Source organism: Quercus lobata, chromosome 6 (assembly GCF_001633185.2).
Source record: "Quercus lobata isolate SW786 chromosome 6, ValleyOak3.0 Primary Assembly, whole genome shotgun sequence".
NCBI lineage: Eukaryota > Viridiplantae > Streptophyta > Magnoliopsida > Fagales > Fagaceae > Quercus > Quercus lobata.
The window spans coordinates 10,820,539-10,890,817 of record NC_044909.1 but is presented as its reverse complement, the minus strand read 5'-3'; the positions used below and the strand labels follow the sequence as shown (position 1 = coordinate 10,890,817).

General features: G+C 36.2%; 7 protein-coding genes and 2 pseudogenes across 11 annotated transcripts in view; 3 read left to right on the top strand and 6 right to left on the bottom strand.

Annotated features, from left to right (window-relative positions):
• The window catches only part of LOC115994948 (pumilio homolog 24), a 6,925-nt gene extending 4,387 nt beyond the window's left edge, over positions 1-2,538 (top strand). The window contains exons 11-17 of the mRNA XM_031119300.1: positions 193-243; positions 338-388; positions 766-873; positions 965-1,159; positions 1,410-1,484; positions 1,787-2,031; positions 2,129-2,538. Coding sequence (XP_030975160.1) covers positions 193-243; positions 338-388; positions 766-873; positions 965-1,159; positions 1,410-1,484; positions 1,787-2,031; positions 2,129-2,264 — 861 coding nt within the window. The 3' untranslated portion in view covers positions 2,265-2,538. The remainder of the gene's footprint in view (positions 1-192; positions 244-337; positions 389-765; positions 874-964; positions 1,160-1,409; positions 1,485-1,786; positions 2,032-2,128) is intronic.
• A 189-nt stretch (positions 2,539-2,727) lies between these two features.
• Positions 2,728-4,761, bottom strand: LOC115994949. The gene is made up of 4 exons (XM_031119301.1): positions 4,417-4,761; positions 4,245-4,296; positions 4,092-4,159; positions 2,728-3,379 (listed from the first exon to the last, which is right to left on the bottom strand). Exons 1-4 carry the CDS (start codon positions 4,561-4,563, stop codon positions 2,849-2,851), a joined length of 798 nt encoding a protein of 265 aa, XP_030975161.1. The 5' UTR covers positions 4,564-4,761; the 3' UTR covers positions 2,728-2,848.
• Positions 4,762-10,296: 5,535 nt separating this feature from the next.
• LOC115994805 lies at positions 10,297-16,657 on the top strand. Its single transcript, XM_031119079.1, has 7 exons — positions 10,297-10,990; positions 11,795-11,992; positions 12,652-12,924; positions 13,882-13,984; positions 15,026-15,144; positions 15,264-15,440; positions 15,833-16,657. The coding sequence occupies exons 1-7, from the start codon at positions 10,679-10,681 to the stop codon at positions 16,580-16,582; spliced, it is 1,932 nt and encodes a 643-aa protein (XP_030974939.1). The 5' UTR covers positions 10,297-10,678; the 3' UTR covers positions 16,583-16,657.
• Positions 16,658-18,879: 2,222 nt separating this feature from the next.
• Positions 18,880-22,404, bottom strand: LOC115993808. Its single transcript, XM_031117782.1, has 8 exons — positions 22,062-22,404; positions 21,834-21,964; positions 20,987-21,064; positions 20,818-20,862; positions 20,676-20,720; positions 20,481-20,532; positions 19,762-19,858; positions 18,880-19,335 (listed from the first exon to the last, which is right to left on the bottom strand). The coding sequence occupies exons 1-8, from the start codon at positions 22,351-22,353 to the stop codon at positions 19,170-19,172; spliced, it is 906 nt and encodes a 301-aa protein (XP_030973642.1). The 5' UTR covers positions 22,354-22,404; the 3' UTR covers positions 18,880-19,169.
• Positions 22,405-25,151: 2,747 nt separating this feature from the next.
• On the top strand, positions 25,152-26,161 carry LOC115949815 (annotated as a pseudogene).
• A 7,650-nt stretch (positions 26,162-33,811) lies between these two features.
• On the bottom strand, positions 33,812-37,269 carry LOC115993876 (probable protein phosphatase 2C 34). 5 transcript variants are annotated; one of them, XM_031117858.1, is made up of 6 exons: positions 37,078-37,269; positions 36,005-36,283; positions 35,545-35,853; positions 34,943-35,060; positions 34,635-34,858; positions 33,812-34,164 (listed from the first exon to the last, which is right to left on the bottom strand). In XM_031117858.1, exons 2-6 carry the CDS (start codon positions 36,245-36,247, stop codon positions 33,946-33,948), a joined length of 1,113 nt encoding a protein of 370 aa, XP_030973718.1. In that variant the 5' UTR covers positions 36,248-36,283; positions 37,078-37,269; the 3' UTR covers positions 33,812-33,945. The 5 variants fall into 5 exon arrangements, with proteins under 5 accessions (XP_030973718.1, XP_030973719.1, XP_030973720.1 ...); XM_031117859.1 differs by having other exon boundaries at positions 36,005-36,294; positions 37,144-37,269; XM_031117860.1 differs by having other exon boundaries at positions 36,005-36,280; positions 37,144-37,269.
• Positions 37,270-39,374: 2,105 nt separating this feature from the next.
• LOC115950835 lies at positions 39,375-40,317 on the bottom strand (annotated as a pseudogene).
• Positions 40,318-41,833: 1,516 nt separating this feature from the next.
• Positions 41,834-55,770, bottom strand: LOC115994533 (phospholipase D zeta 1). The gene is made up of 20 exons (XM_031118733.1): positions 55,237-55,770; positions 54,792-54,893; positions 54,557-54,672; positions 54,301-54,442; positions 52,906-53,079; positions 51,452-51,625; positions 50,130-50,372; positions 49,913-50,029; positions 49,613-49,752; positions 49,337-49,486; positions 48,733-48,889; positions 48,115-48,648; positions 47,132-47,242; positions 46,067-46,213; positions 45,790-45,987; positions 45,574-45,675; positions 42,860-42,991; positions 42,689-42,754; positions 42,441-42,502; positions 41,834-42,358 (listed from the first exon to the last, which is right to left on the bottom strand). The coding sequence occupies exons 1-20, from the start codon at positions 55,486-55,488 to the stop codon at positions 42,109-42,111; spliced, it is 3,369 nt and encodes a 1,122-aa protein (XP_030974593.1). The 5' UTR covers positions 55,489-55,770; the 3' UTR covers positions 41,834-42,108.
• Positions 55,771-64,190: 8,420 nt separating this feature from the next.
• Positions 64,191-66,499, bottom strand: LOC115950706 (60S ribosomal protein L19-1). Its single transcript, XM_031067936.1, has 5 exons — positions 66,242-66,499; positions 65,514-65,636; positions 65,053-65,366; positions 64,752-64,807; positions 64,191-64,505 (listed from the first exon to the last, which is right to left on the bottom strand). Exons 1-5 carry the CDS (start codon positions 66,351-66,353, stop codon positions 64,481-64,483), a joined length of 630 nt encoding a protein of 209 aa, XP_030923796.1. The 5' UTR covers positions 66,354-66,499; the 3' UTR covers positions 64,191-64,480.
• Between the last annotated feature and the right edge of the window lie 3,780 nt (positions 66,500-70,279).

Genomic DNA, 70,279 nt, shown 5'->3' with positions numbered 1-70,279 from the left:
TGGCTAAAAGATTTATAATTTCAAATATCACTGGAAAGGAATCATCTGAGTAATCTGATCACCCCTTGCCAGCAAGTATTTCCAATGAATTTTCTATCCTTTAACTTGTTTGTCATAATTTCTTTACATTATATTTAATCAAATATATGCTAGATTTTTATTGGAAGCTTCACTCTCTCCCATTGATTTCAGGTGCTTGTCTGCATTGTTTCAACTGTTGATGACACGAAGCTTATAACAAAGGTTGGGTCTTATTTCAATTTTGTTATAAATTGTGCATGTCTAATGCAATATAATTTTCTAATGGAGATTTGACACCAAACTGTCCTGATTACAGGTTGTGATTCGCGAGATTCGAAAGATTTTGAAGGAGCTTGTTTTTGATAAGGTTTAAACCCTTCTTGCTCTTTTTTAATTGTTTTGATAAAATGATTTCAAATATAGTCTAACATGGTATTCTCAACTAATATGGATGGTCTAATGAGCATTTATTTAAATGTGGCCCATAGCCATTTCTTGTGTTAAAAAATTATAGTGATTCTTGAAGTGGGCACAGGACTCTTATTTATCGCACAAGACTTATTTATCTTGGATCGGGTAGTTTGTGGATATGTTAATTTTCTTTTGGAAATAATTGTAGAATGTACTTAGAGATTGATCTAAAAACTTGACTTATGTTTTTTGACCATTTATATGGTTGTTTGGTTTTAACTTTACTCTTTATATATTTGTATCACTAAGTGATTCTTGATCATTTGTAATTAGAATGGAAGGCTTCCGTTACTGCAGCTACTTCATCCAAATTGTTCACGCTATTTCAGTCCTGATGATCTGACTTCTCTCAATTTATCTATTCCTTCTCTCAGTGCCAAGGTGATTTTGAAACTGTTTTCCTTTTTGTAGAACCATCTGTGAATGATTATGCAGCTATATTGGATTTAACACTAATATTGTCCACTGGCAGGGTGAGTCAGAAGCAAAATCATCAAAGAATGAAAAATCCAATAAGACAGATACCAAAGATGACACAGACACAGAAGTGACTGAAGTGGAGGGCAATGAAAATACGTCTGGTGACGAACTTCACCTAGTTGAGGGAGGAAAAAAAGATCCTTTCTTAAGGAGGCAGGAGCTTTTGGTCAACAGTGGTCTTGCTGAGGTCTGTTACTTTACGTTCTGGAATCCTTACTTGCATTTTGTTTTTATTTGACTTTTTTGGTTTAAATATGTGTCATTGTTACTTTTCTAATCATTTTGTTAATTAATTAAGACATATTGCATGTAATGCTTCATATATCTTAGTCATTATTGATGTGATTTTAACCTCTAATGATGTAGATCTAAAGTTAGCTTAACTACTCGATAAACACTAACGTTAGTGGGTAACTTCAATGCTGGAATGCTTGCAGGGTCTAATTGATATATGTATCGAGAGTGCAGGAGAACTACTTAGATCAAATTTTGGCAAAGAAGTCATATACGAGGTAGTAAATTTGTTTTCTATTGATTTATTATGTCATTGGAGTTCTACTTTTGTTTAAGTTTCCTCAATCCTATTTGTCTTTAATATATATGTTTGATAACTTGTACAGGTCCTATTGGACAATCGTTCTTTCCCTGGCTCTCTCTCTCTCTCTCTATATATATATTTTCCTGAAAATTAGGCACAATAAATTTATATGCTGTGAGCATCACTTTCTTCAAAAATCACGTGGATTCTTAATATAGCCGCCCTTTCTAAAACTTAACCATCCCATCATTGCCTTGGACCAATTCATTCGTGCAGGTTGCAACAGGAGGCTCTGATGGCATTCTCCACCCAACTTTGGATGACAAGCTGAATACCCTTCATGCAGAAATAGCATCTCTGGCAGCAAAGTCATCAGAAGAATCAGAGGAGGAGCACGTTCTCAAAAATTTCCATTCCAGTCGGGCAATTAGAAAACTTGTCTTGGATTGCCCCACATTTGCTTGTACTTTATGGAAGAAAGCTCTGAAAGGAAAGTGTGAGTTGTGGGCCAAAGATCACAGGTTAGGCTACACATGCTTTCAAATCTCATTTATTAACCTAGCATAAAAAGAGATGACTTCTCATGTTAACTTTTGGGTCCTATTCTTTTGATTGCAGCTGTAAGGTAATTTGTGCATTCTTGGAATCCTCTGATTCTAAGGTACGTGGACTGGCAAAGAAAGAGCTGCAGCTCTTGATAGATGCTGGCATTATCAAGATACCTGAGACCAAGCATTCAGCAAATGAAGGTTAAGTCACCTGTGGTGGATGGATGAGGTTGTTACTTGATGGAGCAGAAATGAATTCTGGGGCATTGTTCCAGCACCCTCTTGTGGTGGTTGGGCACTGGGTTCGAACCCCACCAACCCCCCTTCCCTTTATTTATCTAGCAAAAAGAAATGGTTTAATGTAATGTAAAGAGTACCTGGAAGAATTTTTGACAGATAGAGGTATCTTAAGGCAGAGTTAAATTTTGAATACTTTAACCAAAAAAAAAATTTGAATACGGGGTGTCCTTTCATATATTATCTTTATGGTTTTGATGATGAAAGAATCTCAGTTAACAATCTAAAAAGCAGGGAAAATGCCTGTACATTGACAATGAAAAGAAAAGCTACTGATCGTTGACACTTTCCCTTGCAAAGTTTTCTCTGTCCTGTTGATATTGAAAGATGTGTTAGATTCTGTTGTTTAAATTACATACAAAGTGATTTACAACAAGTGTTTGTCAGTCAAAATTTTGGCACTTTGAAAATTCAAAACCGGATACTTGAAAGATCCTTATTAGACAATACATTGTATATTTGCCTAGGCAACATCACACCTATTTTCCTAAGACTAGGAACGCACACAAGCAGATTTGCTTCTAAAAATTGCAGCTTCTGATCTTACTTCAAAAATTGGGGTGTCATACCTCCAGCTTCCTTTTTCACAATTCATAACATTCCCTGTCTGCAAGTACCAATGGTTCTCAGGTTTCCTGCAGAGTCGGGTCCGAAGATGAGGATAGCCTCCTTGGAATGAGTAGTCTGATGGATTGAAAACTGGGGATTCCTTTTGGGTTTTTTGGTTGCTTGGGAATAAATGGTCGGGTGGATTGAAGAGAGGGGATTCTTTCCTTGATGTTGCAGTAGTCTTCAAACAGTTCTGTATCACCCTGGCCTCCTCTCTGAATCTTTCTCTAATGTCGTTCAGGCCTCTCAGAATTTTGTGAGACCTTGACTGGCTTGTATGATTCCGCCCCTTGGGTTTTGAAGCACTGGAAGTTCTAGCCGTATAGGGAATTGTATTGCACTCAAGGCAGAAGTATTTCCATCTCTCTAAATCAAAGGCTTTTCTCTTTGCACTGTCAGAGAGACGTGTATATGCCTGCAGAGTGCGGAGAGTTTTTTTTTAAATATGTTTAATATGAGAATTCTGAAGGAAAATACTGATTAACAAAAAGACAAAAAAAAAAAAGAAACTTTGTTGGCTTTAGTGTGATGACAAGACACCATGAATGCATTGCAAACAAAGACAATCAACTCATCAGTCATCATACCTAACATGCAGATGCTGTTGGTGCAATGTGGGATCTTTCATAACAAATTCTGTTGCCAAACTGAATGGTGTATAGTTCCTATTTATGACTCTGTCAGGTGGGGGCAACCAGATATAATTCCCTGTCTCCTAGTAGTTCAACCATATTGCATGAGTTCACTATCTATAAACTAGCCTAATAATGATTCTCACAGGAAAGTCAACCACCCTTGTTAATAAAATTACGAGGCACATGTGTTAAAAAGTCCATTTTCATTATTGTGGTTAGGGAGGTTTTATGGGATGCCTCATGCCGGTATTTCAATAAGATGCTAAGAGTCTTAGACACCCGCGTTAGCATTAAAAAAAGAAAGTATTTTAGCTCTGTCAACTTACGTCTAAAAATTGCAACAATGAATGAATGATTGTATCTGGTTCTAACTTTAACTCAATATCCTATTCTAATTAGTTTGATTTCGACTAGTTTAGCAATCTTTTTCAATCTTTAAGCATGTAAAAATTTAGCAAGATTGACAAAGATATGGAAAAGAACCAATCTAACCTCTGAGACAAGCTTGAAAGCAGTTTCAGCCTTGGGGTGCTTGTTCTTATCTGGATGAAGTTGCAAAGCTGCACAAAAAGCAATCCTCACAAAACAGGAAAAGCAAAATGCAGATGGGAAAAAAAATACTGTCCATCAATGGAACCAACCCACCAAGCTTATGGTATTGCTTGCGCAAAACTTCTGTTCCAGCATTTTCTTCCACCTATACATAAAATCCATGAACAAAAAGATGCTACATCATCAAATTCAAGAACCTCAAAAAAGAAGAGACTGCTTAAAGAATAACATCAAGAAAGCTCACAAACAAAAAAGAAAAACATACTCCAAGAATGTGATACCAATCAATGAAAGGTGATTTAACAAGGCTGCAACCTTGTCTATGAGTGCAAGCAATGGAACGTGTTGAAATGGAGCAAATTTGTGTGACTAAACAGGGTTTGAAATCAGATTCTTGTCCCACTCTAGCCATTGGAAGAGAACAATGTGAGAGAAAATATTGGAAGAGAATGAGAAAATGTGAAATGGGTTGCAAAGATTGAAGAATGGCTTTGTATTTGTGTGTGGCAGAGCCTTTTTGTTGGTCCTAAGAGAGAGATGCAGTGAATACAAGGTGGAGCGGTTAAGAAAAAAGAGCAACCTTTGCGGGGATAGAATTTTGAAAAGTGGATCAGTTGGTGGGAATGAAGAAGAGAGCAAGTGAAAAGCTCTTAGGAGAAGTTAACGTTAATCATGCCACGTGGCGCTACATGAGAAGGTCTAGGAGCATTTGGTCTTTCCGTTTTAATTTAACCTCAAATTGTTGTTTAAAGTTTAAAAACCTTAATTGAATTTAAACCGAAACTTTAAAATATAATTATTAAAATCAGAATTGTCAATTTGTCATAAAGGTCATGAATGTGCTTCCATTCTTGTTTTGCTTGAAAATAATCATCATTTATGATTGACAAATGTGATTGCTGTTATTTGTTGATTAATGATTAGTTAAGACTCTTGTTGCTGTATTAGCAATAGCATAATTTGACGTAAATTTTAGGAGAAACGCATTTGATCAGATTTATTTAGTAATGTAGAACTTTTTTGGAACTTGAGTTTTCAAGCATTATGGGTGCACGTGACAATTTGATTAAATATAATGCTTGGTACTCGAGTTTGGTAAACTCGAGTTTCACTTGGAACTAGAGTTTGATAAACTCAAGTTCCAAAAAGTAATACATAACTAAATAAGTTTGTTCGGATGCATTTCTCCTAATTTTTTCCTAAAATTATGCTATTTGGAAAAATTAGCCTTCTTGATGTTTCTAATAGAGACATCCAATGTTCAAATCTTTACTCTCATATGTCACAAGAACTATTGAATTATTAATTTTTTTTTTTTTAAAAAGATCAATATTAGGGAGACCACATTTTTCAAATTTTTTATTTTTTGGGATAATTTGATAGTTATAATAGAGAGGGGATGATTTGAACCCTAAATATCTCATTATAAAACCATGAGATATCAACCAATTGAGATACAAGACTCTTAGTTTTACAATCTCTTTTTAGAACTTGTTAAAAACTTAAGATAACAAGTTGTGATTTAAGAAAGATCACTTTCACTATGGACACAAATTGTATTATGTATCAATCACAACAAGTCACGTTAACTATTGTGAAAAAAGTCATGAAATTCTTTGTATTTCTAAACAAATCCATCTGTACTCCCTCTAGAAGAGCTTATTTTCATTGAGTCATTGGATATAAAAAATAAGCTAGAAAACTCACTAGGAAATTTTTTTTTAAGAGGTTGGACATAAATTAAATAAGCTGAAAAAGCAGCCTAATTTCTTTCACCTTACTGCTCATCCAAATGAAAACTAAAGTGAGGGTAGTGTGGTGTGGGGGATTGAAGACTTGAAAGAGTGGTGGTGAGGACCAACCGACTAGCAAGAATTAAATTTTTTGGTAGGTTCTCTCTAATTTCAGCAGGCACCATATTGAATCTAGAAGTGAAATTACACGTGAATTTGGAGCCTGTGGCAGGTGTGTCCCACGCATATAATGCCTAGTTGAAACCCAAGCCTGAAAAGGAGATTCAGAGTAGGTGAAATTAATCAAATTGGCCCCTACCATGGGTCCTCTTTCGGAAAGCTCTTGTTGCTTAATTAATTAGTACCTTTTCATTAAACAGAAGAAGAACTTGAAGTTGAAAATTTAATTTGCCATCGCTGAATTGAATGGCCCCTACTCAAGACTTCTTGAATGACTTGTATTGGCAACATTTTGTTCAAAATGAAAACAAAAATTGTGTTTCAGTCAGGGAATTGGGCTTTGTGATTGTCTTTACCCGTAGGTAAGAGCAGCACAATCATGTAATTTATTGGTTAATGCATTGTCTTTTGTAAAGTTACAACAACTGACAACTTTCAAGATCACATAATTCGATTCACTTAGAAAAATCTAATGTACAACATCTACTAAATAGGGCTTAATTTTTTACCAATTTTAAACCTTTGTTTGTTACTATTATTGAGCAAACTTGTGTCTCCTACCCAATGTTTTCCACTTTCTCCAATCATCAAGTTGACAATCTAGGCCTTGGCCCTTGAGAAAATGACATTGGCAAGGCATTGCCATTGGATATTTGAACTTGTTTTCGAGATTGGCAGGGGCTTGTTTTGCATCAATGTAGCTTTTGTTTATAGAGGGACAAGTTCCTATGGGACTAGGGAAATTCACATTTTTATAATGTTCAATTATATGAAATGGTCAAATTGAAGTTGTTGGAATTCAAAATCCAACGCAGGTTTTGCGGAATAGGTAGATGGGCTCGACTACCAAGGCCTAGTCTACACTTTTTTTAGAAGGTAGGCTACACTTTATTGTGTGCTTTTTTCTTTTTTTTTTTGGTTACTGAGATACACTTTGTTGTGTGCTACATTTATAAGATCCATGGCATGAAATTTATTTCTGGGTGGTATATTCAAGGCATTCATGTTGAAGCAAAGAGCATTGCAATTGCTGTGAAAAATGATTGTGCTGGTGCAGTATACAGTATTATTCAAGGCATTCACGTTGCTTAATTCACCACCCATTTTCGCTTGAGTACCAAAATAGTAATATCAATATTCAAGTGTAAAATTTAATAAAAATAGATGAAAAATTGTTAAAAGAGTTTTACTTTATCTTGAGTAGAGTGATGCATGGTGAAAAAAAAATTAGACTTACTATTTAATTTTGATTACGGTGTTGAGAGATAGAGAAAGATTGTTTTTGCGTGTGGCCCTAAGAAACATTAGGCGGTGATGTGCGATACAATTTACTATTTAATTATTGTAATTTATTATTTTTGATATTTTTATATAAAAAACGTTATTTTAGGATTAGGTGATTTATTTCCTTATTTTTAGGTGCATTTAATGTTTTTTAGGTCAAATTTGATTCCTGATATGGTTAGGTATCAATTAGGAGTTATTTGGGAAGATATTTTCTTGTATGCCAAGCTTTATGGAGCCCTTAAATAGGCCCCTAAGTCTGTAAACGTTTTCAAAAAATTATTGAATAAAAATCAGAAAAAAGGTAAGGCTTTGCTCTTCTTTTGGTTCTTCAAGAACTGTGAACTTATCAGAGATTCTTCCTTGTGGCATTCAAATTTTATACCTTTGGTTCGTGATTCAATTATAATCATTGGGTTAAGATGTTACACTTATACCTTTGGTTCGAGTTTTGATTATAAATGTTGGATCAAGGTTTCTATAAAAAATCTGAATTTTAGTTTTCTTGGGCAAGTATTCCAATATTTTTGTTGGGTCTCAAAGCGTGTCGATTGAAGTTCGCATCAGGCGGTTAGTGTTGATAATGTACCGTGTAGAAATTGATCATCAATGATTGATTAAGTATACTAATAGCATTTTTTGGGTGAAATAGTTTAGGGTTTAATGGTTAGATTTCTCTTGGCCTATAACAATGGGGAGTTTTTTGTCTTGACAAATCGATAATTACAATAAAAAGAGAAGATTTAAGCATTGGATTGTTCCGTTGGAAATATTAGAAAATGTTGTTTAAGTCACAGTTATAAGAGTTTTCTTAAAAATAAAAAGTGGGTACAAACCAGCCATTTATTTTAATTTAAAAAAAATTATCCCTTCAATTTGGACATTATTCACGGGAGCTTAGTTAAAGGCCTAAGTGGCTTATAGGTCTATAGCCTACCTTGCTCAAACGGAATCTCTTGTGTTTTTATTGAGAAATCAAGTATTCAAATATTCCCATCCTACTTAAAATGTGTCAAAATAGTAATACAGATAAGTTCATAATGACATGTGTCAAATCAAAATACAATTTTGACAAAGAGAGCCTAACATTATTGCTAATGATTACCACTTTATAAGATTTTGGATGCGCAAGAATCTCTATACAGCATCCTAATTTTCTCAAAAAGCTTGTGATCAACTTGTTTGCAAATGACTTATATAGCTTATCTATCCATAATTGTAATGTACAACATAATGGACCACCTGCTTACAACAAAAGAGAGAGAGAGAGAGAGAGAGAGATAGATAATGGACCACTATATTTGATCTTTAATTTAGAGATGGGGTACATGAAAGTTGTGTAGGACTATTCCCTAGTTAGTTTTTTTTTTTTTTTTGAGAAAGGACCATTCCCTAGTTGGTACCACACAAAAGGATAAATTGGGTGAGCAGACCCAACAAAGTCGAGCCTTTCATATAGTTAGTCCAATCATTCTTATTTCTTAGTTGACCCACTAGGGCCCACTCTATTATAACTTTGTCTAAAATCTCCAATGCCTACATACTAAACTATACTGTATCGTACTGGACTCCAGGGGTTGGATCCAGCAAGCAACACGCCTTCCCTCTCTCTCTCCTTTTCCTTTTCTTCCCCAATCCCCCCACCCACATTACCACCGCATGAATTATAAAATAATATAAATAAAATATATATTTAATTACCTGCATGTCATTTGGATTTACTTCATCTTGTCTTGTCAACCTAACTTGTAATTTGTAAAAGATTATCATTTTTAATTTATGGTTCATTGTATTAATATATATTTTTAATTTGGATTTACTTCATCTTGTCAACCTAACTTTATTATTATTATTATTTTTTTTTTGGGAGAAAAAAAAGTAGAGTGGCAAGTTTTATATGCTCAAGACAGCATGAAAGGAAATGGATATTCATGCACACACTAGTAAAGAAAAGAAGAATTCAAATTAAAGACCAAAGTATTGTTGACCCAAGACTTAACTATTAAACCACTTGATATTAATATTCGTTATTATACTTTGATGCTAAATAATATTACTAAGGTTTAAATATTACTTAAATTTTTTTTTTTAATAATTTAATAGTTGGGAGAGAGAGATTTAAAACTTTATGGTCCGTTTGGATTAAGTGGGAGGGAAGGGAAGTAGAGTAGAGTATAAGTAACCCAAAATTAGTCTATTTTCAGTCAATTCTACTTTACTTCCCTGCACTCGAGAAATTATTAGATCCACCAAGAGAATTACTAATGTGATCCTCCCTAACCTTCCAACCAATAAAATACTATTATTTATACAAATGTCCATACCTGGTAATTTTTATTATTATTTCTTGTGTTGATTAGTAAATTCACTAATACATTTACATAAATGATATCGTCTTATTGGTTGAGAAGACTACATTAGCAATCCTTCTGGTAGACCTAATAATTTCTCCCTCCACTTTCCTTCCATTTCCCCTCAATTAAAGTCTCTTTAAAAACATAAGAGATATTAATTGAACTACAAAATTCTTTAAAAATATTATTTTTGAGTACAGTTAATGGGTGTCCTAAATTCAATAAATCATACAATTTTAATGAGAAATATAAAAAGATATAAAAAAAAATATTAATTATATTTTTTTATTGTAAAAAATTTCCTAAGAATATTTCTTAAATCAATACTCTTATTTAATTCTTTAATTTTGAGACTTCTTAAATACTCTTTCATGTAATTTTTATAAATACAATAAAATTTTAACTCATTACAATTTTTTTTAAATTAATAGTTATGAATTGAAAATATATTTTTTCAATAAAGAGAAAAAAAAAAAACAAAAAAAGAAAGAAAGAAATAATGTCACATCAACTACAATTATCATAGTAGATCCTTAACGTGCGCACTCTTCCAATTCTTACCTTATTCTTCCGTGACGACCGTGACCTTCCTCTCTCTCCTCTATTACCTCCAACCCAACGTGTGCGTCTCCCGAAATTGACGAAACTACCCTCTCTATTTCCTTGGTCACCACGCAATGTCCCCGTCAATTTTGAAACCAAAGGACATTTTAGGTCATTTTACCTCCTCACTTCTTACAAGTTTCCACATCACCTCCCTCTGCAACAAATCAGAATCTCTCACACCCAACCAAATCTCTCAAAACTCTTTTGAAACCCTAAATTCTTCCTCAAGATTTCTCTTTTTTCACTTTTTTTCATAAATCAGACATTTTATTTTTTTCCTTCAAAATTTTCAATTTTGAGTAATTTGATGCTTTTGGCTTGAGGTTTTTTTTTTCTTCTCTTTTTTCCGATCTCCGCCGTTGAGTTCCCCATGGCGGCGGGGACAATGGCGACCGCCGCCGGGGCTGTGGTGCTGCTCTACTACATGCTGAGCCGGAGGCTGGCGGCGTCGTCGTCGGGGCCGAAGGTCGACGAAGACAGGGGTGATAGGAGGAGCAGCGGCGGAGATTTGACGAGATCGAGTAGAAAGAGAATCGCTCGGAGGCCAGCTCAGGCTCCGGCGACGCTCTTCGAGTCGATCACGACGTTGTCGGAGACGCTCCGGTTCACGTACTCGGAGACTCTAGGCAAGTGGCCGATCGGCGATTTGGCGTTCGGCATTAACTATTTCATGCGGAGGCAGGTGTGTTGTTAAGGTTTTTTGAGAAAATTTTGATATATTTGCAGTGGTTTTATCGTAATTCTGTAGATTGTGCTTGGTTGGAACTGTCTGCTAGCTAAATTTTGTTTCTTTATGAGTCTTTTCCATTTAATTGAGCTTATTTTTTGGTATTGTAATTATTAATTTTTAACTTTCTTGCAATTTTTTAGTTTTTGTAGCACTAAAAAGTGTCACAGTTCTTGTGAACTTTATAAGAGATTTATTTATTTATTTATTTTTTTAAAGTAATGCTGTGTGATTTAGTTATTTTATTTGTTTATTATTTAAAATCTGTTGAATGAGAAAGTTGTATTTCCAACAGTAACAATTAGTTAATTGTTTAGAGTGGAGGAAAGTTCTGAACTAGGGTTTATTACTTTAATTGGGATGAGCTGAGAATCTAGAGTTCAAATCCCATCACCACCCCCCCCAACTATTGAATTATAAAAAATAAAAAAAGAAAGAAAAGAAAAGAGGAGGGTGGATTGGGACGGATGCAATTGGAAAACCAGAAATTTTGGGGGTTAAACTTTAGTATCAAGCATTGGTATTTGCCTGTTAGCTTTCACAATAGTAGATTGGTGTTGTTTGTGCATTTGAAACTGAGAGGCAGTAGGTCATTCAGTAGATTAGTTGTTACGTTATTGGTCTGTTGCCAAGGAGCTATAGTCGATTTTTCTTCTTCTTTTTCCTCCTCTTTTATATTTTATTTTATGTTGTTGTTTGTGTTGTTAGCTATAATGGTAATGTGTGATTGAAATGTTACTGAGTGTGATGTGCTTGCAGGGTAACTTACAAGTTGCAAGTGTATATGCTGGTAGTAATTGTATTCAACTTAAAGGTCCAGAAATTGTTGCGGAGTTGAATAAATTTCTGAGGTTGTTGACCCTTTGTATGTACTTCTCAAAGAAGCCTTTTCCGGTGTTTTTAGAGTCTGCCGGCTACTCTTATGAAGATGTCCTATTTCAGAAGCCCAAGGCAGCGGTATGTTACAGTCAAGAGTATGCGTTATTTGATTTCAACTCAAAACTTACACAATGTAGATCATGTGGCACGTACATGCATATGGAGTGGTCATCTTTGTTCTGCATGAGAGCCATATTGCATGCAGCGATCTGGTTTAGTCTCTTATTTGGGTTTTAGTTCAATTGTTTCTTGGAATTCTCTCCGTTCCATCATCCATAGCACTTGTGCATCTGAGACTAGTTATTTCCCATATGAATGCTACGGTGTCAGAGGGCTCTTCAAATGGGAAACAATTACCCACAGGACTGAGTGGATGCCATAAGTTGATGCCAGGCTCCACAATTTATGAAGTGTATCTGTGGAGATAAAAAATAGTAGACTATAGCAAGAAACCCTTGAGCTAAATAACAGAAAGGAGTTTAAAACTTGAGAAAAATAGCCTTTTAAAATTTTGCATATTTTTCCTGTAAACGTATGAGACTTCTGATGTGGGCTAAACTTGACAAATTTCAACTTTTAGGTTTTGGCTTTCTCCTTTGGTGGTTGTTGAACCTTTTGTCTTCATACTAATCATGATATATGCGGTCAAGCATGTATTGCTAGTTTGCTTATGTGTTTTGTATTTAAATTAAAATCATAATTGAGTATTGTTTTAATTACCAGAACAATGATTGCAGCTTTTGAAGCCTGCTTTCACAATTATACAAGATAAAGACTCAAAATGTTTCCTTCTATTGATTCGTGGTACTCATAGCATTAAAGATACACTAACAGCAGCAACTGGAGCGGTGGTCCCTTTTCACCACTCGGTTTTACATGATGGTGGAATAAGCAATTTAGTTTTAGGATATGCTCATTGTGGAATGGTTGCTGCTGCTCGTTGGATTGCAAAGCTTAGCACTCCTTTTCTGCTCAAAGCTCTTGATAAATATCCTGATTACAAAGTTAAGGTACAGGCTATAAGTTCTAATTTGATATTATAAATCACTATTTAATTGTGCTAACTCTGCTGATAACTTTTCTTTCTGTCAAACAAATTAAAATGGCATACTTTTTGACTTCTTTGCGCTCCTTTGCATAAAGAAGCTTTATTTATACTGTTTTTTCTTACTTATCAAGAAATAAAATAAAATGGCATCTTGTGGTAGATCTTAACCTTTTCTTTTTGGATGGATAATAAAAGGATAAAAAGCATAAATTAATATTCTTGATGTTTTCCTATTAAAAATTTCATTTTTTTTTTTAATTTTTATGTTTCTGCTTGTATTTCCGTGAATACTTCGTTCAATATCATCTGTTCTAGTTAACCTATCAAGGAATCTCATGTTACCAAGCATCTTCTTATAGTTCTTAATTAATCTTGTGACTAATAAAAAAAAAATTTTGGTCAGTTAGTAGCATAACCTTTCATATAACTTAATTGATTTCAACATGGCCCTTGATTTAAAATTTACCACAACTGGAAGAGGATTTTATTTTAGTGAAATATGATATCTGCAGGTACTTTGCTTTGCTAGGATCTTCTCTGTAACATATAGGGATAAGATCCACTCCATTTATATCCTCCAATTCCTTCCAATTCCTTCCAATTCTTAGCTAGATGTGAGACACATGGTATGTATTTGATTTTGTGTAGTTTACATGGGTTTTTAAGACCATTGGTTTTTTTAAATGCTATGTGTCTACATTTATATTAAAATTGGAAAAAACAAAAATTGGAGGATTTAAATGGGAGAGGATCCTTTCCCTAAGATATAAACCTCTAATTCTTTGTTACTCTCTGCCATGCTATGTCATCATCTAGTCAATTTTGGAAATTAAATTACTGTACTGAATTGGTTCATGCAATATAGGTTTTCAAATATATAATTTTATTTTGCCTTAGTTTTTCATTTTGTCATTTTCAGATTGTTGGGCATTCACTTGGTGGTGGTACTGCTGCGCTGTTGACATATATTCTACGAGAACAAAAAGAATTATCCTCGACGACTTGTGTCACATTTGCCCCAGGTATGTACTGATCAAGCCTGTTGCTTATGTTTGCTTTCTATTTCTACTGATAGCTTTGTTTTTAGTTGCTTTGTGAAGTCTTCATAAACTTTTATAACTAGATTTACCTATAAAGGATTAAGAAGGTCATGGGGACAAAGGATTATCAATGTGTGCACCTGCCTTGTTTCCTCATTTTGTGGCATCTTACTTGATGATTATCTTCAGTGAAGTCAGAATGATGTGGACTTCCAAATTAAAAATGACTTTATCCCCTAGTTTGCAGCTTTTGTTTCCATTGTATGTACCATCTATCAGTTATGTTTCAGATGGCAGTGGAAAATGTGAATTATTTCTATAGAGAAACAGAAAAGGCTCTAATAGATATGATGGCTAATTTATCTAATTATCAAGTGAACACTTAAGGGTGAAGAAGATGCTCTATAACATTAGGAATACAAGATATGACATAACTAAGGACACCGGATAAAGTTTATTTGCATGGCATGGTGGTAATATGACAATCTCCTTTATTTATCATATGTCAATTTCCTTGTCTTTATCAAGATATTTTCTTAAGTTCACATGATGAATAGCTTCATTTGCTCCACTAACTGCAAAAGATTTTCATGTGGAGGACTTTAATTATGCAAATGAGCTGTAGCTCAAATGGCATCTTTGTCGCAGGTTCAAAACCCAAAATGTGTTTGTGAATTTTACCAATGAAAACACAAAAAACTAGAGGACATTAGTGATCAAAATCCATTGAAGTTGTCAGAATCATTGCATCAACATATTAGTACAATGGAGGAAAAGATATAGACAATGGAGCGTAGAAAGAAATTGTCTTTTGAATTTGTAATGGTGCTCCCCTCCCCCCTTTTTTCCCAAGGCTTAAGGTGCTTTTATCTTTGTACTACAATTTTAGGGAGTGTGCTTATCAGCTCTTGTTAGACAACAGAAATTTATGCCTTTGATTTAATACGATGTTTTTTTTTGGGAAGGGATAAATTAGTAAAATGTGATTTCTTAAGTGCTTGTTTTATAATTGTCATTCTGCAGCTGCCTGTATGACATTGGACTTAGCAGAATCAGGGAAACACTTCATTACTACTGTCATAAATGGTTCTGACCTGGTGCCAACATTTTCGACAGCTTCTATTGATGACCTTCGCTCTGAGGTGCTGTACCTCTCTCTTCTGACTGGAAGTGGATGTATAGAAAATTCGTAGTTGAAATTCCTAATTTTCAATCTGTTGTCCATTACAAACTTTGGGAATCCTTAAATTGTTATTTTCAGGTGACAGCATCATCATGGTTAAATGATTTGCGGGATCAGATTGAGCGTACGAGGGTCATAAATGTTGTTTATCGCTCTGCAACTGCTCTGGGGTCTCATCTACCATCTATAGCTAGTGCCAAAGCCAGGGTTGCTGGTGCAGGTGCACTTCTGCGGCCAGTATCCAGCAGCACTCAGGTAAAATTTATCTCTGTTGTTGGTTAATCTCTTCTAGTATTGTTTGCTCCTGCGTCTCCTTCTGAAGACCTAGATTTAAGCTAGGTATCAACAGTGAAATTTTCGCAAGTAATGATTTCTTAAATCTATTAGGTAATGAAAAATTATCCTGTCAATCTTCATGACAAAAAAAGTTTTGACACTAGGTTGAGTGCACAAGTACTGATAGAATCATCTGCTTAGATATGCTGTAATAAAACCTTGTATCTTTTCTTTTGCTAATGGCTTTGTAGCAAAGCCTAGTGGCATGTCCGAATCTCCCTCATGGGGAGAGCCTAGGTACAAATTCAAAGCTTTCATCCCTTGCTCCTATGTATTTGTATGATGATGCCGTTTTGCTTGGTAAATTTTAGGTTGTGATGAAGCGTGCAAAGAATGTTGCTGAAGCTGTTGTCAGAACACGCTCATCTCTGTCGTCGTGGTCTTGCATGGGTGCACGTCGCCGTCATGTAGGCCCCCTATTGGATTCTCAGGTCGAAAATTTTCCTGAAGTAGCTCTAGAATCTGAAAGAAATTCTGAATCTGTTGCAACCGAAGTGATAACAGGAAACCCTATTGTGATTAAAGTGGAATCTAATTCTTCTAGCAGTGGATCAGGACATGATGATACTGACGAAGAAGAGCCACTCCTTCCAGATGATAGTGTCATTACTGTGTCCACTGTGGAAGAATTTACTGAAGGTGAGTTATGGTATGAACTCGAGAAAGAGCTCCAACGGCAAAATAATGAAACAAACATTAGAGCCCAGGAGGCAGAAGCAGCTGCAGCTAAAGAAATCATTGAAGAGGAGAATATGCTAGCAGATGCAGTGGAAATCAATAAGCCGATATCATCATCAGAAGTATCAGAGAGCCACCACTTCTATCCCCCTGGCAGAATCATGCATATTGTTTCTGTACCTTCATCCGATACTCCTAATGGAGATCATGATGGGCACACGGAAGAACGTGTTGGCATTTTTGAGACACCTAGAGAACTTTATAGTAAACTGCGGCTTTCAAAAACAATGATAAATGATCATTATATGCCTATGTATAAGAAGATGATGGAAATGTTAATCAAGGAACTGGAAAATGAAGAACCTTGTGATTGTGAAATGTGAAATGAACAAACTAAAAGAATATATATTGTACATAACCCCTTTTATTAATATACTATTGATTTCTTCTGGATGATATCGTTCTTGTTTGATAGGGCGGTCGTACTGTGTTGGATGAAATGAAGTTAATCAAACAGAGTATGCTGTTCCTTTTCTCTCTGTTGGATCTTTTACCAAAATACTGTTTGGTGCACTTGCTATCATGATATTAAATACTTATGATTTAGCGATGACTGATACATCTGAGGGTCCTAATTCAAATTACTTTTAAAAGATAATAAGGATTCTTGAAAAATAATAATCTTCAATAATATCTGATATCGCCAGAGAAACAATGGAAAGCTCAATGGTGAAAAGCTTAAATAACCACTAATGGTCCATGTGACCAACCAAATAATTTAGATTCTTGAAGATACATTCAAGTTCCATGTGCGCTAAAAACTGATACAGCTTCATACGTCAATGATTTAGCTGAAATGGTATCCTTTATATGAGTCCTAAAAATTTTGAAAATAATGTGGAAGGGGAGAGTCACTTTGAGAGGCTTCCTCTTCTTCATTTGTTAACTGTGCAATTGCTTCTAGTAATTGCTGCTTATATTCCTTTGATTCGACTGAGGCAAACTTAACTTGATTTAGCAATTTTAAATTGATGCTGATCTTTGAAACACATTCCAATTCAATTTGCTTAATAATTTTTCTGAAAACATATTTGATTTCTGATGGTTGAGAAACTTATAATGGACAGAGTAGAGTGATAATTTTGGTAATTCTAAAAGAAGAGGGGAAGGGGGATAATTCTTTGTAAATGATTCAAAAACGTCTTTCATGCTAAGTTTTAGTAAAAACTAGTAATTTATCATTTTACTTGATGTAATGTAACGTGGTGCAAGTCCATTATGTAAAATTGAATTTATCAAAACTAAATTATAATTTTTCCCCAAAGTTTTGGTGCTTAAGCTTTAGCCATATCAATAGTTTAAATGAATTTCTTGAAACTTCAATAATCAGTAGATATTTAATTATCAAAACAAGAATTATGATAAATGATTAAAATAAATAATGGGGAATTTCTTAACTAAGTTTTAATTATTAGAATAATAATTCTTTTGAATTTCTTACTCGGCTAAAAGAGAGTTTCCAAATGCCCTTCTACAAAGTACCAACTTCTGCGAATGCAAAATTTGCCCATAAATATATTCTGTATTACGTATCTCTGTAAATTTGAGTAATTAAAATGGATTTGTGAGCCCAGCCACAAGAGCCAGGCTTCCAAAAATTGACGGGCGAGCCCACCTAAGTAGGGTGGAGCTCGCTCGCCTCAATAGAGGTGTGTGTTCGTTATGCTAGGTGTTGGCACGACCCGCCGTCTCTATACGATCATAGACGAGTCGCCTTTCACCCCTGACAGGACGAGTCAATTTTGATCTAATCTCTCTTGTTTACTTATAGAAAAGTCTGACCCTTCTACTTCTTTACTTTGGCGATGTGGGACTTCAGTACCCCTTTATTTTATGCTTAACCAATTCCTACTCTACGTGGACTCTTTCCAAATTTATATTGAAAGTGGCTCATACTGTTAGATACGAAACTGGTATCTAATGACTTTTCTATATGAATATATTGTTGGCTTTGTGGACATGATATCTTCCTTGTTCAGATCATTTGTAAAGACGAACTTTGGAAACATTCAGAACATTAGCTATCAGACGAGAACTTGTTGTGAATGAGATGGGATAATTAGAAAACACAAGGGATGGGTCTTTATATTCTGTACAAGATAAATTCTGGAAAAGTTGAGGAAAAAATTAGACTTACTACTTCACTAGCGATTGGGTAAAACACAAAAGACAAGTTTTTTTTTTTTTTCTTAGCCCCCTCATTAGACGAATAAAATGAAATGGGTTCTACTTCTACAAGACAATTTCTGTCCTAACCTGCTCCAATGACCGACTGTGAGTTATGGATAATTACTTTTACTTGGATCCACCACTTAAATAAGTTGTCTTTAGCTTTCTCAGATGAAATGCCTAATCGCTATTATGCGTAGGCAAGCATAATTTCAAGGTTGCATGCTGGAGGTCAGCGTGGTATTTCAAAGCTTAGCTTTGCCATAACCTCTTTCCTTTCAGCCACCACAAAAGCATGTTTGGGCTATCATGGTGAAGTGAACAACTTCTTCCCACAGTAGTAATAAATAAATTCATTTTGGACTTGGCGCTTCAATCTTCTCAAGCCCCAAAATGATCTAAGAATAACAGTGTCATGGTTGTATATAAGACAGGTAATACCACATAAAAATCATTTTGAGAAGAGTAAAATAAATCTGAAAAGGGCATAAAATTGCTTAATTTCAATGCCAACAATGGACATAGGTATCCATCCTGTATGCTTCTTGGAATATAAATTACTGTTCAATAACAAGATTTTATAATCTATCTTCCCTTGTTAACAAAATTTACAGCTGTTCTGACCACCTTGGCCAACAGAAAAAATAAGGTTGAAGAATGTGTTGTCTCTGGTGCCTTCCCTTTTTCTTGAGGAACCTTTATTGCAGGTACATGGTCTGTCATATATATACATATGATCAGTCAACCACCATAACGGGTCTTGAGGGATTCTGGAGGCTCCTCTTCCATGATGCCTGAACCTCCTGTGGCCAAGTATTCACGAATGGTTGTTTTTCGGTCTGCAAGGAAAGTGTGATCCAGAAAGTTGTTGTAGGCTGCCTCACTGAGATTCTTTGCTGCTAACACACTACAGAATATTTCATCACCTTCAGTTTATGTACAGAAGTTGGCAACACAAACAGGTTAAAAGAAATGCATATATGTACAGGAACTGGAAATCATCTTATGATGCCAGTGCACAGTCAAAACAGGTGGATATAAAACAGAAGTTCGTGCTGAAGCTTCCCATGCATGAGCCATATATAATCATGGACATCCAATCAAACCATGAACGACTTTCCAAGGCGATAAAGATACAAAATACAGGTTACTACAGATATACTACTGTGTCATGTCTCTGTTCATGTGCAAGGGACATATGTACAGATCAGTGCAGATGTGCCTACCAGATAAGAGGTCACTAGTTTATTTCAGAAACACAACTTGGTCTGTCATCTAATATTCCTTGATAGCAAAATTTTAAGAACGCATAGCTCATATGTCCAATACTTACCAGTGCCGAAGATAAACACGGCAAGGTAAGATGTCATCCCGCCAAATCTTATCGATGTTGTATCGTCCATAGTGCTGAAAATAGATCTCCTTGCTTCCTGCAGGAAAATAGCTAGCATATATGGTATCACACATACTCCCTTTACATAACTATAAATAAAGCAGAAATGTATGAAAAGAGAAAAATTATCAATTGATCCAAAGGATGCATTATGGAACCTAGTGAGTACTCACATGGCATTACTGCTTGTTAATTAATAATTATGAAAGGAAAAAACTGTAACAAAAAGTGGCAATTGTTCATGGAATATTATATTTGAAACCTATAGCTCCATGGAAAGCTAAATGTTTGCAATCAGAAAACTCTTTCCAGCTTTTCAATATTGAGAGAATAAATAAACGTAAGAGATGGTAACACACACGTATGACAAAAATCTCACCAAGGCTTTGTTCTTGCAGTGTCAAAGATAGAGTTGATAAAATTAAAAACAGCAAGACAAGAAATAAAAAGAGAAAAGGCAAAAATATTATAGTAACTTGTTGCTTAGATTTTCTATATTTATGCATCGTTTAACTTGAAAAGGAAAATTACTGGCTAGGGGCATTATGGCAAACCCAGATAAGCCATATAAATGCTAGGAAGTGACATTTGGAACTAAATATTGATGTCCAGAAGTTATTCTAATATTCCAAAATCAATAATACCCTCTAATAGATTACCTTCGCATCGAATTTGAAAAAATTCCTCATCACTATAACGAGCACAAAGCACCTGCATTGATAACTGAATTAGCAGTTATCCCCTAGATGACTTTATATGTAACTTCTATCAAATCCCAAAAAAATAAAGGAGCAAGACCCTAATAAAAAATTAAACAATACAATTGCATACTAAATGGTCAATTTTCCACACACCGCCAGATTATCAAATGCCTTCCCATCAAGTGTTTCAGGCAAAACCTACAAGCAAAAAAAACAAATCTATAATTAACACTAGTGAAAATAATCAATCAAAACAAACACAATGATAGGTAGAGTAAGCAATCTAGCAACTTACACCTAGAAACCGAAATTCAAGCTCCCTCTTCATAAAAGCTGGAATCTGATTACAAAGTAAGATATTGAGTTAAGCTTCACAAAAATTTATCTGCTATTAAATTTAGTTCACTCATTTTTCACAATTCAATATTCAAATCAAATATAGGAAATAAAATCATACATTATACCTCTGACTTTTTAATCTCAAAAACTGTAACAATAAGCGTTTCACCTTCACAAGGCTCTACACTCAAGCTAGAAATCTCCTGAAAATTTCACAACCAACAATTAATGAGGTCATTAACTTTTAATCCAAGATTATTATTCAAAACTAAGACATTTAATGAGGTCATTAGCTTTTAATCCAAGATTATTATTCAAAACTAAGTAAAAGCAACAACAATAAAACCTTAGTTGCAAAACTATAGAGAGTCAGCTATATCCTCAATGGGGTCGTTCATAGGTATACACCCCAAATTGTATATGTATAAGATCCATTCATAAAAAATGACTAAATTTTACAACCTTTTGTTTTGATAACAAAGGGAATCTTTCTAAAGAAGAGCCCTTTGAACTCGACTCAAGCAAGTAACTGACCCCACTTGCTAAAACCAGTTGTTGGCTAATCATTGGGCATTCACCCATGATGGGCTAAGCAGTTTATGTAACTCTCCTTTGTATGGACTTGGGATTGACTGTGAACAAAATATATGACACTAGCCCCTGATGCAAAGTTAACTTAAGTAAAATTAAAATAAATAAATTTTATTCGAAGGCTAACATTTTCATATTTTCTAAGAAGCTAACGGCCAAAAGCTTTTTCCACTCCCAAATTTCTCATCTATTTCCTAAGCTTTCCCTGAAACCAAACAGACTACAATACAGGCAAAGTATAAGATTAATTAAATTGATCATTTTCCTTAGTGTAAAACTTTAAAAAAAAAAAAATAAAATAAAAAAATCCTCCTGCATTTTCCCGGCAAGCAAACAGAATATGGAAAAATATAAAATTAAGAGGTTAATTAAATTGAGAACCTTGGTTTCTGGCTTGGCTATTCCACGCTCCAAGAAAATCGGAGCCACGTGAGCGAACACTCGCCGAAAACCGTTGAGTCTCGCAACTCTGAAGTTGATCAGGTCAGGAAACGTACTCCTCGCGCTTCTCTCTGGTTCGCCAAAACAATATTGACCGTACGATCAAAGTTCAAAAAACAAAGTGCGATAATGATGATCGTGATGAAAGTGCAGTTTGATCGATCGTACCGGAGAGAAGGGAACCGAAGCCACAGATGGAGACGAGGCCATCGGAGGAGACGATGGTTTCGAAATCGGACTCGTCGGCGAGTTCTTCACTCGGTTTCAATAAAGGAGCTTGTGGCCGGTGAACCGAGGACATGGCGGTCGGAGATTGAGATCGTCGCCGGAGATCGATTCGGAGAGGAGAGTGAGGTAGAGGAGTAAAGCGAGTGAGAGTGAGAATGAGAGTTGGGCGGTGGAACCACGCGCGGGGGTTGGCGAGTGGGGGAGGGAACGAGAGAGAAAGAGAAATGGACATGAGATTTTGAGTTAAGAAGAAAGAAAGAAAGAGGTAATGGGCGATGGAGAATTTGAGGGGGTATATTAGGGATTTTAGTGAGTAATTACTAAGGATGTTTTTGAACCTCGATTTTACTAAAATTGAATTCAAACTAAGACTTGATTTCGCTAAAGTTGAGTTCTATGAGATGGAACTTGAGTTTTTAGTTCCACATTGGTCATGCCATGGCAGCAATTACTTGCATAGAACTTGACTTTAGCAAAGTCGAGTTTTACTTTGAATTAGATTTTAATAAAATTGAGTTAAAAAAAAAACTATATAACTAAATAACTTGCTAAAACGACTTTTTTTAAGTTATATAGTTCAAGAAAAGCTATTGTTTATTAAAAAATCACGATCCTCTCATCTTGCTTTGAAATAAAGTGTTTTTATTTTTATTTTTGTTTTCCCTCAATTGGCTACTTGTATGTAGATACTACATACAAGGTATTTCAAATATGTTTCTAGTGGATAAGCGTCTCTTTCATAAATGCACAAAAAACTTGTATGTGCATATTTGTATGTACATATTGTAGCAATTGTGCATAAATGCACAATTTTACACCCACTGATGTCGGTATTTTTTGGGTCAAAACATGTAAAATGAGTAACTTTTTCTATTATACAAGACTTTGCATTTTCTGATGTAGATGCTATAAGATCCCAATACAAAGGTAAAGCATGTTTACAAAGAAGTAAAAAGATATGCTGACACCTTGCCAGGCTTGAGAAGATGAAGATCCCAAAAGAAATTCGTTATCAATTTGTCAAACGCAAATTAATATACAAAAGGGATAATTACACTTTACCCACCTGTGGTTTACCTCTAATTCTAAGTGTCTACCCGTGGTTTCAATTTTGACACTTTGCCCACCTGTGATTCTCACCGTTACTGTGCCGTAACCCACCTCTTTACTTTTTGTTACTCTAACACAGAAAATGTAAAAAACAAAACCCCCAGCAGATCAAAACACTCTCACTCAAACCTTGAACATGAACATACCCAAAACTCAAAGACAAAGCCAAAGTCATTTTTCTTTCCCTCAAACTCTACTCTTTTCTCTTGTCCCACAACTTCTTTTTCAGATTTCCTTCTCTCTACAACCCGACCCACTCTCTGGTGCTCATCAGTCGAATTGTTAGGTACCAAACCAAATTTCAAAGATATACATCCCACCAATCACGACGTGAACAATATATATAACTTTCATCATTTGTTCAATCCAAAATCTGCATGAAATGCAGGGCATACGATAATTGGAATGTGTAAATTACATTTGAAAGGAATTAATGAAAATAGAACTGATAATTAATTTTCTAAAGTTGACTAAGCCTAAAATCAATGGAAAAATCTGAACAGATATGAAAAAACGTGCGGCCTTTTCCCTTCAATTTGGTGTGTACCATTGAATCATTGTGACTTAAAGACAAAGCCAAAGTCATTTTTCTTTCCCTCAGACTTTACTCTTTTCTCTTGTCCCATAATTTCTTTCTCAGATTTCCCTTCTCTCTACAACCCGACCCACTCTCTCTCAGGGGTGTTCATCAAATCGTTAGGTACCACTGAATCATTGTGGGACAATTTTCCTTTGACTGGCATCGAGCAAGATCACCTGAGTTCGTTTTTTCGGTATATACGGCGGTGGTTTTCAGCTGTGTTTTCAACTGGTTTTCGGCGATGGTTTTCATCTAGGTTTTCATCTGGTTTTCGGCGGTGGTTTGTCGGTGCTCCGATCAGATACACGAACCAAATCTGGGTTAAAAATCGTTAGATCTGGGTTTGAACTTAAGCCAACTTGAAACAAATCTAGGAAGATCTTGGTGCGAAAGCTTTTAAATCTGGGTTTGAATCAACCGAATCAGCCGGAGTCACTTTTGATATGGATTGATTTGCAGTGGGGGGTGGTTGTGGCTTCTGATGTGGTGATTGGTTTGCTATGATTTTTTTGGATTTGAGTTTTGTTGTAAGATTTGGGTTTTGTTGTGGGTTTGGCTGGGATTTTTTTTTTTAATTTTTGGATTTAAGTTTTGATGTAAGATTTGAGTTTTGTCGTTGTGGTTTGGGCCTGTGTTGGATATTGTTTTTGGGTTCAACTTCCTGTAATTTTTCAGATTTTTGGGTATGTTCTTCATGTTCAAGATTTGAGAGTGTTTTGATCCGTTTGGTGTTTTGTTTTTTACATTTTCTTTGTTAGAGTAACGGAAAGTAGAGAGGTGGGTTACGGCACAGTAACGGTGGGAATCACAGGTGGGCAAAGTGTCAAAATTGAAACCACGGATAGACACTTAGAATTAGAGGCAAACCACAGGTGGGTAAAGTGTAATTATCCCTATACAAAATTATCAAGCTGGCCAAGATGACATTAGTAAATTAACATGTTTATGTTTATTACGTTCTTCAATTTATAAATCATGTGATTTCAGATACTCAAATAAACTATTTTTCTTTTTGTAACATATCACTACCAGCGGTGTTAGAGAGGAATACCAGTAATGAGCATCTTCCAACTTCCAAGTACCTTCCAAGTTGTCATGTAATATATATATCCATTTATGCAAGAGTTGACTTTGTAAATTCAAAGCTGGATAATGCAATTTCTTGTTCTTTGCTGAGTGTGAAATGCTATTAGAATTTGTTTTGTTTGACCAAGTACACTGTGTCATACTGTGATAGAATATGGCACCTTCATAGCCTCTTTTTCTCCCCAAATTTTTTGAGAGGAACAAGTTGGGGGTAAAGCATTTTAGTCCCAATGAAAAAATTCAGTTTCTCAGTAATGTTTCTGATAGTAACAACTTTAATGTTGTCAAATAGCTCTTGCCATGCTGATGTCAATGAAAATACGGTTCTGCAGTGCTCAAAAGTTGATTATTCTGCAACTGAGGATGGCTTCCAGACCAGTCTTAACAATCTATTTAGTTCACTTGTTGTCAATGGGGCTCTTCAAAATGGCTTCTACAAGACCACAGCCGGAAAGAACTCCGACAAGGTTTATGGCCTCATACAATGTAGAGGTAACATATCTGGCAATAATTGTGCTGGTTGCACCAATAACTCCATTACAGTTGCATTACGCGCTGCCCGAAGAGCAAAGAGGTCTGGGTTTGGTTCAGATGGTGTTTTTTGCACTATTCAACTGAGGAATTTTTTGGGGTTATGGTAGATCATTCAGTGGCATTGATGAATGAAACTGATTATGATGATCTAGCAGTGATTTCAAATGGACTCTCCTTCATGAGTGGACTTGCATCTACTGCTCCAAAACAGCCTTTGATGTTCCAGACTGCAGTGATGGATGTTGGACAAAGTGGGAAGAGGTATGTGCACTAGAGATATCAGTAGTATTGACTGTGGCAAGTGCTTGGATGCTCAATTGGTGACTTTAAGGACAATAATTGGAAGTAAAAGAGGATGGGAGATTTATGGGTCCAGTTGTTTTATGTGGTACCATGATTCCAGTTCTATTCCAACATTTCAATCACTGCAAGTGAGTTCTGTGGTTATGTTAGGGTTTTTTTTTTTTTTTTTTTTTTTTTTTTTTTTTTTTAAATAAGAAAAACTTATCTTATTTTTATTAATCATAACATCAAAATCAGAAAATTTTTATAGAGTTTTTGTTGCTTTTTTTGGATGAAGTGAAATTGATGTATTTCACTACAGGTGCTAGAAGACTTCCTATGGAGTTGGAGTTGGCACAATCATTGCTGTGCTATCACTTCTGACACCTTTGTAGCTGTTTTTTCACCATTCTATGTGACTTCTGATGGTTGTTTTGGCCAAACATAAGATGCTCAAGATTAAACAAATGAGATGATTGACCCTACAATAGATTTTGTTTCTTAGCATCAAAGTTTGATTTTACTTCTGATTCAGATCTGCCTTTCAGAATCCATCTCCATTAATTTTATTTTTCCACCAACTTTTGGCTTCTTTACCTTTCCTAACACTTGAAACCCTGCATCTCTAAGGGCTCTGAGTGTAAACATTTTATAACATAGAGAATTATAGATCCACCAAAACATTTAATATGCTATTAATCAACTTGAGCTTCCTGTTTCTTGTTTCTCAAATTTGTTTAGTGCTCTGTAGTGGTGTGTGCAATATGCAAGGGTCAGCTTTTGCCATTGTAGAGTTTTCTCTATTCACAAATATAATCATCCACAGATTCCAATAACTGCATCTAAGGATATTGGTCAATGCCTTTCAATTTATACATTAAACAAAATGCTTCACAATAATGGCATATTCAAACTTATTACAAATGTCATGTCAACCTTGCTATGCTACATATCCAGTGGTCAACGTATATTTCAGATTTTACAACGACAAGTTGAACTGTGTATTCCATGCACTGGCGGCGCCCAGTGTTAATCAGGGTGTTCACAGTAACACCCTGATTTTTTTTTTTTTTTTTTTAATATAACTTAAAAGATTTTGAGTTTTAAATTAATATGGGTATTTTGACTGCTCTGGAAAGAAAATTTGACCACCTAAAAAAACACTTGAACACCCTTAATAACAATTGAACCCATTAAAAATAAAATTCAACTTCTCCAAAATTTTTGTCGGTTGAATGTGGAAAAAAAATATTGTAAGAAATGCTATATTTACAACATTTTCATAACAAATCTTAAATAACAGGTTGTTATTGATGAATAAAAAATAATTTTAGTGATAAGTTCAAATTGAAACTAGTAAAAACTTACAACTTAGGTTTTGTTGTGAAAATGTTGTAAAAATGCTGTGGACATCACACTTTTCAAAAATTGCTTAAACAAACATATTAGCCTAAAATCTCAAATCAATCGTTTAATTGTGATTTTTTAAATTGTGCTTCAACTGGCATATTTTAAAATTGCTATTTTTTTTATATGAAAAAATGCACACATTTCAAATAGCTAGTATGTTAGTATTTGCTTTAGTTTTTAACCGAATTTGTTGGATTTATGTAATATATTTTTTCAAAAAGATAATGTATTTTGTTTATATTAGTACTTATTTAGGCAATATGATAGTAATTGAATAGGAGATCAGTAGCTTAATAATTGCTTGGTTGTGCATATTGAAAAAGATGTAGCTAATAATATTGTGGGGCCGGGGAATTTATGATCCGGCCCACGCTCTATTAGGGCCTGGGGCCCGTGCCGAGGAGGGTATTTGCCGAAGACGAATGAGGAAAGGCTGAAGTGTCGAGTGGAACAGCTGAGGGTGACCCTGTCCTCGGCACTCCAGGACTTCAAGGGAAGAGCAACGTCTCGATGATGGCTACCCCCAAAAAGCCCCTTGAAGGAGATGCGAGTAGAATGGGACCCACGTGGGGGTTCAGTGCGAAACTAGTTCAGGGTAAATACGTCCCCTTCGCATTAAATACACCTGCCAGCGTCCTGACCATGTTAATGAGAAAAGACGCCTGGACAGGGTGACTTCAATCATCACAACTAACAGAAAGCAAGAAATGACAGCTGATGGGACGGGCACAGAAGTAGGCACCTACCTGATCAACAAGTGGAGGGCTAAGATCAACCAAGGAGGGCTATATAATGTGAAGTTTAATGCACCAAAGAAAGGGGCTGGGAAAAAAGGCCAAAAACCAGAGCCTCCCAACCCACCTTCAGGATAAAGACTCCTAGAGCGACCACGATTTAATTATGTATGAACACCGCGAAAAACCACTGTCTGGTGACCAAGGTCTAACCTTTCAAACCCACGCTCTATAAATGATATTGTTTGAGCCTTTTTACGTGCGAACCCAATATTATTATGGGTCGTTACGAATTGTGTCCTCACAATTGGCGCCGTCTGTGGGAAAGGCTTGTGTCTTGGCATAGGTGGTGGGTTGAGACAATCACTCACATCATTTCCAGCAGCCGGATGTAGTGGTCTAGTGTAAAGTTCCACTAGGGGCTACGTTTCTTCACTAGGGGCTGCGCTTCGTAGCATCAACAGCACGGATAGTTCTAGGGGCTTGGCCGAGGAGCTAACCCCCCAAAACCAAGGTCCCACGCCACAGTCGAGGGGTTAATTCCCCCAACTACTTAAAAATCAAGTTTTGGACAGAACCAAGGTATTGCATGGTCCTCGGACTCAAACCTATGGGGAAACCAACTACTTAAATATCAAGTTTTGGACAGAACCAAGGTATTGCATGGTCCTCGGACTCAAACCTATGAGGAAACCAACTACTTAAAAATCAAGTTTTGGACAGAACCAAGGTATTGCATGGTCCTCGGACTCAAACCTATGGGGAAACCAACTACTTAAAAATCAAGTTTTGGACAGAATCAAGGTATTGCATGGTCCTCAGACTCAAACCTATGGGGAAACCAACTACTTAAAAATCAAGTTTTGGACAAAACCAAGGTATTACATGGTCCTCGGACTCAAACCTATGGGGAAACCAACTACTTAAATATCAAGTTTTGGACAGAACCAAGGTATTGCATGGTCCTCGGACTCAAACCTATGGGGAAACCAACTACTTAAAAATCAAGTTTTTGACAGAATCAAGGTATTGCATGGTCCTCAGACTCAAACCTATGGGGAAACCAATTACTTAAAAATCAAGTTTTGGACAGAACCAAGGTATTGCATGGTCTTCGGACTCAAACCTATGGGGAAACCAACTACTTAAAAATCAAGTTTTGGATAGAACCAAGGTATTGCATGGTCCTCGGACTCAAACCTATGGGGAAACCAACTACTTAAAAATCAAGTTTTTGACAGAACCAAGGTATTGCATGGTCCTCGGACTCAAACCTATGGGGAAACCAACTACTTAAATATCAAGTTTTGGACAGAACCAAGGTATTGCATGGTCCTCGGACTCAAACCTATGGGGAAACCAACTACTTGAAAACTGAGTTTTTGATAGAACCAAGGTATTGTATGGTCCTCGGAACTACTTTAAAGAAACCTGGATACTAAGCAGGACCTAACACTACACGTGACATCTCGGATGATGCCTATATCTCCATTGAAGGAAGGTCTGACATGAGTTCAAGGCTCTACAGGTGCAGGTGAGCTAACGTTCTGAAACATGATTCTAAATATATTGCATACACAACTATTCATACATGTTAAGATAATTAGTTCAAAAATCATAAATAACAGTAAGTATCGACAATGGCAACTAACAAGTAACCAAAAGGAAAAAGGAAGAAAAGAATTTCATATACGCGTTCAACAGGTTCAAACTACCAGCAGATTACAAAGTTTTCGAAATAAAAAAGAAACTAGTTAATCATTAAACTAAAAACAAATACGAAGCCAGGCCAGGGTTTCTACTTCTTTAATTTAGCATCGGCCATGTCCTGGGAAGGTGGAACGGGATCAGCTTCGACGCCCTGGAGGATAGTCCTTTCTAGGGAAGACTGAGTAGGATCGATATCAGTACTCTTGTGGACCATAGCAAGGGGAATTGCCTGTAGGGGCTGGGCAAGTATGGCTGGCTCTTCGGCATCAGGCATCTGAGTGCCGACCATAGGCTCAGCAACCTCTTTGGGTATCTCGGGATCCGTACGCTGAAATGCTTCTATCACATCCTGAAGCTCTCCCCCTTTAAGCGGCTGGCTAGGAGAGGCGTCGACCTGTACAGTATCCGACTGAGTGACTCCTCCCTCATGTTGGTCGCTCACGGCCTTGGAGCTGGTGGAAGTGTCCTCACGGATGGCTGTAGGGTAGAATATGTTCTCCGTTTTCCACAAATCGGACGAAGCATCCACCCCAGCTCGCTTCAAGGCCTTTTCACAAACCTAGGAGCAATAAAGCCTGCATACTTCGGGAATTTAGGCTTTAAGGATGGCTTGGGTTTCAGCTACCCCTGCGTTATAACCCTCATCCTCGACCGTTTCCTTGGCAACCTCAGCCTCGTTTCTGGCAAACTCAGCCTCCTGCTTGGCCCTCATGGCTTCGTCCTAAGCGTACTCCGGCACACCTTTGTCATTCTCTACCAGGATCAGTCTTTTATTTAAATCACTGATCTGCGCCTTAGCTATTCGCAACTGATCCTCGGCTTCTAACAGACGTTTTGTTTGGTCCTTGGCTTGTTTTTGGGCGCTAGATAAACCCGCCGAGGCGCTATCCCTATCTCGGATAGCTTCTATTAAGGCAGCCTTGGCCTTGGCAAGGTCGTCCTCAGAAGCTTTGAGAGTCCGCGTAGCCTCTATGCACTTGGAGCGTTCATTCTCGGCCGCCTTACTCTGCTTGTTCACTTCCTCTTCCATCTTATAGGTGGCCTGGAGAGCCTGTCAAGGGAGATAAATACATCGTGAATGACGGACCGGGAGTAAGAGTTAATAAAGTTTTAGGGTTCAAGAGCCTTACCATGCCCAAGTGCCTCTTCGTGCTGAGGAAAACCTCCTGCATCCTCATTTTTTTCAACCCATCCATGTTGGTGGGAAGCAGCATGGTTCTCCCTAGTGCGTCTGCCACATAACCACCCTCGCCATCTCTAAGGTCCCTCATGGACGCGGTTTCCAGCAGTGGACCCCCGTGGAGCATTGAGGCGGGAAGCCAAGCGCTTGGCGAGGATTGGGCCTCGATCCCCTTTCCCTTACCTTGGGAAGATTGGGCTTCGATCTCCTTGCCCTTGCTTTGGTGTCCAATCTTCAATTGTTTCGCACGCGGGGCTTCCTCCCTCTCCTTAGAAGGTTGGGATTTTCCCCCATCCATGGTTTCCTTGCCCTTGGGACTCCTCTTTCTCTTTGAATCAGTGCTCTCCGGCCGAGGAGGCAAAGCTGGTTGGGGAGGAGCAGGAAGTTTGGGGCGGGGGGATTGTGGCTGTGACTTTGTGGAGGATGACCTAGTCTGGATAACCTGGGGCGGAGGTGGTGGGGAAGGAGCATTGGGTTGCGGCGTTCCCTGCACACCCTTCCCTGGTTGACCCTCGAGGAGTTCGAATAAGCTGGTCGGGAGCTTTCTCTTGAGTCCCATCTCGGCTTGAGAAGATGTGCCTACTGATGACAATTCTACCTCGGACAAGGCTGGGTCACCTATATCACCAGAAGGATCCTCAGATAGGTTGGCTAGGTCAAATACCCCAAACCCTTCCTCGGGCTGATCTAACTCACCTTCGTCCTCCGCTACTTGATGAGATAAGGAGAGGTCCACCAGTGGGATGCTCTCTGGGACAGATGATACTTCGGAGATTAAAAATCCTGTCTCGACCACGGTAATTTTTGGAAGCCGAGGACGGTTGGCGCTGATCACGTGCCTAGGGTCAGGAAATAACTTCTGAACGGGAGCGTACCCTAATATTTTGTGAGTGGCTCGGACTTGACCATCTTCGTCATTTACGAAAACTGCCTCTTGTAGAACAATCTCCAAGTCCACCCGGTTAACTAAGTGAAAATGTCGTTGATAAGCGTGTGGATCTACAAAAGAAAAACACATATGCATGGTTAGTTACCAAACCACATCAGATTAGAATGGCGCAAAGTGTCAGCGCCCTGCCCTTCCCTATACCCCACCTGGTTCTCTTTCTACTATGGGGCACAGATTGCCATCACGCCATTCACCGGAGACGATAAGGAAATCCTTGTTTAATCCCTTGTTGGAATCAGGGAGGTATTGAATTAGTCGAACCCTTTCGTCTCTCGTCTTCATGTAGTAGGATTTCCCCTTCAAATTTTGGAGATTATAGCACCAATTCACGTCATGATGGGTCAGTCTTAGCCCCATCTTTTCATTTAAAGCATCCACGCAACCCAGAATCCTAAACATGTTGCCGGTGCACTAGGTGGGGGCTAATCGGAAGTGCCTGAGGTAACCCCTTATTACCGGCCCCATAGGGATTCTCATACCCCCCTCTACGAAGGCGAGGACGGGAATTACTACCTCATTCGTTCCCCTCTTATAGTGCCACTCCCCCATCTTACAATGCCTCAGACTTACGTTGGGAGGAATCCTGTAATCGGCGATGAACTTTTTCATCACCTCTTCAGTATCAACTAATTTCCTCAGTCTCAATTTAGCCATCTCTATGATTTACTAAACAAACTCAACCAGCGACGGGAGAAGAAAGGGAACCAGTGAAAAATAAACCTAGAAAAGAAAAAGCACGAGTTATAGAGGCAGAGAACTTACATAAAAGAGGAAAGATGCTTCGGACAGGCTTTTTGTGCTGGAGATAGACTTGAGTTTGGACGAAAGTTCAGATGAACCCAGGGTATACGCGCTAGAACTCTTAAGTGCAAAACTGAAGAGATAGATCCGTTCCAAAAAAAAATCATTTATACTTCCTAGGGTAACTGCACAAAAATTCCCGCCCATAAAGACCAAGGAATCACCACCGTTTGATCTTCATCATGCCGTAGAACGTGGGAAACACAGAGCCGCCCGTATTTAATGAGACCACGTTTCACCTTCCAAGGGCTGCAGGAACATGTCTCGGGCAGACGGAAAGTCTCGGGAATCGATAAGTGACAAGGATTGATAGGCATTGACAGGTATCTGATGTCATCAAAACCCTCCTATCCATCCGAGGAGTCAGATAGCAGGATTTTGAGGGGCTATTGTGGGGCCGGGGAATTTATGATCCGGCCCACGCTCTATTAGGGCCCGGGGCCCGTGCCGAGGAGGGTATTTACCGAGGACGAATGAGGAAAGGCCGAAGTGTCGAGTGGAACAGCCGAGGGTGACCCTGTCCTCGACACTCCAGGACTTTAAGGGGAAGAGCAACGTCTCAATGATGGCTGCCCCCAAAAAGCCCCCTGAAGGAGATGCGAGTAGAATGGAACCCACGTGGGGGTACAGTGCGAAACTGGTTCAGGGTAAATACGTCCCCTCCGCATTAAATGCACCTGCTAGCGTCCTGACCATGTTAATGAGAAAAGACATCTGGACAGGGTGACTTTGATCATTGCAACTAACAGAAAGCAAGGAGTGACAGCTGATGGGACGGGTACAGAAGTAGGCACCTGCCTGATCAACAAGTGGAGGGCTAAGATCAACCAAGGAGGGCTATATAATGTGAAGGTTAATGCACCAAAGAAAGGGACTGGGAAAAAAGGCCAAAAACTAGAGCCTCCCAGCCCGTCTCCAGGAGAAAGACTCCTAGAGCGAACACGATTTAATTATGTATGAACACCGCGAAAAACCACTGTCTGGTGACCAAGGCCTAACCTTTCAAACCCACGCTCTATAAATGATATTATTTGGGCCTTTTTACGTGCGAATCCAATATTATTATGGGTCGTTACGAATTGTGTCCTCACAAATATTAATAGTGAAACTATCATATCACACAACAATTTTAAAATATGAAAACTTGTGAAAGAAAATTTTAAAATTTTAAAATTTTATATATTTGAATATGTTTTTATTTTGTGATGTTAATATATTCAAGTTTTATTATTAATAAATTTATTAAAATTAAGTGTTTTTAATGACCACCCACAAAAAAAACTTTGTGGAGCCGCCACTGATTCCATGATAGAGTAAATTTGGAGGACATGTGAACCTTATGCATTTTCTGTTACTCAGAATCAATTAGTCCAATAAAGGTTTACATATATACAACAATTTTGATGATAACTGGAAGGCAATGGCCATACGCAATCACCTAGCTTTTCTCATGCAACCTGTTTTGAGACTTGAATAGGGTTGATTGGTTGAGAGGTTGTAGTGTGAAAAAAGAGGCAAACAGCTGAGATGTCATCCTTTGCAATGCCTCGCTTCTTATGTTTCCATGCATGAACAGCATGCTCCACCAACCTTTTAGCTGACTTTTCTCTAACAGGTGTTGAAGAAACAATCTGTACAGCTTCTTGGTTGGAAATAACATCCCATAGCTGAAAAGAAAAGAAATGAGCTCCACATACAATATAAAGTAACTATGTTATTCATAAGGCTAGATAAATGTGCTCAAACTTATGCCATCACCATTATACTTGACTTCTCAAAACATGTTTACCTTACCTTATACTATGCAATGATATTTCAAAAAACATCATGAATAATGTTCTTGTTATTTATATTCATTCCACAATTTCTGTACACTAGATGATATTATCTTATGGGAGAGTGATTTCATTCAAGAACTTGCTTCAGGTCATATCCACTACTCAAGAGTTCTGCATCTGACAACTGAGTATTTTGTCATTCTAAAATATCTACTCACAATAACAATGGAAATTATAATGAGTTGTGATTAAGAGGGGGAAAAAAAGAGAGTAATTGTGTGATTAAGAGAAAGTCCGAAGGTCCTAGCCAAAAGAGAGGAAAAGAGAGAATTTGGAACCATCATCAAGAAAATACGTACTCCATCTGTTGCCAATATGACAAATTTGTCTCTGCTAGTTATGTTCCTTTGTGTCACATCTGGCACAGAAATAAGCCCAAATTCCTTCAGGCAGTAGTCACCCAAGGCTCTTGATAGTGCTAGTCCTGGTGTCTCACCATTAGGCCTCCAGATCCTGTGCACCCCAGGTTCATCATCTAAACAAAAGACTCGCCCTTTGGATTGTGCAATTCGCTCAGCCTCCTCTGCAACCAAAATAGAAAGGACTGTAAATTCTTAAGTAATAGATACACGTGCATACAGAGAGAGAGAGAGAGAGAGAGGCTAACGAGGTAAATTGGGCTTGAAGTCAATGCTAAGCTGAAGTGGTACCAAATGGCCATCATCTGATGTTGTTGCCAATACAGCTCGGGAATCACCAACATTTGCCATGACAAGATGTTCACCCTGAAGACAATTGGTGAGTAAATAGTTCAAGCTACTTATGATCTTTAACAATTCAAAGATCCATAACAGGCCCATAAATAGTACCCAAAAAAAAAAAAACAAACTTGCTTCAGGCAACTACAATAATAGTCATATTACTCAAAATAATCTCAGAAATCCAATTTTTCCTATAGTTAACCTGATTACTAGCTAGGAAAGGAAACATTATACTTACTCACACTAGATGATAATAAATAGCAGATGGCACATACTGTGACAGAATTGGAAATGAACTTTGAACATGCCACCAAGTTAGAAAAATATGTGAATATGATATAACATACACCATTCCAAACAGTAGGACAAGTACAACTGCTTTTCTGAGCTAGCCTGACAGACTCTTGAATGAGTAACTTGTAATAAGACCTATGTCCACATGTTTTTTCTGTAAAACAGTCTAATGACTGATAAACCAAATCTTATCATATGGAAGATATCTAATCACCTGTTTAACAAGTGTCAGAGCTGTAGTACCGCTACAAAAAGAATCAATTCCGGGATGATGCTTAAGCTCTTGGTCAACAGCCGCATAAGTTTTTAAGTAGGATTGCCTCCATATATCAAAAAGATGAAGGTTTCTATCCACTTCAATTTCAAAATCCAGGTCAAGTGAGGTTGAGGCTAGAGTCTCTTGCCAATTGCACAGCAAAGAAGCAGGCACTGATTTTCTGACCCTTTTGGCTACAAGGTGTCCCCATGGGCCATGCCCATCAAAAATCCCACAAAAAAGCATGTCTTCTTGGCATCCAAACTCCTAACAACCAAACCACGCTGATAAATTGATCAGAAGGAAAAAAAAAAAATTAAAAGAAATTAGATCTGCTACATAAGTCAAATTTTCAAACGTCTGTAATGGTTTATGTTAAAAACAGCTAGATATCAACATTGAACATGTAGTGACATACCTCCCAAACAATTAAGCAATCCTGATTAATTCCTTTCATCCCTCTCTTTGAGCACACTGACACCAAGTTGTTTGACTTGTTGGCTTTCACAGTGCCAGAAGAACTCAATATCAGCTCATTCTTCTTCGCTTCCTTTGCCAACTTTTCTGCAGTTTCCCTTCCAACATCGTTCTTATTATTCGTCTCTTTCTTGATTGGTACACTTCTTGTGAATCCATCAAGAAAGGAGGGAAAAATCACCATCACCTATATAGCCCGATCTTAACTGCAACTCAGCTGCTTTACAATAACTATGTTAATTATTTGATAAAGTTTCAAATTACAAGTCCATTTAATTGCCAATAAAATGACAAAACAAAATTTAAAATAGATGTACTTTTTCCTCAAAAATAACTTTGGAATTTGAAATTTTATCTAACATACAATATATCCAGAACTTGTAAATTTAAGATTATAAAGTCAGCTTCTTTTTCATTTTTTTTGCCTCAGCAACCAAACGGAAACTACCTAAACCAAAATTAAATATTCAATATACCAGGGAAGTATTTCAAACCTAATGTATTCAGATGAAAGAAGAAAATTTTATAAAATTGAATAGTCATTAGACATGCAATTACAACAACAGTGCTCTTTCAATTTAATTTTCAAAGCCTCAGCAAACAAGCCATAATAAGAAACTAAACTGAATAGCTTTATTAAGCCTAAAGACTTTTTTTTTCTTATACCCTAAAGTGAAACTAACAATATCCAAAGTGGAAGTCTCAAAATTTCTTCTGTTGTAGAATTTTTTAAGCATCTAAACAAAGCATATATAGGATTACTTAAAACCAACTCAACTACATTTTTTTTACACGCATGCCAAAATTTTCTTAGCTACCTATCAAAGACAGAAGACTTAAAAGTTAAAAGAACCCATTAATTTGTGGTTGCTAAGAAAACTAACCCAATAAAATAAAACAAGCTTAGACAATTTTTGCATAGTTTTGGTATCCAATAAATAACAAACACACACCTCAACTACATACCCTAGATTCACCCAAAAAGAAAAAGAAGAAGAATAACCAATTACATACGAGAAAACAATCAGTTAAATGCCTGAAATCTGATACTTCTGCCAGAAAAGTTCCTTCTAACCAAACCTTTGAGACCGATAGGCTTTAGTGTGGCTTACACTGCATTCTTGTTTTCTTCCACTTGCAAACCCAAGTGTACCTACGTAACGGATACCTTTATAGCAAATGTAAGTTGGTGTGAAAATACTATTAATGCCATGGTTTGGCTATTATGTGATACAAATGGCAAGGGCATTCTGGACATTATGGAGGTGATTCGATCAGGTTGGGAGTTGCATCATCCCCGCCTACTTTTGACGTGCTTCTAGTAAAAAGTTTAGTTTAAGAAACCAAATGAATAATGCATTTGGAAGCATCATCAGGGGATTATAATGAACTAATCAGAATATCCTAAATGAGGTCGGTATTAAACATATACAAATAGCTAATGACTAGTAGTACATTGCATGCAATTAAATAAGATATTTATATGGATGAAATAGGTTTTGATTAAAATTGTATATCTTCTTGAATAGTTAATTACTAATACTTTGTCAAACAAGAGTTCAAGGACGAATGGATTGTAAATAAATCCAAGGAACCAAATAAAAGGCTATTAGCTAGCCAGCTGTTTAGGTGGACCATGGATGTCAAATGTCAAAAAATATAAGATAGTTGTTAGTTGTGACCCTTTTTTTGTTGTTGATATGTGCATATTATGGACTTGTTTGAAAACCATAGAGCTTTTAAAGGTGAAAATGTAAGAGGGACCAGATATGCGTGTTAGATTCTAGTTGTAGATTGAGGAGATATAAAGACAATAGCAAGGCTTGGAGCAAGAAATATAAAGTAGAGAGAAAAGAGTGAAGATATAGATTTAGATACATCATACGTGAGGCCATTGGGTTGCAAGTTGCTACTAGTGGATTCCAAGTCATCATTAACAGCAGTCTCAATTATTTGACTAATCTGAGAAAAAAATATGAAGAACCAAGATCAACCAAATCACTAAAAAGCTTCCAAGAAGATAGCATATTCATTCAACAAGTGTGAGATAAAAAAAAATATATAGAACCAAGATCAACCAATCAAAATAAATGAATCAGCTCTTTGTCCTCAATAAGTACACCAATCTGAAAAAAAAAATTGTGATACTTAATCGGAAGCTACTCCAAAGGCAATGCAGCTAAACATATAGTCAAACCATCATATAAAATGTTCAGAGTTAAACTGTGGTGTCCCAAATAATATTATCACAAAAACTATCAATTCAAAATAGTAATCACACACAAGATATAAATATTTACGTAGAAAACTCTTTTCTCTTTGAAGGAAAAAACCACGGGACAAACTCCAAATCAATTCACTATTTGTCAAATCAATTACAATAATTCATATGTATGTCTCACGGCTAAAAAAAAATCTCTCATATTATTCTTTACTCACACACACTAATTATTTCTCTCAAAAATAGCAACACTTTGCTCTCTCGTTTTTATTTTCTTCTCCACGCACAGCTCTCTCTTGGCTATCTTCTTTTCTCTTGACTGCACTTTCTCTTTTTTCTTGTGCAGCTTCCTCTTTTTTTGCTCTTGCACATACTCTCTTTGTGTCTTCTCAAAGGCGGCAGTCCTTTACTCTCTCATTTTTCTTGAGTTCCTCCCAAGCAAAGATCCCTTTTATTCTCTCTTGATTTCACGCTCTATTTTTCTTCTCCCCAAAGGGAGGACCCTTGGGCCAAAGCCAAAGACAAAGCCAACAAATTCTTTGTAACATTGTCTATTTATAAGACTTTTTTCCTATTCTCTTTTAAATTAGGAATACATTACTTCTTTAATAAGGAATAAACTTCCCCTCCACACCAAGGAATAGTCTTTCCTTTTACACAAGAAAATAGACTTTCCTTCTACACCAAGGAATAGTCATTCTTTCCACACAAAAGAAACCTAAATTAATTTTTCCTTCTTTAACTAGGAAACCTAATTGACTTTCTAAGTCACAATTGGAATTTGAGACAATTTCCCAACATAAACATGGACAAATCTAAATCAATCAAGAATTTTGACATAACTAATATTAAAAAAAATTTAAGGGAAAAAATGAAGAAGAATATTCTGCACTGTTCTAATGCAACAAATGGTAGCAATCTGGGTATTAAAATAAAGTACTCGTTCACAATGTTCACAAAATCCAACGTCTAGCTTATACAACCAAACCAATATGACATTAAGTTTGAAAACAAAGAATTTCCATGCAAAAATTACGGATTCGTTTGGTAACGTTGTTCTGATTAACTGAAAACGGTTGCTTAAAATGCCATACCAATCAGCCCCTAAATCTTTTTCAAATTCATAACAAACCCAGTTCACCCAATTGCTACTTCTTAGAATTGCTGTGATCACAAGCTGGTTTCTTTACAACAGAAATCCTACTCCCAACAGTGGAGGACTTGAATACAAACTTATTAGCATCACCAGGAACCCCTTTCCCACCTGGGTTTTCTTTTTCTTTCTTGGTCAAAGAAACATGTTGCCACTTCACATCATCATCATGAATCCTTTTCACACAATCTTCATTCTTTGGCTTCCAAAATATTGACTTTATAAGCGCTTCATCCTCTTCTTCTTCCAACTTCTTCTTCTCCTCTTCTCTACTATTCAAGGCCCCAAGCATTGCATCAAAACTCACACCTTCACGTCTAGACTTCATGGATTTCATCTCACTCAGACCAGCATCAATCTCCATCTCTCTCTTTGAATCCAAAGCCTTATTCTCCAAACCCTTCATTGCATCACCCGTCTCCTCAGCTTCCCTTTTCCTTTTCTTAGTCTCAATCAAGTCATCCTCTTCACGCCAAGGCTCAAAGTTCCTCGTAGCGCCAGACTCAACAACGTAGTCACTATTTTGTGGGTCTGTCTTCATAGTAATCTCAGAAGAGCACGTGGTGCATTTGAAGTAGAACCTGAATATTTGAATACCCAGATAAGTCTCACCCATCACGTTTTCTTAGCGGGAATTGAACTTGGTGCCTTTGTAGATGTAGTTGCCGCAGGTTTTGCAGCGAATGCTCATTGGGAGCATCATGCGGACCTTGATCTGATCATTCTTGGGATTCTGAACCCTTGGAAGCTTCGAGGGGTCCAAGTCCGGAGGGATGTACTTGTTCAACACCTTTCTCTCTCCCATCGAAGCGTTCTGCGATATCCAAATCCAAGAGGGTCTAAAGTTTCTGTGACAAATCTGAGATTTTGCTTGTATTTCAAGCAAATCTAAGTCGGTTTGAACTTTCAATATGAATGGGCTGGGCCAGAGCAAGACCAGGTCCAAAATAGGTTTTGGGCTCTCCATCCAACTTGAACCGACAACAAGACAAAGAAAGAAGAAAAACTTTAAAATATTAAATTAAAAAAAAAAAAAAAACAAACAAACGAACAAAGGAAAAATGGGAAATTGGGCTATATTGGTTTACCCAATTTTCATCGCTCATCACTCAAAATTTGTGAGTTCTATTAATAATTGGTTTGTTTGATTTGATTTTTATTTTCAATTTTCATAATCCATTACTCAAACTTATGAGAATGAATATTGAGTTTTGAAAAAAAAAAATTTGGGAGTTTTTAGCCTTATAGGAACTGAGTTAAGTGACTTAATTGTAATAAAACATAAACTTATGGGGCCCACAGGTAAGTGTTGTCACACTCAAGTTAGACAACACTTAAGTCCACTAATGGCTTTCTCTCTTTCTTCTTCAACTCTCTTTCTCTCAACTGTTCTTTCTTTCTTTCTTCTTCAACCCGGACACAGCACACACTTCATGTGGTTCTCTTGGAACTCTTGACCTCAGTTAGGTCTCTCACATTAAAGCTCTCAACATTATATTTCTTTCAGCCTCACAATTCTCTTGGTCTCTCATCTCTCTCAATCCAACAAACCCCTCTCAAGTGATCGATTTAACTTGTGATTTGTGTGGAGAGAGGGAAATGTTTGATAAAGTATCACACAGGTTTTTAAGAGAAAACCTAATAGTCGTTCTAAGTTTTCTAACTAATGGGCTCCGTAAAATTGAGTTAAAGTCACTTTTTCTAAATTGAAAACTAAGCCAAGTACTAGTGTCAAACACTATGTGAGTGAGTTAAGAGAAAATAAGGAATTAGATATGAGATATAAAAATAAGTTGAGTTATGAGTATTGAGATATGAGTGACATGAGTTTTTTCTTTTTTTCTTTTTCTCTCTAAAATGAGTTTTGGAAATACCATTTTGATGCGCACACATAATTTAGTGTTTGTTATTTTCCTTTAGTAAGGTAACTACATTTATATCTTTTTTTTTTTCCTTCGAAATGTTACCGTATAAAATTATTGGCCTTTAAAACATGATATCAACTTCACTAAGTCAACAAGAAAATGTAAAACGCATTTGAAAACATGATGTTATAAGGGTTATGTTTATTACACAATGGTTTACAAAGTTTTACACGCAGCCCTTAGTTTGCAAAAATAACCCCTCAACAAAATATAAATACTGGTTAACAAAAGTTACAAAATACAACACTATGTGTGCGTTTGGGAAGCGCTTCCCACGTCCACGTTTCGCGTTTATCTTTTTTTTTTTCAAACCGTGATTGTTGACTTTTCTCTCATGAACATTGCACGTGTGCACTGTTCACAGGACCCACAAACTTCACTTTTCAGCAACTTTTTCATTAAAAATAGGTCTCACAATACTATTCACACATTTAAAAATTATTTTGCTACAGTGTTTTCAGTTTTCAGTTGTATACAAACGGACCCTATGACTTATAAAATTCTGTACAACAATTATTAGTCATAGATACAATCAGTAATAGGCTTCCACAAGTAGAGCCCTCTCTCTCTCTCTCTCATATATTTGTTGTACAAAGTTGATATAAGAATGATCAAAATCTCTCTCTCTCTCTCTCTCTCTCTCTCTCTCATATTTGTTGTACAAAGTTGATATAAAAATGGATCAAAAAATTGATATACAACATTGAGCCCCCGCAACCCACAAAAAAAAGGGTGTGACTATATACCTAATGAAAAACTTGAGAAGATGCATAATACTCACTCTCATTGAACACAGGTCTTAAATCTTCTTTGGACATGAAATCCAGGGGGTAAGAAACAAGATGACCCCTCACTGCCTCTAACCTCTTCATGGGATCAGTTTTCTTAACATCTCCATTTTGATAGGATTCTATCTTCTCAGGCGCTATTCCTAAATCAATAGTAGTATGGCCAAGTTTCTCTTTCCAGGAGGCTGTGCTTTGTCTGAGTGCAGCTCTGCATGGCATCAAATTTGGCGAAAATAGTTGTTAGAACAGGAAGAGAAGGGATTAGAGAAAGATAAAGAGCTGCATTATACCTTGTATGTATAAGATCACTAGGTATGCAAGAAAATACATCTTGGTAAATTGCGGTATTTGTCTGTAAAACAGATCAGAGATAAATGGTTATTACTTCAAGAACAAAAGCAGCAGATAAATCCCAAAAGCCTAAAATTTTCAAATTCCTATTGCTTGTCAATTGTCAACAATATAATGTGATGTTCATGTATAATTTCTGAACATGTTTTTCTATTTCCCAATCATTTTTCCGGTGACTTTTTCTCACCTTTGCAGTGGCCATCCAAATATCCTTGTAAGTGGAATCAACAACAGGATCAGTTATTTGATCATTCTGAGAAAAGAAATAAAAAGAACCAAGATCAGCTAAATTACCAAAGATGAGAGCATATTTATTCACCATGAACGGAAAAGAATGAAGATAATTAGATTCATCTACCTCTCCTGTGTGAAGACCAAGGTGTTCAGACCACAGTGACATACGAAGAGAAAGAGAAAATTTTCCGGCCTTCCATGGTTTGCCTCCCATATATGAATTAACTGGCTCTTTGTCCTCGATAAGCACACCAATCTGCAATAAATTTTTGTGACACTTAATAGGAAGCTGCTCCAAAGCCAATGCAACTAAGCATATAGAAAAGAAGCTACTCGATAAGTACAACAATCTGAAATAAATTTTTGTAAGACTTAAAGAGGATCAATGCAACTAAGCACTCATAAAAGACCATCAAAATATCAAAAGTTCATACTTGAACAGTTACAGATCTAGATGCTGAAATCAATCAGGAAATTGAGATAAATTATCTGGAAAATTAAAAAATGAACTTTTAGCAACAATATTCTACAGCAATGAAACAAATGTTAGTAATTTGGGTATTAATAAGTTGCACTAATTAATTTATTATATTGATCAGAGTTAACAAGTAACTTAACAACCTGTACAAAATTCACAAAATCCAACGTCTAGCTTATTCAACCAGCATGACATAAGTACATTAAATTTGTAAGAATATTTGAAATACGGACTAAACAAATATGTCCTTGATATCTAGAGATCTCACTAATATCTCATATAAACAATCAATTCTTTTTCAAATTCTAGGCAAACCTATTCACCCTATACCCCCTTCATCACCCAAAAGTGCAAACTGCAAACTAACCCCCAAAGTTTGGGGGTTTTTAGATTTTACATCTTAAAGTTTCAAATTTTTGAATTTTACCTCCTAGAGTTATATATTTTGTTTGCCATGTGTGTTAAGTTCGTCCAATAAAATGATGCCATGTCCTTTCATTATGCCACGTGACATCATTTTATTGGATGAACTAAACACACATGACAAGCTTATGTGGCACTTAACAGAAAATACAAATAGAAGGGCTACTGATGCAAACAATATATAATTTCAGGGGATATAATCCAAATTTCGAAACTTTAGGATATAAAATCCAAAGACCCCTAAACTTTAGGGGTGTGTTTTGCACTTTAGCCTTATTTCTTTAAATTGGTTAGTTTTTCTGTTTTAGTTCCATTCTCCCACATACAAGGAAACTTCAAAACCCTATCTGCTGCCAAAAAAAATCAATGATAATATCCCACATTTTTGAAAATGTTCTAATAATGAGCAAAGTGGCAAATTTGTTGAAAATTGTCGAAAGGACCATTTTTTTTTTTTTTTTTGAGAGAGAGAGAGTGTTAATGCAAAATATAGTTGTTCTTCCCCAATCTTTGAGAGCCCTGAAGAATGAGGGCTTAGATTTATAGTTCTTTGCAGAAAGAAACCAGCTTCAAATTATTGTTGGCAGCTAGTAAACAAAAACTAGAATTGAAAAGAGAATTGACTCTAAAGATTCAAGAACTTAGTAATTGGGGAGGTACCACTTAGTACAGATTATGACAAACATGTTTAAGATGCACTATCTATAATAGGATTCCCCTCTTTAAACTGAAGTTTTATGTGATTCAAAAATACCCTCGTATCTAATGTTTAATAATTGAAAACAATTGAGGACAACTGAACAAAGCAGTAAAAATACATCAATTAACACCCCCTAAAAAAATGCCCAATAAAACTGTTGCACTCTTGCATCAGTTTACAAATTGAAATTTAAACGTTCAATCTTCCATTCATTAACAATTTCAAATTTCCTGTCATCATCAAGAAGTTACAATGTTGTCCAATATCTATCCTCAAGTCTCCTGCAAATTCTGAAAAACACACACACAAGAAGCCAATCTTCCTACGTTACTCTAAGCATTAAGACTTAAGAGTTGTGAGAAGCATGAGTTGAGGCAACAACTCAAACAGAGTTCCAAGGTATTTAATAAAATATTTATTTCTATTCATGAGATAATTAAAAATAAAAACACTCACAAGATGGTTTTTAATATTCCGTCTTTATCAAAATTTGTTCATATTACTTTTCAAAGATCCATTGTTTTTTCGTACTTCACTGGCCATTTTTTAGTACTTTGACGTATTTGCTTAGATAAAATTTTAGTTTAATTGTTTTCAGAATTATATTTTCCTTTATTCTGATTTTTTAAGTTGGTATTCTTGATTATTTCCTGGTTCCATTCTTTTGCTTGAAGGCATATTCATTTTTTTTCTCTTATATATTTCATTTGAATGTCGTTGATTAGATTTAATAAGAAGGCACAAGAACTTTACCCTTGCTGTCCATCAGCGATTATACTATTTAATTATTTAACACTATGGAAATTGCTTTCTTGATTATGCTACTGCTACTTTTATTAGATTTATCACTCAAGCTAATTTCAAATTCTTAATTCAATAATTGTGTAATTGCTAACCTTTGAACATTAGTAAAAATAAGGGAATCAATTTTGTGATTGGAAAATATAGCACCCCCAAATTGAGATGAATGGAAAATTATAACACTAAACCAAAAAAAAATAAGAGCCTCATCGCACGCGTAAAGCGCGTGTGATGAGGCTAGTATCTTATAACAAGATAGTTAACCATTTCCTCATACATAATTCTGATGTAAGGCATTTTTCAAATTGAGGCTGGAAGGATGAATTCTTGATTAGGGTGAAAGGCTCTAGCCTTGAGTTGTTTTCACTTTTTGGACTCAACAATGACAGGAGAAACATGAACAAAAATATGAAAAGACATCGACCAGGAGTGGTACCTCAGAATCTCTTGAGCCAAGCAAACTCCTATCATTAATATTAGCTGATCCAAGCAATGCTATACAATCATCAACTATCATAATTTTACTGTGCACATACACCTGTAGTGACAAAAGAAGTATGATTGGAATAATGATAATTGAAGGAAAGAGAAATGAAAGTATATAAATAAGTGGTTAGGGTGCATTGATGCAAGAATTGGTGCAAGACAATACCTGACTGGAGGCTACAGGACCACCATCAAAGAGTTTACCATAAGCTCTGAGGCCATAGAAAGAAATGTAATCATGTGTTTTAACACCAAGAAGATCATAGAGATTATGAAATATCGAATTATTTCCTCTGCAAATGGTTCGATACTGCCAATGCATTATGGCTCTCACAGATGCTGCACCCGCGTCATCAACACCCCCCTGTTAAAACAATTCAGTATGAAAATCTAACAGATTGATCAAATTTCAGATTTGAAGGATTTTGACAATGAAATAAAACCTGGAAACCCGGTAGAAGTGGTATGACAACTATAACCCTAAAACACTTCTTATCATTGTATGCTCGCATAATACGCCGATATAACGCTTCCAACACGCGATTACGTATTATCTCATCTCCCGAGAGACCTGATATGAAAAATTGATTCTGGAAAAAAGTTGCCAAGAATTAATTCAAAATATCATGAAAATAAGACACAGAATACTGAGTAGGACAACTAGACCCAGAACACTATAATGAAAATAAACTCAAGAGAATGTCTATCATATAGGGTATCCAACACACTGATGGATAAGAACATGAACCTGACCAACAATTTGGCCCATAACTCATAAGCTTTGACATCATCTTTCCATTTCTCCCTTGATAGAAGCCCAACCTTCTGACTAAGAACGCACTTTGTTTATTATGCCATTAATGGCATCAGTTGGTTTATTTGCAAAACAGCTTCACTTGCTTCCTTTTTATCTAAAACTTAAAAAATTTACACAGGTTCATGAACTGTTTCAATTTTCAGTCTCTTTCTGACTCTCATCCATTTTAGTATGTTTATACCGTACTTTGCTCAAAAGTATATTAAAGGAAGCATTTTAAACTATCATCTCTCTTAAATGCATACATGGGCAATGGGGCAGTTGGATAATCAGGAAGATAATGCTAGTAGAATGGATTTGTCTGAGAGAGAGAGAGAGAGAGAAGTTCTGAGAGAACATGAATTTGTGTACAGACAGGAACAGGAATGCATTGGGATTGTTTGAACACGTGCAGGGTAGGCAACCGGCAACAAGAAGTAAACTGAGATGGTCATGAACTTGAGCATAAAAAACCAGTTAGAACACCTAATGCCCAGACACCCTCAAGCCAACATGACAACCCATCCAACCCCTTGAGAAGGGTGCAGAATAAGGAAAAGAAACATACCTATTACTCAAAAGTGAACATTCACCCCCCATCCTAATTTATCAAAGTGAAAAATATAGTACAAGATATTCTAAATACATAAACTCCTACAGGGAGTGAAAAAAAATATAATAAAAGTTATGCAACACATGGGAATGAATATACCTCAATGTAGATGAAGTGTTCTGCTTTCTCAATAAGAGAGCAATAAGCATTGTGAATGCTCTCTTCAGTTTGGCTTGTTCCAGCAGACCACTGACTGACACTTCTAATTACCTGAAAATTAAAGGTAACAAAAAAAAATATGATACAAAGTCCAATATCATGATCAAAATACAAAATAGCATGATGCAGGAGATGCAAGAAAATTATTATTTAATATTATTTATGTTTGCAAGCCAATTGTATTTTTATGTTTTAGGTCCTATTAGTTTATTGGGCTTTTAGTATTTTAATTTAGAAGTAAGGTTATTTTTGTAATAAGGCAATTAGGGTTTCCTAGCCAATTAGAATTAGGGTTTAGCAATCCTTTATAAGTAACCTATTGTACTCCTCGAAGAGATAGTTGATATTTTGATAAATGAAAAAAAATGGCCGTTTGGTCTTTTTTTGGTCTGGTGCTGACTTCAAGTCTACCTTAGGTGCTGACTCTTAGTGGTTTTCCCGCTTGGAACTGACTCCAAGCAAGGCCTAGGTGCTGACTCCTAGGTCATATCCCTTTATTTTATTGTTGTTTCAGTTTTGTTCTGATTGTCCTGCGTCACAGCAACAGTAAGAAAGGAATTAGATAGAGATTTATCCAATGAGCTCTAGCTCAATTGACATCTCCTCCTCTTGTAAGAGCAAGGTGAAAGGTGAGGTAGCGGGTTCAAAACCTACCAAATGTGTGTGTGTAACTTACCAATAAAATTTATTCCCTGGCGGCTGCTCTCTCACTCTCTCAAAATTTAATCATAAAGTCTTCATTTCTCACAATACAACGAGGGACAATCATTTTGACACTTTGATGAATTGATTAATTGTCAAAAAAGAGTCTACCAGAAATTTAAAGAAAAATCAGAAATTCATTGACTAGGCAACAGGGTAGGTGGCTGATATCTGGTAGATAATCTAATAATTCTAGAAGCTTATTAAGAATTACAGCCCACCTGACAACGGCACGAAGCACGAGGACCAACTTGACCAGATTCATCAGCAAATCCACCTTGATCACCCCGTTCTTGAGTTTCCCACCACTCTGGATCTGAACTTTTCATGTGAGGCTGTGCCACCCTATCTGAAAGTGCTTTCCCATGATGATCTACGGATCTAAAGTCATCTACAAATCCCTTCAACGGTGTATCTGGACCTACTGGTTCAATTTTGGACTTCCGAAAAGAGAAAGGCAGACCACTGGTACCCTTGCTTGGCTGATCAAGGAGATTAGTAGTAAAGTCTGAACCATATAATTTCGGTTCTCCATTAGGAGCATTGAGCCCATCAGTTTCTTGTGGCAAGAGAAGTGGGATATCTTGTAATGATGATCTTGCAGAAAAGGAATCCTGTCTTCTAAGGTCATTATAATTTTGAAAATTCTTACCCCCGATCTCCCCCTCTCTGTTTTTTCTCATGTAATGTGGAATAACCATGTGGTGCTGAGGCATAAGCAATGGGATTGCTTGCTCATTTGGAGCTTTATTTCTCTGAAGGAAGGAATAAGCAAATTTAGATCATAATGTTATTATAAGTTGACTATATGACTGTACCAATTGTTAAGGAAGCACTACCTTTGCATAGTTCCAGCGCTGAACAAAGTGCCTAGCTATGTCACGACATGGTGGTCCCCAAAGAGCACAATGAACATCATGCCAAGGCATGCGAGGATATTTTTCACGATCCAATTCGTCTTTCATTGTATCTTCCCATGAATTTGGTTCAGATTCCCTGACAAAATGAAAATAGAAAATACATTAAAAACAGATCTAACAAAGTAAGACTATAATCCAACCAACTTGCAATTAGTTGAATAAAAGAACTGTTCTCACCGCATAGCAACTAAAACCTCCTACTGGGTGAATTTTAAAGCAGAAGCCAGCCAGCGACTACCACAAGAAAATATGTATTAAATGAAAATTTGACCTAGAGTATCTAGTTTACTATGGCTTAGTAGCATAATAGATCTTCCTCCAAAAATCAATATATAAACATTAATAATCCTTTTAGTAGAATTAGAAGAACATGGTCTATTATCAACTACACAAGTACAAATCTTCAACCAGAGTTCTTGAGTCACTACATACATAACAGGAAATCTATTCATTCTCTATCTTCTAAAATTGTCCATTGAACAAGCCAACATAAGATCAGGTTGAATGTACAGAAGAGACTTACCTTGGGTTATAGTAGTCCTTTCCAGGCCATATCAATGGAGGACAATCCCCCACCTTGTGCTCAGATGTATCATAACGACCAAAGCATAGATCCAGTCCTCCAATAAAACATATCTGGTAATCTACAATGACAAGCTTCTCATGATGGGACCTGAATACAACCAGAAATAAATATCAGAAACTGCAAAAGAGTCTAATAATGATTATTTACCATTAATTATAGTTGGAAATTTTAATTGAAATATTAAAATCTACAAACTCCATTTAAATTGCATACCATAAGTAAACACCACTAGAAAAGTGGTCAGGATAACGCAGTACCCTCACATTCTCATGAATACTAAGAAGCTTTCTCTTGCTATAGACGCTGTTGATTTTCAAAGCAATGGCAACCTCTTTGTAGAGAAGAATATAAATCTGCATTTGTACAATATATTACAATTAACACTTATTCAAAGGAATGATATGAGCAATTCCATAACAGTGGTTTCATATGATCCAGTTGACCCTCCCACTATTGCTACAAAAAAAAGCCCAAGTATAACAGTTATAAAATAGTTTACAACTTTATTAGTACCTGAACCCCTTGCTTAGCCTTTGCCTCCAGCAAAGCGTCAAGCCTGGATGAAGCATGAGCATGAAAAGGACGCCGTAGATACAGTTCTGGGCACAGCCACCAGTCACAAATAAATATCTGCAAGATACTCCCAATCAACCAACAGAAACTTAACACCAAACATTAATCAATGTGGACTACAACTGAATACTGTGTACTGAAACTGGAAGGAAAAGACCTCAGATTTTGCATCTTCAATAGAAGAAGCTATAGCTTCGAATGCAGCTCGACCATCTACAAACCACTGAGCCTGACTACCATCTTCAGCCAAACCCCTTGGAGGAGCAAAAGAGCCAAAGCGGTGAGGATGACACCAGCCTTCAGGAGGCCTTAGTCCAGCATCATTGATTGCAGCGACCCAGTCTTTAACTTTAGCACCATTCTTGCCTCTAATCTTAACGCTCCGGATTCCACAAGTCACCTTAAGTTACAAACTATTTGTTAGAGTAGATATTATCTAGATTTTTTCCCCAGAAAGATAATCATCTACCAATTAATTATCACAATAAAGCAGTGAAGAAAAATGCAAGATTAAAAATGTAAAACCTTTCATGGTCACAGGAATTCTAAAATTTCCCTTGCGAGTAATGTGGACAGTTTGAAGAGAGAGGAGTTGTAGAACTTTTTAATGGTGTTGAACACCCTAATGACGCTATCAAACAGCATATGTTGAGACTTTTGTTTTATAGAATGACTACCTTAAGTGGCATCGCGCCATCTTCTTTTTAGAATTTTTAGATCTTTTGAACTTGAGATTGTAATTCTTTAGTAGTAGTTTGACAAACACAACGTGTAGTTGAGCTATATTGTCTTTTGAATGAACTTATTTTACTTATCACAAGAAAAAAGGAAAGAGTCCTCACTGATGCAACAAAATTTACCCAACCACCAGCACTTTGTGTCACATTTCTTTAATGGTGCAGCTCAGGATAATGCCCAAATTAAATGTGTAATTCTAGAGGAGTGAAATTTTTAAAGCTTTGGCAGAGTTCATACAAAGATGGATTATTTACTTTGAGCACTTTGAGTCCAAGAAAAATATCAACTCTACACAAAATAAGGTTGTTAAAAGTTTAAAAAATAGAGCAAAAGAGAGAATCAAAAGTATTTGCGTACTAGGAGTCAAAATTGTTGCCTACCATAGCCTTTTAGCTTAAACAACAAAGTTAAATTTCTATAAACAGACATTAATCTGAATAACCTACGGAATTTACAGATTCCTCCTCAAGCTAGAAGAGCAATTCAGCCTACCAAGTGAGGGTTAATTATTATGGTCGTTAGACACCCTTAATTTCAGTTTTGACAACATGAAGCATTATGCATAGCCTCCCTGCATTAGTATTATGTAGCATCTTATTAGACCCTAAACTTCTATTACTACCATTTGCTTAACTATTTAGAAGAACCAAAGTTCATAAGTTATACTACCAAGTAACAAAATTTTTAAGACTTTGATCCAGAAAAAATTATAAAGGACCAGTAAGACAATATGATGCTTACCTTAAAAGCATGGCGTAAAGGATTCCGTTCCTTTATTTCTTTTGCTAGCGATACTCGACCCTCTCCATTCCCATCTGAGGCAGGCAGTACATCAAAAACAATTATATCTAGAGGTTGGGTATGAAAAGGATCCTCCAGCAAGGCCAAGAATCCAGGTTTCAATACAGCCCAAACCTGCACACAATAAATAAAGAATAAAAGTAAACATGTGGTGAAGTAGAGAATATATAAAGTAAATATTTCAAGAATGATCACAAAGTATAACACAACTTATGCTCCATGCCACGAAATATCTCCTATTTTTCAAAAAGTCAGTCAGGTAGAAGTTTCAATTAAAAATATGCTAAAAAAAGAATAATAACGCCAAACAATCTATCAATAACAAGTGAAAAGAATATAAGGGCCAAATTTTGTCATTTTCAAGTCATTCAAATGATATGTTGAGAACCAAATAAGAGATGAACTGAGAGGAAGGAATAAACGAGAGACAAGAAGATTCCAACAATGGTACTACCATAATAAGTTAGTAACAATTAAATAGTTTGAGAATGTGGTAGCCTTATGCAACTAGAACTAAGAAACACAAGACACAGCTGACAATGATGTACATAAAGCCAATACAGCCCCTAAAAAAGGCTTCAAAACTCTCAATCTTATGTATTGACCTAGTTCAATTTGGGAAATCCAAAAAAAATCAAAGCACAAAGCTAGAGCTATAACAGGAGGATAAGGAAGCATGAAATTTGTTCCCTTAAGAGTAAAGAGCAAGCTTTTGCATCCATGTTAGGCTGTTCCACCAACAAACAACCACGTCAGAAGAATTCAAAAATCTCCTCTGTATACCTAACATTGAAAAGGTCCCTTTGAGGAAAGTCCCATTAAGGAAACTGCCAGTTCCATGCACAAACCCTTAGATGCCTGTAAGTGTTCTGTCTATAACTTTTTCACTGCATGCTTTTTGTCCAAAAGCAGATGGATGCAAGATCACATTATCGTAATAACAACCAGATTGCATTTCCTTGGGATACCTGCCAAGTGGCACCCATGATATGTGAGCTAAATGCTACTACATATAATAGCACACCATTACACCAGAGCTTTTCTTCTACTCAATAAAATTCTTCTCTTTGTTCCCCTCTTCAATTTAGGTAGAACGCATAACTAAGGCAATATGAATCATTCATATTCTTTGTTCTTTATACACACTATTTCATATGTTTTTCAGAGGAACAATCATTTTCCACCATGATTTACTAGAAGCTGTTATCACCACACAAGATTTTAATAGAGTAACACCAGATACATGGAACCTATCCAAACACCACTCAACCAACAACATGCCACTGATCATTAACGCATGTGTACACTTTTTATAAGTATCACTGGTCAATGTGTATGTCAATCAGAGGGCAACAACATGAACAAAATTAACTTTCAGGATATGATTCCACTACCTTTTGCCAATTGTCATTACAACAACTGAAACAACAGCATGCACAACATTTTCTCGAATCATCATCATCCTTCAAAATTTTTGGTAGATGCTTCACCATCACATAATCTTCCTTCAGTTTAGGACCATACTCTGGTAAGAATGATAACCTTGAAACCTCCAAAAACTTGCAAACCTACAGTATCCAAGAATAGGGAATCATAATATGGTAACGGTAGAAGGTGTACAAGAATCAACATTGTAGCAATGGACCACAATTAACAAGTGTTAAAGATTTTAACCATCTAATAGACAACACATTCATATTCAGGGAATAGGACAACAGAATGGTTTAGGATTGTCAAAAATTTTAAAGGTTCGTACATAAATTCATACATAAACTAAATGTTGAGCAACTTAGCTAAACATGCACTCACCACATCCAGTTCAGGATCATGCAAACCCCTACTATGGATATATCAACTAAAAAAAGATTTTAAAATGACAATTAAACAATTATTACCCAGTGAAATAGGTCAAGGCATCCCCACTGCTAAGGAGTAACCTGCACAGCCTCATGCCTATGTCTTTGACTCAACTATAGCATTATCCTAATAGTGTTCCAGTGAACAAAAACGGTTAATTCCCTCTTCATAATTAATCATCTAGAATACCCAGAATTTTCCCTTAGAAGTTATCACTAACCCTACCTTTCAAAAGCCATGAGCACTACATTTAACCTTGGATTTTACAATTAATAAAATCTAAAATGGAAGCAAGGAAAAAGAAACACTTCATATAACTAGTTGAACGATTGCTAGATTTGATATTATTCTTTTATTGACCTGCAAACATAAGAGACTTGACAAGATAGCAGGGGCAAGGTTTGAAACTGAAAAAACACATCGTTATATTGAATGGGGATTACAACAGGAATTGTAATCTTTATTACTAGTAATAAAGTGTGTTGTAATGTAATAATTAAACATATTCATTAGTTTGGTTGTGAGTTATAACATTAGAATAAAACTTAACATTTATTTTAGGAAATATCTTACTCATACAATTATATCTCCTTAAAAAATTTTATTTTTAAATTTAAGAGAGATATGGGTTTTTTTTATGAATTTTTATTTTTATAATTGTTAGATGTATATGGAAAGTTTGTTTATTTGGAAATATATTAAGTTTTGAAATTATTGCAATTATTCAAGAATATGACTAAGTTTGTTTATAATTGTTAGATGTATATGACTATTCCTTGTAATAAAAACATAACCAAACTAAAAAACAACTAAACCATAAGAATAACTTTTACATTACAACGCCTATTACAGTGTACCAAACATGCCTTTAAAGAATCACAGACACGTTTAACATATCAGTGTTCCTAAAAAAGCACATGCACCTAACATACCTCTCTGGAGTTCACAATATCCAAGTTCCCAAGAAAGTGATTCAAATACCCTTGCATTGCAACCTTTGCTCTATCTGAAATGGAATGTTGCCTTCCCAAGGCTGGCCGAATAATCGGCAGAGCAGCACTAGACGGAACATCTCTGAATAAGAAAAAACAAAAACACACCCATAAGAGCTAAAACAATTATGATCCACACAACAACCAAAAAAAAAAAAAAACAATTTACTAAAAACATGTGGTGATTAGTCGTCACCTATTTTTAAAACTATCTTCATGATGCAAAGGAACAGTCCCATCATCATGCTCATCATCGTCTTGCTCCACGGCTGTATTTTCACCGATTCCTAGATTTTGAAGCCATTCTTTAACCTTTAATATAGTGTTCCAATGAAAAAAAGAAAACTACATCAAACCCCCAAACCTTCCCAAATAATCAAATTAACAATTGAACAACATCGAATACAAGCTAACAAAAGTTCACAACACACCTGCTCCTGCTTTTCTTGAATTTCCTCGATAATTGCACGCTTCTTCAAATTGAAATGCAAATAGAATAAATGTGAAGCTTTCTTCACCAAGCGCCACTTGAACTAGTATACAAAAAGCTAAGAATCACAATATATTCTCAGGCATTTTAATAAAGTATAGAATTGATAAAATTAGTGGTAAGCAAACCGCGCACAGCTTAATTGACCTGTAATTTAAAATTTTCCTTCGTTTTCTTGGGTGTTTTCTCAGCAACCAAACACGTGCCAAATTGAAAATTTTGAAAATTTTCATCATTTATTACAAAACTCAGAAATCTCTCTACAACCACACCGAATTCTTTAACTACGATCTATAACCTTACACAAAGTTGAAGTAAATTTTGAAGCATTGAAGAAAAAAAGAAAGTTAGAGAGAGAGAGAGAGAGAGAGAGAGAGAGATCGAACTTGTTTGTATTGGAATTCGATGGTGTAAGTGAGAAGCATGGGGCTGAAATCACCCGGGTCGGGGCGAGAGACGGAGACGATGGTGGCCTCCGGCAACTCGTCGAAAATCGGAGTTGCGTCGGCGCGTGGAGAGATAAGCGACGACGCCATGGAACCGGACGGTTCCGTTTGCATTTGGACGTACCGGGGCATTGACCCTGACCCTGACCCTGAACCTGAACCCGACACCATTAACTGTTCTGAACATGCCATTTTTTATATATAAATATTCTTTTGATCCCAAGAATTTAAGAGACTCTTTTTTATTTCAATTCTATGTTTTTGTTTGATAGAAGAGAGCCAAGAAAAAAAAAAAGTATGGTAAATAATTGGGTATTGAATATTTGAAAAGAAGAAGAAGAAGAAATGAAATGATTGGAGAGGCTTTTTTGAATGACTTGTAATCAAAGAGAATGAGAGAGAGAGAGAGAGACGGTACTGGTTATTTTTGTTGGCCAGAAAAAATTAATACAGGTAGGAGAGAAAGTCAAATCTGGAAAAGTTTGATTTTCGCAATTCTTATATGGTGTTCTGCTTTGAAGTCCGCATCTAAAGTAAGAAAAGTGAAATAACCTTTCAATGTTGGTAAATGGTAAAAATGTGATATATGATACATCATCACATTGGTTTTTTTTTTTTTTTTTTTTTGAGTCTTTGGTATGGTCAATTAAATCAATTAAGATGGGTAAAGAGGTGATAACAAACAAAGAAAGTAGATGTTGCCGGTTTAATTTATGAATATGGAATGGAAGGCCAACTATTTTTGGCTTTCTTTGTACTTTTTAGTATAGATTCTGTCCCAAATCCGGCTCTTTATAGACTTCAATGGAACACAACCATTTTTTAATGATAAAAGAAAACTGATGTGAGTTTTATCTCGTCAATTTGTTTTTTTTATTTTTTATTTTTGTACGTTTGTAGGCAAAAAGCACAAATATACTCTATTCTTTTTAGAATTATAACTTTATTAGTTAAGACCATAGTTTTAAAAACCGGCCGGTCCGACCGGTTCAACCGGGAACCGGCTTTCAATCCGGTCCGGTTATGGTATAAAATCGGAAATAACTTAAAAACCGGTAAATAATAAAAACCGGCCGGTTCAACCTAAGAACCGGAAACCGGCACGGTCAAACCGGTTTTGCTCCTCAAACTAAACTACGTCATTTTTAAGTTTTCTGCTCCTCAAAACTACGTCGTTTTTTCTGCTCCTCAAAACTAACCTAAAGTCCTTACTGACTCACTCTTCTCATCAGCCATCTCACTCTTACCTCACGATTCACGCCCCCTCTTCTCATCTGCCTCACTCTCTCACTCACCTCAAGCTCTCAAGGCCGCTCAACTCAACTCAATCTCTCTCTAGTCTCTACTGTCTACCTCACTCTGTTCTCTCTGCCTCACGCACAGCGGCACAACGGCACGCCCTCGCCCTTTGAGCTCATTCCTAGTCTGCTCTACCCACAAACCATTTCAACTACCCACCCAAAACCCACAACTCAGCCACCACCAAGACCCACAAAACATCCCAACCATCCACCACAACCCACAAACCCAACCACGCATGACCCATAAAACATCCAAAAACCCAAATCGATAAAGCTACACAGCAATAAAGGAAAAAAAAAAATCCAGAACTGAGATTAAAAGAATGAATCAACGATGGTGGAGGTGGCCAAGAAACAGTGGGGCCGACGACGATGGAGGATAACGGAAAGAAAAAAGAAAAAAACCCAGTGGATCGGTGATGATTGGATCGGTGATGAATGGCGCCGATGGCAGTGGAGATGCAATCGGTGATGAGTGGCGCCGATGAGTGGATCGGTGGTCAGTGATGAATGGCGCCGATGAGTGGATCGGTGGTCGGTGATGAATGGCGCCGATGAGTGGATCGATGGCCGGTGATGAGTGGCATCTGGGAGTGGATCGGAGGCTGGAGGTTTGGTTTGTGGAAGGGAAAAATTTTTTTTTTTTTTGAGAAAGCACAGTGTCGAGAGAGTAGGGAGAGATGAGTGACTGAGTGATTTTGTAAAATATTTTACTGTTTTTACACTTGTTTTACTTTTACACACACTTGTTAATATATATATAGATATATATTTATATATAATTAAAAAATTATTAATTATTTATATAATTTAAATAAATAATAATTAAATTATTTATGACGTCACCGGTTCGACCATCGGTCGGACCTCGGTCCGACCATAAAACCGGTAATTAGCTCCTCGACCGGTTCTTTCACCGTACCGGTTTTTAAAACCATGGTTAAGACAACACTAGTCGTTGTTGTAAGAGAACCACAACCCACACAATTAAAGACTGACAAGGATATTGGGTGGAATTTTGATGTGGCTTTTGTCAAGTGCATTGCAGCATCAACAGATGGAACTCAAAACTGTCACATGACCAATTTTTAGACAACCATAAAATTTACACAGTGCATGTGTCATGCAAATTGAGAAATCAATGGAATACCATGAACATAGGATCATGTGCTGTCGTGCAAATTGAGAAATCAATGGAATACCATGAACATAGGATCATGTGCTGTCGTGCAAATTGAGAAATCAATGGAATACCATGAACATAGGATCATGTGTTCACCCATTGTAGTGTCACTAATATTCTAACTTTGGCTGCTAGCAGCCTAGCACACCTCAGTTGGCAAATGGAAAGATCGAGAACCAAGTAACATCCATGCCTTGTCTTCAAAAGACAAGTGACTCACTATGATTGGATAACAACGTTGAAATGGAATATCAGTCAACAGCATCACAACGGTTAATCAAATGAACAGTGAACATCCCCCCTCTTTTTAAGTGGGCTTTTCCTTCTTTCCCTTGATGATGTAAATTATTGGACTTCGATTAGAATGATCCATAGGGAATTTGGTCAAAAGCGTGATTGAGGCACTTTTCCCCCTTTCTCCTGATGGTGTAAAAGATAAACACCTCAACTGTTTTCCAAAGAGAGCTACAATAGAATAGGTGCATTGACAGTATAGTAAGTACATAAGGATATGTGAATGCACATTAGGTTTGAAGCAAGGTTATCGATTCCGTACCGTACCGGCCGGTATAGTTAGAATATACCATACCGGCCAACAATCTGGTACGCTCGACTCTCCTGTTTCGTACCAGAAAAAATACCTGCCGTACCGACCTCGTACCGGCCAATTTCGGACAATACCAAGCGTACGGTACAGAAAAAAGTTTTTTTTTTTTTTTTTTTTTTTAAGTTTTGTAATTTTTGAATTTTTGTTATGACAGAATGGTAACTTATTTGCATTAACTTATTAGTATTATTTGTTTTCTTAGTATGCAATGGTAACTTTTAAGCTTTCTATTTTTATTTTTTTTCCCCTTTTAATTGATACTAAAGTCTAAAATCATGAATAATTAGTTTTGAATTGAGAAAATGTTTTATGGTAAAATTTTATATTTATTATAATATATATATATATATATATATAAATATAAAAAATAGCGGTAAACTCGAAACGGTACACCGGTATCGACCGGAATCCAAAATATATCGTACCGGTGGCCAAACCGGTACGGCCTCCGGTACGGTATTGACATCCTTGGTTTGAAGCTCACCGTCATCAGTTTGTTTAATTGACAAAGAGAGCCCGACCATTTACAGGGAAGCTCATGAACAATGTGCTCGAATGCATCCTTCTTTGTTTAATTGACAAAGTGAGGCCAACAGTTTATGAGGTAGGAAAGCGCATGAAGAATGTGCTCGACAGCGTCCTTCTAGGGTCACAATTGGGTCATTTAAAAAAATAAAAATAAAAATTGTAGATTGTAGATTGTGGTGGATCCAGGTATTAGGTGGTATGCAAATTAGAGGACGGGGTTATAAAATTGTTGTGAATTTTTGTTGTGATCCTAGCCATAGCTGTGCTCCTGTAAACAACTTCCATAACCAACATAATAAATACATAAAAGGCGAAAATGCGCTTTTGATTCCTACATTTTGGGTCAATTCTCGTTTTGGTCCCTAAATTGATTTTGCTCTTAGGTCAGTCCCTAAAATCAGAAAATCAATTTTATTTTGGTCCCTATTGTCAACCCAATAACAAAAAATGCATACGTGGCAAATGAAGTGCACTGTTAGCATGTTATATGCTGACGTGGCTAATAAAATAAGAGAAATGATATGTCCACAACATTTTCACAATATTTTAATAACAAATCTTAGATGGCAAGTTGTTACTGGTTGTTATTATTGGGGCAGAAAAGTAATCTTAGTGTTTGATTCAAATTTAAACTAATAATAACTAACCACTTATAATTTGTTGTAAAAATGTTGTGGGCGTAGCACCTCTCATAAAATAATAATAAAAAATTATGTTTAGCATTTTTAAATGCCACATCAGCATTTAAATTAATAAAAAAGCCAACTCAGAAAATTTAAACTGAAAAATAAAATAAATTAAAAAACAAACCTTAAATCTATTATTATTATTATTATTTCCACAAGAACATGTTCTTCAAGTTCTTCCCAAATCTAAGAAATAAACCAACAACCAAACCAATCTTTGGCAAACCCCAAATCCAAATCCACCAACCAAATCTAATCTCCATCAAATCCAAAAAAAACAAAGAAATAAATAAAACTAGCCTCTGAGCACACGCTCATGTGCGTACTCAGAGGCTCTTCTATTTTTTGGAAAAAAAAGTTAATAATTTGCATGTATTATAATTTGAGATTATTACATTTTTCAATCACAAAAAAATCAAGGGGTGTGATGAGTATTATGCATTTGCAAGTGAAATAATTTTTCATCACACCTAGATTTTTTTGTGAATGAAAAATGTAATAATCCCAAATTATAAAATATGCAAATTATTAACTTTTTCCCCAAAAAATAGAAGAGCCTCTAAGCACGCGCGTGCTTAGAGGCTAGTTTTATAATAAAAAGTATAATATTTTAAACTATAACGGCAAAAAGTTAAAGTATAGAATGTTTATCCTATTTCTGGATTTTTTTTTTTTTTTTGCCATCACTTTTTAAATCTTTTTCTTTTGTACTTAATTTAGAGAATTTGAAATGCTATTTATATAGGTTTGTAAATTGTAACTGGAATCAGAAACTTATAAACAATTTTAAATTTATAAATTTATCCTTTGGGTTTGTCTTATTATTAAATCACTCTTTCAATTAAATAAATGTATTTTTAAAATTATACAAAATTAAACCATCCAAGATGAAAAAAAAAAAAAAAAAAACTCCTTATTGCTCTCATCCAATTAAAAAGCAACATCAAGATTAATTTAAGTTTCAATTTAAACATTTTGATTTCAGTTCATTTAAGTTTCTATTTAAACATTTTGATTTCAGTTCATTTAAAAACCCTAGCAATTTTTTTAACATCAAGGGAAATACATCAAACATTAGCATACAAAATACTTCTTTACATGGAACCTAAGTCCAAATAAGTAACATACAAACAAAGATGCTTGTTTTGCCCATTCGATCCCTTTGTTCCCCTATTAGATAAGAAGGGATACAAAAAAGCTTGATACATTATTCTTCTATATTTTTCAAAGTGTTTCACCACCACCTTGTGTGTGTCCATCTTGGTCTTGTATGCTTTGCACGGAGTCAGATTGGCTACCTCTTTGCTCATGAATATAATACCATTCCTTCTCATGTCAAAAAGCCAGGTAGATAGAACCCTAAAAAATAACAATAAAATAGTAGTCTTCCTTTGTACTTTTCATTTCTTTGACATCTCATGAAAATATTGCAACCGTCTCTGTTATTCCTACATTAAAATGAAACATCAAAATATTTGCCTTTCTTATACTTTGAAGCTTCGATTAAGAATAAATTTTTACACAAAGTAGTTTTTAAAAGGTATCCTTCTCTTTTGAAAGGCACCTAATGGCCCTTTCTTCCTAATTCATATCCAAATTTAACATCAAAATAATCTCTGCATCCACTTCAGTAAGTCAATTATACACCAAACTAAATGATTAATAAAATCTATTGGGTTTCGTATAATTGGTTGTGCTCCTAATACTTACGGATTATAGTACAAAAAACAAAACAAAAAAACAATAAAGGAGTACCATACAATACAATACTGCTACTGTTAAATCTACACCTACAATAAGACAATGACCTTAATTGCACAATATTTAAACAAATCCTTTAAATTTTTTTTTTTTTTTTTTTTTTTGTGAGAATCATCTTTTAAAGTTAAGTCCCACATTCTTTTTGGCTAAATCATGAATAAGTGACACACACTTTAAACATTGGATTTTAAGATGACTCGTTTAGATTTGAAGAGGTTAATGGACAAACTACACAAAAGATAAATATTAAAAGGGTGGACATAAAGTGTAAACTATTTTATGCTTGAAATTTCAATTTTTGATGGGAAGGATTCTTCTCTACTTTATACTGTGAAATGTGAAAGAAAGGGTTTTGTATTTTCTTTTTTCTTTTTCTTCAACAATAGTATAATCAAGCTTTTAAATTTTTAAAATTTTCAAATTGAACATACTATTGGACGGGGAAACAAAGGTGTTGTGAATTTGCATGACCATGGTAGTGCCTCGCTTGGACTTCTTTCCTCTAGAGCTGTTGGCTACTGAGTCGTCAATGGAGCCAACAAAGACGCTAGAGCTTGGTTCACTGGTATGAACCTGATCAACTTCGTCGATTCTTGTTTCAAAAAGCATGTGTTTTCAAAGTTGTAAGTAAAATATAAAAATAAAAAACGAAAAAACCTAAACAATGGGAGACGTAGTAGAAAAGGATTCACAATTTGCTGTGTGTATTTGGAAACCGTTTGTGTAACCAAAATTGTAATGTTAGCCTTTTTGTAACAATAAAACAACTGAAAAAATCTATTTTTGTAGGGGAAGAAGATAAGAGAAAGGCAGTATTGGAATCCTTTGATGCTAGAAAATAGGACAGAGAAATTTTAAAATAAACAACCACTTCAGATAAGAAATTTAAACGTGAGGAATTTAAAAGAGATGTGAAAGTGCCTAATTTTAAGGAGCTCATATGGATAACATAAGAGAGGAAAAATGCACTGAAAACAAAACAGGGATTGAGTTTGTTGCAGTGAAATCTTAAAAATGCACTGAAAACAAAACAGGGATTGAGTTTGTTTGCGGTGAAAATCTTAAACATGCACTAAAGACAAAAAAGGGATTGAGTTCTTTTTTGATAGGAAGGGATTGAGTTTGTTATAAAAACTTGAGGCCATTTCATTTTGGCAATTAGGTAAAAAAAAAAAAGTACGTTTGTGGAAAAAAAGAAAAAGCAAAAGAAAGCTTTAAAAAAAAAAAAAAAAATTAAGAGGAAGTTGTAATAATTATTGACAACTACGGTTAGAGAGAAATGTAGAGGTGAGAAATTTAGCAAAAATTTGGGAGTTTTTAAATTACTAATTTTACATGTCTAACCCTATTGACTATTGTTTAGGTTTAGTGGATTAGTGGATGTGAAATTATTCTGTAGTGGGTTGTTTAGAAGTTAGAAATGCAATTTTACTAGATTGTCCTCCAAATTTGTCCAGGTGTAAGGGTATTTTGGAACAAAAAAAATCCGACCCAAACATGTGCAGCCCCTTAAATAGTAGTATAGATAAACCAACAGTGCAGGTCGAACCCAGAATAAGAGCAAGTTGATTAAGAGCAACCAAGCGAACTTCACGTACTCACGATCAAACCCACCACCACCATCGATTAAGAGCAAGTCAAACCCAACCAAATAAACCCAAAACAAAAGCAAACGATCAGACCACCAATTACCACCATTGCCACTGATCAGACCATCTCTAAACCCAAATCAAAGCCAGATTCCAAAGAAAAAGCTAAAGGAGAGAGATCTTGACTCGAGAAAATGAAGATCGATCAAACCGTTTGGATCTTGAGATGTGGGAACCATGATATGAGAAACATACCCACTTCAACACCTTTCTCAACAACACACATTGATAAATCAACCCCCTTTTCAATGCACATTTGCTTCAACCTTATCGTTGTCGATAACCCTGTTAGTCCTTCCCCAACAATAACAACATCATACTCCATGGATCCCTATCCGATTCACTATTGAAACTCCTCAATCCACTCATAAAACCTCAACCCCTTAAAACACCACTTCCATTTCTTTCACAAGTCCTTAAATTTGCACAATTTAGCCAATACCCAAATGAATAAACCTTACAAAAACCAATCTTGAAGCTGAAAGAACTAAAATTTCAATCAAAATGGTGAGAAAACGAATACCCATTTGGAGATTTTGCTAGATTTATAGAATTGAATTGGTTTAGAGGAGACCCAGATGGGTTTGCAGAGATAGAAGAGCTTGTGGGATTACAGAGATGGGTTTTTAAAATTTTAATTTTTGTTTTTTTTTGCATAAATTTTTTAAAAAAAAATAAAATTAGATTTAAGGTTTGTTTTTTAATTTATTTTATTTTTTAGTTTGAATTTTCTAAGCTGGCTTTTTTTATTAATTTAAATGATGACGTGGCATTTAAAAATGCTAACTATAATTTTTTATTATTATTTTATTATCCACATCAGCATATAACATGTTAATAGTGCAATCTGTTTACCACGTATGTATTTTCTGTTATTGGGTTGACGACAGGAACCAAAATAAAATCGATCTTCTAATTTCAGAGACTGACCTAAGAGCAAAATCAATTTAGGAACCAAAACGAAAATTGGCCCAAAATGTAGGGACCCAAAGTGCATTTTCGCCTAAATAAAACTAAGTTGCAAAGGTAACTGGCCAGCATTGAGTAATCGACCAAGCCTATTCCCTCCTATTCCAATAACCCCATCCCAATTTTGTGAGAGAGAGAGAGAGAGAGAGAGAGAGAGAGGAGAGCCACTGCCACCAACAAGAGTAATGCAGGCTACAACAATCACAGAACTCACAAAAAAGCAAAGCTGTACTTACATCTACTGACAGTAAAGTGAATCAAAATTCCCATGTCCCAAAAGAACATGTATCCATAATGTCACAAATAGACACATTATCCAACATTTGGGGAAAGAAAAAAAAGAACAATTGAGAGTTCCAAGATTTAAATCTTTATAATGAAAATGCAAAATTCATTAAACATATTAGAATAGCTAAGATGAACGAAATCCTTCAGAGGAAACAAAAGAGTATTCGCATATTTGGGCTCTTGCTTTGTGTTCATCAGAGATGTTACACTTCTCACTTCTTAGATTTTTTAGCTCCCCTACAAGGAAGAAAAACATCAAATAGAACTGTGTCAAATTTAGACAATACATCTACTGCTATGGATGTATGGTAATATTATTATTGTGACTTGAACATGCTAGTCTAGCAACAATTTATAAAATATACAATATAGTGGGTGGAACACCCTAAATTCATATCTTCAACATTGGTATCTTCAACATAGGTATCTTAGATTTTTCACACACACAGACAATTTTTTTAAAAAAAACATCAAGTCTCTTACTCAGTTTGTTGTGGTGCAGGTGGTGCAGCTGCTGCTGGTGCCCTCTCAACAGGTCCCTGTAATTTCAAGACACAATTAACTCACATTGCTAAAATGCATACAGCCAACACCAAGTTATAATAATGTATTTTCTACAAATAGTATGACAATTTTGCTTTCTGCCAGAAGCAAAAACTAACTTCAGTATACAAATCACAAGTTATAATTTTCCATAACATTCTTGTCCAATTTCCAAAAATAACAAAGTGCGATTCCAAATTAAAAAAAAAAAAAAGGAATTATCTTGGAAGATCAATCATACCTGAGCTAAACGCTCCTCCCTTCTGGCATGCTTTCTCTCTCTGCTTGCCTTGTTCTTAGCACGCTTAGCCTCAAACTGATCAGACAGAGTCTTCTCTCTTGCCTTCTCAGCCTTTGACTTGTGAATACTCTCCATGAGCACCCTCTTGTTCTTAAAGACATTACCTTTCACCTTCATGTACATGTCATGGTACATATGCTTGTCAATTTTCTTTGCTTCCCGGTACTTACGAAGCAAACGCCTTAGCACGCGCAATCTCCTCATCCAAAGGACCTTAGTTGGCAGCCTTGCCTCCCTAGTACCCTTGCGCTTACCTTAAACACATTTAGGGATTATATTAACGTTTACAAACATCGAAGAATTAAAAACATAAGCGTGACAATCAAACAGTTGCAATACAACATAACATAAAATGCATCAACAGAAACAAGACACCAAACAAGTGTTCTCTAAAGCCGCACCATATCCAGAGTGACGACCCTTCCTCTTGGCCACCTTCATTCTGCGTGCACGAGAGCGGGAGTGGATCTTTGTTGGTTTCCTGATGATGAAACCATCCTTCACCAGTTTCCTGATGTTCTGCCCTGCACAAATTAATCATGCAACATCATCAGATCGAATTACTAAACAAAACCGGCAACAATTTTTGATGGGTATGTACCATTTGAGCCGGAGCTCATTGGCAGTAAATAAAACCATCAACACAAAGCCAACCAGATAATAATCAAATGCCAATAACATATTGCAGACAAAACAGGAACAAATGCACCAAAAATCAAGCAAACCAAACTACACCACGTTAAGCCACAAATAACATAACAAACAATCAAGTCAGAAATGAACAATTTCAGTACCAAACTTATCACTTAACAGCGAATTATATATAGGGATAATAATTACAAGTTAATTCTCAATTGGGATTTTAATAATATGACTCATTACAACCATATTATCATGAAATCAATATACCATCAAGAGGATGAATAGCACTAGTACTGTACCCGGAAATTTGACAACCCAAAAGTCCTAATTACATTAGCATATAAAACGAAAATGAAAAGGTATACTGTATTGGATTATTGATCCGATTCAAACAGATATAGATCCGAAATTCACATATATGTTAGATTAACGGAGATAAGATATGGATCCTGAGCTCAAAATGAACACAGAGAGAGAGAGAGCTTACTGGAATTGGCCATGGAGATTTCGCTGACTTCATTGGGGTCAAGCCAAACCTTGCCTTTCCCGCACTTGAGGACGCTGGAGGCGAGCCGCTTCTGGAGCTTGAGCGACACCATTGTTGTTGCTGTTGCTGTTGCTGCTGCTGCTTTCTCTCTCTGCCTCTTCTCTCCCTGGGTGCGAGTGGAGGAGGGTTTTTCGCGTATGAAAAATCAAAGGGGATTTTATATAGTACCCACGATAAGGCTATTTTTTTTAGGGTTAGGGTTTTGGCCGAGTCACTGAGTCCGGAGCGGATTATTTGGCGAGTTACTTGTTAGTAAATGTGGGGTATGGGTCCACCCGGATATCATTGTCGGATCTCTAATCTAGGATTCGCTAACGTTAAAAGACATACGGGCGATCCATTCCACCATAAACCCAACCCGACATCTCATATTGGATTTCTATGGGTTAGACATAGCAAAATTGGACTTTTTTTTTTTTTAGGAATAAACAGCAGAATTTTATTCAATGGAAGAATAAATTTATACAAGAACAAGGCAGCATCAAGGAGAGCCAAAGAAAACTGCACTAGCTACAAAGCTTTCCCAACACCTATCAAAAACAACAGATATATGCAAGGTTACATCAGGGAAAGCCAAAGAAAAACAAGTCTATGTTACAAACTCAAGACAAGCTTCCATAATTAGCTTCCAGATATTCTATAGCATGGGTTGTAGTAGACCTGACTAGAAAAGAGGGGTCAGGACATGGAGTACCGTAGTGAGCCTCATTTCGTTTATTTCAAATCATCCAACTGATTGTGAAAAATATTGCAATCTCTGGGTCATTTTTCCTTTGCATAATTTGATCAGCCACATCCACAAATGAAAGATTTGTGCAATGAGACATGGTCCTCCTTAAGCATGTGGACTTCCAAACCATATCAGGATATGTACAGCTTAGCAGGATATGGTCTGTTGACTCCACCCCATCCTCACGACAATCACATCCAGCATCAAACAAAATTTTTCTTCTAGCTAGATTTGCTTTTGTAGGCAGTATATCTCTACAAGCTCTCCAAATGAAAGTTTTGATTTTATTACATACCTTGGCCGCCCAAATCGCTTTCCAAATTTTATTGCACTATGAGTAATTGGATAATTGGCCATAAGAAGATCTCAATTGTTGAGTTTGTATAATCTTGTATGCACTTTTTACCGAATATTCACCCGTGTTTGTGTATGCCCAAGTTTGGATGTCTTGCACCGCTCTATTGCTCAAAGGGATGAATTTAATAACTTCAGCTTCATGTGGGAGGAATACATGATCAATCATGGATACACGTTATGATCTTGTAATTAGATCAATGAGGTTATCCACTGTGGCTGTTGTTGACATTGTGGAGCATGGGGTTACCACCCTGAATGATGGTGGAGTTGGAAGCCATCGGTCTTGCCAAATTCGAATTTTATTTCTAGTTCCTACTCGCCATCTCAAACCACTGTCCAAGACAGATTTGGCTACCACTATACTTTTCCATGCAAAACTCCCTGAATTTGGTGATGGAGCATCTAAGAAAGATATATTGGGAAAGTACTTTGATTTGTAGACTCGATAGAACAAGGAGTGTGTATTTTTCATAAGCCTCCATCCTTGTTTGGCTAACATGGCTAAGTTGAAGGAATGAAGCTCCCGAAACCCAATTCCTCCCATCGACTTGGGCATACAAAGTTTAGACCAACTTAACTAGTGTACTTTCCTTTCTTACATCTTTTGACCTCACCAAAATCTGCTTATCATCCCTTGAAGATCTTTAAGCAAACCTTTCGGTAGCAAGAAACATCCCATGGCATATGTGGGGATAGCTTGTGCCATGACTTTAATCAAAATTTCCTTTCCAGCTTAAGACATCATCTTTTCCTTCCATCCATTTAGTTTACTCCAAACTCTTTCAATGATTGGAGCAAAAGCTGCTTTTTTGTTACGCCCCACTATACTAGGCAGCCCTAAATACTTCTCATATTCTGGGACTGTCTCTGCACCCAATGCTTGTTTGATTGATTCTTGAGTCTCAAAGCCAGCATTGCTGCTAAAGAAAAGAGAAGTTTTATCAGTATTAACCTTTTGTCCTGAAGCATCCTCATATAAATTAAGCAAAGAAATGACCTGTTGGCACTCTTCAACTAAGGCACAACAAAATAATTAACTATCATCGGCAAATAGGAGATGAGAAATACAAGGACCATCTCTGCTAGCTGCCACTCCTCTTATGATTCCATCTGTTTTTGCCTTTCTAAGCAACGTTGTAAGCCCCTCAGCACAAAACAGAAAGAGATAAGGTGACAAAGGGCTTGTCTCAGTCCTCTTGAAGGCAAGATATAACCTGTAGGATTGCCATTGACTAAAACAGAAAAATGAGCAGTTGTTATACATGCCATTATCAATTGCACCCATTTTGCATGAAACCCCATTTTCTCCATCACCCTTTTTAAATAACCCCATTCAACCCTGTCATAAGCTTTGCTCATATCCAATTTAATAGCTACCTGACCTATCTTGCCCTACCTCTTCTTTTTCATGCTATGCAAAGTTTCATATGCAACTAAAATGTCATTTGTAATTAATCTCCCCGGGACAAAAGCGCTCTAAGTATCATAAATTAAATTTGGGAGGATAAGCTTCAGCCAGTTGATTAACATTTTAGATATGATTTTGTATAGCACATTACATAGGCTAATGGGGCGATATTGTGTGATAAATTCAAGGTCTTTGGTCTTGGGAATTAGTGCTATATGGGTATTATTTATATTTCAAAGTATAATTCTAGAATTTAGACATGATAGCACAGCATTAGTTACATCAACACCCATTATATGCCAAAACTTTTGAAAAAAGAAAGCAATCATACCATTAAGGCCTGGAGCTTTTGAAGGATGCATCTGAAATAAGGCGAATCGAACCTCTTCTGGATGAAAATCTCTCACAAGCCAATCATTCATCTCCTCCGTAACTACCACTTCTTTAATAGCATTTGGATTTGAAGATTGGAAGAGAGTTGAGAAATGTTGAATTATCACCCTTGCTATATCGCTTTGTTGCTCTATCACTATACCATCCATTTCCTTTAGCGAGACAATTAAGTTTTTTTTCCTCCTTGCAAATGCCTTCACTTGAAAAAATTTTCTATTACAATCACCTTCACGCAACCAACTGATACAAGATCTTTGTTTCCAATAAATTTCTTCTTTCTCAATTAAAATATTAATTTCATGCCTAAGAGCTTCACATTCAGCCCACAATGCATCCCTGTTGTTTTCCTTAAGCACTTGCAACCTATTTCGCTTTTCCTCAATCTTTTTGCCTAAGGAACACAATGAATTTTTACTCCAGGCTAACAACCTCTTCTTGCATTCTTTTATTTTGTTACACACCTAGAACATAAGACTTCCATTGAAGGAAACAGACCAAGCATTTGCAATTGCTTCCTCATAGTCTTCATCTTTCACCCATGCTTCCTCAAACCGAAATCGTTTTTTATACATCCCAATTTGAAACTGCGATTGCCTACTTAGTTGCACCCTAATGGCCATGTGATCAGAATTTGAAAAACTTAAATGATGAACATCAAATTGAGGAAAAAGATCATATCACTCTTGATTAGCTACCCCACGATCAAATCTAACATATACCCGATCCTGTTCATCTCTCCGATTGCACCATGTGAAGCGAGCACCTTTAAAACCCACGTCCCCTAATCTGCAATTGTCTAGCACTTCTTAAAAATTCGCTATTTGCCACTCACTTCTTGGTTCCCCTCCTTGTTTTTCATTTGCTGAAAGTATCTCATTGAAGTCGCCTATGCATATTCGCAATGTGACTTGCTAATGAAGTAGGCGCATCAAATTCCATGTCTCAATACGCTTCAATTTTTCAGGGTGCCCATAGATACCTGTCAATCTCCATGAAACCCCATCCTTCTCTGTCACAATAACATCAATATGGCTTTTTGACAAGGTCCTCAATTTCACATCTCATTCTGAATCCCAAAACAGAGCCAAGC

Coding starts and splice junctions, on each gene's coding strand:
- LOC115994949 (XM_031119301.1), bottom strand. CDS start 4,563: ATGGCTAGAGTGGGACAAGAATCTGATTTCAAACCCTGTTTAGTCACA. Junction 4,297..4,416: donor ATTGGTATCACATTCTTGGA/GTATGTTTTTCT, acceptor TTTTATGTATAG/GTGGAAGAAAATGCTGGAAC. Junction 4,160..4,244: donor CAAGCAATACCATAAGCTTG/GTGGGTTGGTTC, acceptor CTTTTTGTGCAG/CTTTGCAACTTCATCCAGAT.
- LOC115994805 (XM_031119079.1), top strand. CDS start 10,679: ATGGCGGCGGGGACAATGGCGACCGCCGCCGGGGCTGTGGTGCTGCTC. Junction 13,985..15,025: donor TTGTGTCACATTTGCCCCAG/GTATGTACTGAT, acceptor GTCATTCTGCAG/CTGCCTGTATGACATTGGAC. Junction 15,441..15,832: donor CAGTATCCAGCAGCACTCAG/GTAAAATTTATC, acceptor GGTAAATTTTAG/GTTGTGATGAAGCGTGCAAA.
- LOC115993808 (XM_031117782.1), bottom strand. CDS start 22,353: ATGTCCATTTCTCTTTCTCTCTCGTTCCCTCCCCCACTCGCCAACCCC. Junction 20,863..20,986: donor TTGAGATTAAAAAGTCAGAG/GTATAATGTATG, acceptor CTTTGTAATCAG/ATTCCAGCTTTTATGAAGAG. Junction 20,721..20,817: donor TTGAATTTCGGTTTCTAGGT/GTAAGTTGCTAG, acceptor TTTTGCTTGTAG/GTTTTGCCTGAAACACTTGA.
- LOC115993876 (XM_031117858.1), bottom strand. CDS start 36,247: ATGGTGATTTTTCCCTCCTTTCTTGATGGATTCACAAGAAGTGTACCA. Junction 35,854..36,004: donor ATTGCTTAATTGTTTGGGAG/GTATGTCACTAC, acceptor TTTGGTTGTTAG/GAGTTTGGATGCCAAGAAGA. Junction 34,859..34,942: donor CTTCAAGCCCAATTTACCTC/GTTAGCCTCTCT, acceptor TTTTGGTTGCAG/AGGAGGCTGAGCGAATTGCA.
- LOC115994533 (XM_031118733.1), bottom strand. CDS start 55,488: ATGGCATGTTCAGAACAGTTAATGGTGTCGGGTTCAGGTTCAGGGTCA. Junction 54,894..55,236: donor TCGAATTCCAATACAAACAA/GTTCGATCTCTC, acceptor TTTGTATACTAG/TTCAAGTGGCGCTTGGTGAA. Junction 45,676..45,789: donor GTCCTGTAGCCTCCAGTCAG/GTATTGTCTTGC, acceptor TTGTCACTACAG/GTGTATGTGCACAGTAAAAT.
- LOC115950706 (XM_031067936.1), bottom strand. CDS start 66,353: ATGGTGTCGCTCAAGCTCCAGAAGCGGCTCGCCTCCAGCGTCCTCAAG. Junction 65,637..66,241: donor AATCTCCATGGCCAATTCCA/GTAAGCTCTCTC, acceptor TAATTTGTGCAG/GGCAGAACATCAGGAAACTG. Junction 64,808..65,052: donor GGGAGGAGCGTTTAGCTCAG/GTATGATTGATC, acceptor TTGAAATTACAG/GGACCTGTTGAGAGGGCACC.